This window comes from Felis catus, chromosome B4, assembly GCF_018350175.1.
Source record: "Felis catus isolate Fca126 chromosome B4, F.catus_Fca126_mat1.0, whole genome shotgun sequence".
Classification (NCBI taxonomy): domain Eukaryota; kingdom Metazoa; phylum Chordata; class Mammalia; order Carnivora; family Felidae; genus Felis; species Felis catus.
This window is the reverse complement of record NC_058374.1, coordinates 40,575,503-40,647,591: the sequence shown is the minus strand read 5'-3', so window position 1 is coordinate 40,647,591 and position 72,089 is coordinate 40,575,503. Positions and strand designations below refer to the sequence as shown.

General features: G+C 39.4%; 1 long non-coding RNA gene across 1 annotated transcript; it reads right to left on the bottom strand.

Annotated features, from left to right (window-relative positions):
* Nucleotides 1-24,094: 24,094 nt before the first annotated feature.
* Nucleotides 24,095-40,460, bottom strand: LOC123386819. Its single transcript, XR_006601264.1, has 3 exons — nt 40,204-40,460; nt 29,958-30,038; nt 24,095-24,457 (listed from the first exon to the last, which is right to left on the bottom strand). It is a non-coding gene; the product is annotated as an uncharacterized LOC123386819 (long non-coding RNA).
* Between the last annotated feature and the right edge of the window lie 31,629 nt (nt 40,461-72,089).

The following is a 72,089-nucleotide window of genomic DNA, read 5'->3' as shown; positions in this document are numbered from 1 at the left end:
AATTTGATTAGACATCTCTCCAAAGAAGATACAGAAATGTCCAATAGCAAATGAGAAGATGCTCAACATTATTAGCCAATTGGGAAATATAAATTAAAGCCACAGAAAGATAACCACTTCATATCCACTAGGATGGCTATAATAAAAAAGATAGAAAACTGCAAACGTTGGCGAAGATGTGGAGAAATTGGAACCCTCCCACATTGCTGAAAGTATTGCAAATGCTGCATGCCATTTGGCATTCATAATAGCCCAAAATAGAAGCAACAAAAATGTCCATAAATGGATGAAAAGATAAACAAAATGTAGTATATCTGTACAATGGAATATTATTTGGTCATAAAATGGAATGAAGTACTAACATATGATACAACATAGATGAATCTTGAAAACATTAAGTGAAGGAAGTCTGTCATAGAAGACCATAACTTGTATAATTCCATTTATATGAAATGTCCAGATTAGGCAAATCAGAGACAGAAAGTGGATTGTTGATTGCCTAGGGCTGAGTACAATGGGGGAAAGGGAAGTGACCACTAATGAGTAAGAGGTTTCTTTTTGAGATGATAAAAATGTTCCAGAGTTAGATAGTGGTGATGGCTGCACAACTCTGGGAATATTCTAAAAACCATTGAATGGTACACTTTAAGATAAATTTTATAGTATGTGAATTGTATCTCAATAAAGCTGTTATTTTTAAAAAGTCATCACAGGCAGAAAGAAACCACAAGAGAAGGAAAGCAGGCAATTTAAAGGAACCAGACAGTGAATTTATCATAAAACAAAAACTTTATTTTTTTTTACCATTATTTCATACATTCCCAACAAAATTTATGTATTTTCTTAATGCTGTGGTTTGAAAATACGTGGTTTTCTCAAACTGAGGTTATTGCTAAAAGAAACTTCTGCTGCCATTTGGACAGGGGAAGCATAGCCAGCCCTGTTTTAAGGCTTTTGTTGAGTCTTCCTCTTTTCACTTCCACCTACCTGTCTGCAAACCTGACAGGAAACTTACACTGAGTCCCTCTTGCACAATCTGGTGGAATGAGCTGGTGACATAAGTGCAGGTTGGATAGTCTCCAGCTTTAGTTTGGGGGAGAGGTTGGTTTTCTTTGATTATCTCCTCCAGAAATAGGATGATGTTGAGGGAAGGGGGGGCGGGCTATGGAATAGGAATCTAGATCTCTGACTCCTCAATGGAAGTCATACTGATTCTATTCTGCTGAGTGCTTTAGGGATTAAGAGACTATTCTGGAATCCAATGAGGAGTAGCATTTGTCATGTCAGTAGCAGCTAGGAAATGTGGTGTACAGAGAACTCCATTTGGCATCAAAAAGCTATTCTTCAGGTCATTATTTGACCATCTGCATGACTTCAGACCAGTCACTGAATTTCTCCGGCTATAAAAATGGGAATAATAATAATAATAATAAATGGGAATAATAAGTTTTATAATCATAGGAGCTGTTAGAAATCATTTAGCATGGTGTATTTCAAATCTTAGCCACCCCTGAGCCCCCACCCCTGATTGTAGCTCCATTTTCACCCACTCTCCTTCTTGACGTTTTTGAAAATGATTGGCCAGTATCTAATAAGTTGGCTAGTCCTAAAAAGTCTACAATATATTTACCTGGAGTTTGCTATCTTGCAAGTCTTAACTGAGACCTTTATGTCTTCCCACTGTACCTTGTACATAACAGAAGTTTGAAGACCAAAACCTAATACTACCTGCAACTCTGTTTCTCTGGGCTAGATCCCCCTACTTCATCTAAAGCTCTTCATGTAGCTTGGTTTCAAGTTGTCTACTCTTCTGGTTATTCTCTGAAAACATTCCAGACTGCCAACTCCTGCAGGTATTAAAACAGTCCTTAAAAGTCAGAAGAATAGAGTGGGCTTCGTTTCCCTTGTGGACAATACATTCATATTGTATTAATATAAAAAGTTTTTAAAAATTTTTCAAATGTTCATTTATTTTTGAGAAGGGGGGGGTAGGGAGCAAGCAGGCCAGAGGCAGAAAGAGAGGGAGACAGAATTCCCAAGCAGGTTCCACTTTGTCAGTGCAGAGCCTGATGTGGGGCTTGAACTCACAAACCATTGAGATCATGACCTGAGCCGAAATCAAGAGTCAGACGTTTAACCAACTGAGCCACACAGGCAGCCCCAAATTTATTACTATTAATATAAATTTGCATCTGTTTTGTGGCAGCCACATTCACAAGTAACTAAATATGACACTGTAACCCATAAACCCATAAGCTCTTTTTCATATTCCATCTTTTAGCAGAAGTTGCTTCAATCCTTTTACACATACTCTCTATTTTTTGGATTAAAGTGTCAGAAATTCTATTTTCCCCATTAGGTCCCATGATTTCAGCCCATTTCCTGCTCTGCAGATGCATATTTGGTTGAAGTGTTTTGATGGTATGCTGATGACAATTAGTGGGACAAGGAAGAAGAGTGATACCAACTCTACCTTTAAGGTTCTCTGTTGAGAAATAAGTGTCTACAGATTAACCTTGCAGCCCTGGAAAAAATGCACACAGAAAGACACTACTCATCCATGCCCAGCCTTCTGCCCCCTCCAGAACAAATCTTTCCTGGTCATGTCTTCCTCAGGTCCTGAGTTAGGAGTCATACAATGATCATTTGAGCCCAGCTAGAAGGCTTCAGTGAGGGAAGTGAAAGAGGAGTAGGTGAAAGAGGAAAAAGGAGGTGAAGAAAGAAAAAGGGTTGGAAGACAAAGAGAGAAATATGGTGGATGATTTTTGGAAAGTCTACTTAGCTCTGGCCACATTCTTGTTGTTGAGCTTTATGGATCATCCCCTTATTCTTATAATTAGTTCTATTTTGTTTGTTTGTTTATTTCATTTTTTTTTTGCCTAGGCTACAATAATTTGTTTTCTTTTTCTTGAAACAGTCCTGAAAATCCCAAATAATCTAAGAACAGAGCCATAATTAGGTTAATGATCTTAATAAATGTGGACAATGGAGCCAATATGGGTTTAATCAATTGTTTGAAATTCTATAATGGTCAATAAAAAAACGCTGAAGTTTTAGGCTGTCTCAGGGCCATAAAGAATGGGCAAGGGAATCCAAAGTTTTTAAGCAGAGAAATGAGAAGGCTAGTACAATTTATAAGGACATAAAAAGCTTTATAAAATATATACTGGACAGTTACTTTAATGAAAACAGAGGAATTCTGGAAGGACACAAAAGCTACTCCACAGGCCATCAAATATCTGATTAGTCTATAACTGTGCAGATTCTGCCTCTGTGGAACTTCAAATGAGACGAGGTAACCAGTGACCCTGGATGGTGAGACATTCAACCAACAGTGCTGAACATCTGTTATGCATCTAGCAATGTGGAGGACACACAAAAAGTCAAGAAATGCCATATACAACCCTGCCCATAAGAAGTTTAAAGTATCATTAGCAAACAATACAAGGTAACATATAATTAATTTTCTTAAGGTGTGGTACAGATCCATACATTCTAAGAAACTAGTAGGTGAACAATTCAGCATGTTCTGGAATTGTTGGGAAAGACTTTAAGAACAAAGTTGGACTTGAGCTGAAGTAGGGACGTATGGAAAAGAGTTCAGCAACTCACATGATAGGAAGAGAAGAGAAAGAAGAAGAAAGGGAAGGTGGGAATTAGGGAAGTGGGATTAGGACAGGCTACAGTGTAGGACAAACAACAATGGAATTAGCACTGTTGGCATGAAGAAACGAGCTTGGCTGAAGACTGGCTTTGCCAACCCCACATCTTTGGTGCTGCTCTGGCTCTGCTCTTCCACAAAACTCCTCCTAACATTATGCCTTTCTGAGCTCCTAACACACTGTCGTCACTCTTGAATGTCCCTTGTGTTGTTTTAGTTGCTGGTATATCCAATGTCTACATCACTTCATTTGAAAAATTTTTTATCTTCCCAATAGTATGCTAAGCCCCTTGAGGATAAAGACTGTGTCCACTGTTTTGGCATTGACCCAGAACACAATGTAGTAAGTTGAATTTCAAGTTCTTACAATAAATAAGCATTTATTAAATGGACCAGGTGGAATCTGGATATTATTTCTGGCTCTAGACTTCTGGGAGGCATTGACTCTATAATTTTTAACTCTTCATCCCAAGGCTTTGTCAAGTGGTGAAGTCAGGTTGCAGGCACATGAAAGAAGAGGTGGAGATGGGCTCTCTGGACTCTGTTTCTCTTGTTAGGGTTGCAATCATCTCAGCTTTGTGTTTTCTATGTTAGCTAATCACCATCTTGACATCCAAACGTTGAGTGGAAATTAGGTGCACTGAATAAGAAGTCAGGAAACAAGTAAAAATTTACTTCAAAATAGAAAGGAATGGTGCCTATTCCTCCCACTGTTTGTTGAGACACTTTCACTATCATGCCCAATCTGGAATGGAAAGGGCAGCTGATGTACAGAATATTAGCCCCTCAAACACTTCAGACCCCAATGGAGCCCCTTAGAAGTGTTTAGATTGCCCTATCACACCTATCTTGATGGTATTTTTTCATCAGTCACAAATAAAATTTTTAGGTGAGAAGGCAGCTACATATTTCAAATGCGTTTGTCTCTAGATATGAAAACATCTGGAACATTATAGTAAAGTCTAGGAAAATTATCTGCTGGTATTCATTTCTCTTTTGAATTTGTGACCTATTTGACTCTACTGTATATCTGGTTGCAGATTACTATGGCCATGTAGACCCTGTGCCTGGGAGCACTGGTGGTGGCCCAGCTGAGCTGAGATAGAGACATAGAACTAGCTCCCATGGCATAGAGTTTAGGGGAAAACCAGGCTTCTTTGGGTTCATATCACATTGGATTGTACCCTCACTGTGCCATTTATTAGTTGTGTGTCCTTGAGCAAGTAATTTAGTCCGAGTCTCAGTTTCTTCATTTTTAAAATGAAAATAGTAATAACGCAAAACTGAAGAGGTGGTTGCAAAGATTAAATGAGAAAATATATACATGAAGCTTTTTGCACCACAGCTGGGCAGAATAAGCACTTGATAAGTGATAGCTCTTGTAATTATTATCATTCAGTGCATTCTGGAGCGTCATTCTCTGCCCAGCCCTTCTCAGGTGATTCTGTCTTGAATGGGGCTTGGGTAGAGCAAAGGGGAGGTGATGGGTCTGAATGTGTGGCTGGCTGTATGTGTTGGTCAAGAGGGATAGGTGTGTCCTGAGAACATTGTAGTATCATGGGTGTGTCTCAGCCCCAAACCAGGTTAGAGAATCTCTGACTTTTATGATGAGTCATAAGTCTGAGCAGCATGTGATGCTCATGTCCCAGGTAAACCCTGATTCCCATTCTGCCCAGTAGGTTCTTCCCACAGAAAAGGATTTACCAGTCATGTATACTTGTAAATGTCCTGCATCTCTCTCTCTTTCTTCTCTCTCTCTCTCTCTCTCTCTCTCTCTCTCTCTCAGTCTTTTCTTGGTCTTTGGACTCAATGGAAGAGTTGGGACCATTTTAGGGACCTTGATTCATCCCCATTAAAATACCCATGCATAGCTTATGCTTTGCACCTATTTGGACCTACTGGTAAATGACTGGATGGAATTCCTTGTTAGGCAGATCATGTCTGGCCTGACATGGGGGATTATGTGTTCACTAGTAGGGTATCATTTGTGGGAGCACCACAAACCTTGCCCTTATCCACCAAAGAGACAGAAGTTCCATCATAAAATAACTTTCTTCAGTGTTAAAGCTTTATAAAACTACAAATATCTCTTGGAAGGAATGATTCCTTAAGTCAAACCCAGTCATTAACTCCTTAATGTGAAATAGTTTATAGGGATTTTACTCATCAAAGAAATTAGGAAAGAAATAAATATGAGGCTACAAGAAATAAAACATTAGCATTGAGTGGAAGACGAAAGGATCCTGTGAGACACATCCAGTGACTTCAGTCCAGAGTGTGCAGCCCTGGGTGGCTAGGCAATAGATAGATGCTGGATGCACGTTGCTTGGAGAAATCTATTGAAAGTGAGGTAGGAGAGCAAGGACAGCACTTTTACCCACTTTACGATTCTGCCTAGATTCTGAGGAATCATTCTTTTTGCCCTGTCTGGAACTGAAAAGTCAAGCTTGGAGACATAAGGCAGGCTCTTATCAAAGAGAGAACACATGTAGCAGGATTAGACCCCGTGGACATGAATAACTCAACCAGGCTGGCACTGATGTCTTCCCAATCTGCTCTGAAGGGAATGATTCCACAGGCTGAGACATAACCTCACCACCAAAGCCAAAGTATGTCATGGAGCTTTTAATAACCCTGCCTGTCCCTGCCTCCCCCACAAAGGGGAACAGCTGGCCTCACCCTCCCTTCTTTTCATTGTCACTTTCTCTCTGTGATTCCAGGGCATTGTCTTTGAATGGGTGTCCCCATGTTAAGAGGCATGCTTTCAGAATACAAGCAACAACCATTTTATAATTTCTTTAATGCTATTGTTGCTGGGATTGCCTCTCTACGTGATGGTTACAAAAGGCAGATGGGGAGATTCAGTCTAATTAGGGGCCCACCAAACTTTTCACCTGCCTGTAGTTTCAGTCCCACCCATATTTACCTGGGCCACCCAGGCCCCACGACACCTCCTGCCCTCAACCCAGGAGGATCTCAACACAGTCTGTGAGAGCTTCAGACCAGAATTATGGATAAGTCTACATTTGGGGACTTCTTATCTCTATTTTAATGCCTCTCTGCCCATTTATGGAGACCCCAGCAGTGTGCTGGAGCCCGTGTTTACCAAGCAGCAAGCATGAGCCAATTAATTTCTAGGAATTTTGTGAGTCAGTTGACATCACATTGGTGTGGTGGGAGTATTTACATTCATGGAAATCAGTAGATGCTTCAAAACAGCACACCACTGTGCTCTCCTTCACTCAAGAAATCTGTTCCTCCATGCAGCCTACCAAGGACTTTTCTTTCCTTTCTCTCCCACCTTACAGTTTGCTAGGTATGTGCCCTTTCTCTTTTGCTCATCACTAACTATAATTGGAAAGGACCTAATACGATACTTCCTGCTATCATCTTAATAGTACTGAGTCCTACCCCTGTGGTGACACCTGCACTTTAACTTTGGGCAAAACTCTCAAACGAATTACCTGTGGTTCTCTTTATAACATTCCAGGGTCAGGGTGAAGACCTTCCTAGAACCACTGCTTGTGTGAAAATTATCCCTGTGTGCTAGATGACAGGGCAGTATCACAGTGTCTCCCTGCCTGGAATGATGCAAATGTGGTCTGGCCTGGAGCTGGCAGCCGGGGTGATCCTGTCACTGCCTTTCCCACCTAAACATTCAACCTTCTGTCATAAGTGGATCCCTCAATACGCAAAGCATAATGACTGTTCTAGAATCTTAGCCTGATCCTTCAAGATTTATTATTTCTTTCCAGCTGAACTAAGGTCCCCTAGAAACAGAACCACACTTTAGAAGTGGATGTATTGCTACCGTCATTGTTTTAGTCCCTGAAATCCTCCATCATCAGGGACCAGGACACTTCAGTTATATGTGTACATCCAGCTGGAGAGGAGAAACCACTATCCTCTAAGAAAAGACACATACTTTAAGAGAACAAATCAACTGACTCTCAACTTATTGAACTATGTTAAGCTTCCTTACCTTTTTCTTTCCAGTTCTTTCAAACTCTGCAAGGTCCCTGTTGACCTCACTGCAAATTCTTCTTGAATGGTCATGGAGCCTCGGCTCTGGCAAAGATCTGTTTAGCATAGGAGGTGAAGGAAGAATAGCCTAACGCTTCTACATGCCATTAACATTTTTAAATATTTATATTTGAGAGAGAGAGAGAGAGAGAGAGAGAGAAAGAGAGAGTGGGGAAGGAGCAGAGAGAAACAAGAGACAGAATCTGAAGCAGGCTCCAGGCTCTTAGCTGTCAGCACAGAGCCTGATGCAGGGCTTTAACTCACGAGCCATGAGATCGTGACCTGAGCTGAAGTCTGACGCTCAACCAGGTGAACTACCCAGGTGCCCCTACATGCCATTTTAAAAAAGGGACACGAGCCCTGCCACACTCAGTCATGCTACCCTCCCCCTTGCATAGGATTCTGCACTGGGGCAAGGCTTCATGTGATGGATTATGGAGGATAATTGTCAAAGCCTTGATTTTTATTTCTTTATCTCAGAATCAGGTTGGCTTTAAAAACTATACTATATCATACTTTACTATGACTTCTTGTTCTCTGTCATAATAGTTATAACAGGTATCATTAATGATTTGTGGTCTGACTTGTTTAAACTATGTGTCCTTCCCTAAACTGTAAATTCTAGGAGGGCATTAGTGATCTTGTCTCTTATCAGTATATCCCCAGCACCTAACAAAATATGGTGGTGCATCAGCAGATACTTGTTAAATGATCTTAATATCTTTCTCAACCAGAACTTCTTCCCCTATTTTACATTTGGATTTGTTCTTCCTCCTATGATACAGTAACTTGAACTTAATAGTTTTGAACTACTATTTAATGAGGAAGCAGAATGGTCTAAAAGCACAAGTTCTCTAAAGGTTTCTTTCTTTTGACATTTATAGTAATTCTTGTGGGAAATCCAGTTTGCTAATTCCAACTCCAGAATAGACATTCTTGCCAACCTCTTAACACTTTTTGTGACCCAGTTAGCTATCTCAGCTGCCTCAAAATTATTAATGAAGTCAAGGTCAGAATGAAACTGAATGGGGAAATACAACTATGTCTTGAACATCATCCATTTCCTTGTTATATGAGGCTTTCATGAGAAACTGTGCATGGCTCCACACATACCCATCTGCCTTACTGGCAACACAACTAGTAGGTCTTACCCTTGATGGGTCAACAAAAGCAAAGAGTCCCCACTTCACTCCCAAGTAGGAGAATTGTTCTTGTGCTCTATCTCCCAGGGCTGCTTCAAGGAGCTAAGATAATGGTTGCAGAAGTTCTTTAACAGGAAAAGGCACTAAGATGAACTGTCCTTTATGTAGAAAGAAGATGATATTGATCTACTTTCAATAGGGCATGTGCTGGAAGGTGTTTTCTCAGTAGTCAGGCTTGGTTTCTACTGACTCATGCTGTCTTTCTGACTAGGATTTCCTGAAAATCATGGATCTATAAGGCCAGGACTGAGTTACAGACACTATCAACTGGTCTTAGTATCACATCTTTGGCATTTTCTTAAATTCTGCTGACATCTTTTAAGGTGCAGTTTCAGATCCCTGACTGTTCCTCTTTCCAATCCCCGCCCCCCACATCATTGAGCACATTTGAATCTGGGTATAGCCCCTGAAGTTGTCTCTTGCTAAGTAGGTCTTAAGTCATACCTATAGATAACTACTCCTGAAGCATGACTTACTGGGTGTTTTGTGGCATAAAGGTTTTCAAAGTGTGGTTCCTCAACCAGCAGCATCAGCGTCACCTAAGAACTTGTAAAAAATACAAATCATCAGGCCCCACCAAAGACCAGTGAATCAGAAACGTGATAGGATCTAAAAATCTGTATTTGAACAAACTCTCTAGCTGATTCATGTTCAAGTTTGAAAGCCACTGGCTCAGACCATATTTAGTCTCAGAATTTTTCGAATTAGACCTTGGAATGGAATTGTAAAGCAGAAAGTTCTTTTAAATATCATTTAAATATTGTTCACCCTCCTATTTTTCAGGTGATTAAATTGAGGCCATACGATTTGCCTAAAGATACAGTACATTCCTAGCAGAGCCTGAGTCTCATGGATTCATATTCAGAGCTCTAAGAATATATAGATCATAGTGTTCGCATGAGCTTGGCCTTGGAAATGTGTTCATCTCTCGTGTCAGAGCAAAAATGAGCCTCTCTTGGGCTTTGACCTTTCTCAGCTGAGATACAAATCCCTCCCTCCTCCTTCTAATCTTTTCTCCTAATCTCTAACCACACCCCAAAACAGAACTGTCTTGGAGAAAAAGAAATCTCCAAAGGCTTGGTGCAGAAGTATGGTCTCTCTTCCGGAGCTCCAACAGGTGACTCCCAAATGTAATTGTTACCCAGATTCCCTGCATGCCTGAGAACATATGGGCAGTCTGTAGAGGACTCCCTCTTGGAATTTTGGGAAAACCTATTCACAGAGGTGGGGGAGGGGCTGCAAAATGTCTCTGAACAGGTCAGCTGCAAATGCATAAGGCCTGGCAACCTTTGCTGCCCTTAAAAAGGAAAGAACTTTCTGTGTTTTGGGACAATCCATTATCACTTGGGAAAAAACAAAACAAAACCTTAAACCTCCTCCCAGCCTCTGCTGCCTACGTCCTTCCAACTCAGGACTATTGCCAGCTTTAAATTTCATCTATCATTTGAGACCATATGTGGAAATTCTGATCACTGACATTTTTATTTTTATCTCTCAGACTGAAAAGGCTTGTCTCCCTTCCAAACCATCTTATTAAAAAGGCTAGAGTTGACTCCAAGTGCTTCAGGCAGAATGGTGACAAGTGAGAGGGAGGGAGAGAGAGGGAGAGTTTGGTGTTTGGGAAGGACGGAGTTGGTGCAAGCCCTAGCTTGTTCTGGACTCTCCTGGAAGGTGTCCACATCATTCACAAAGACTCCACTCTCTCCTTCCAATACCTTCAAAAGCCTTTGACTTAACACAATCTGTCCATTCCCTCTTCCCTAAACACAGTTATGTGTGTTACTCTCTAACAACAGAGATTTAAACAGTAAGTTGCTAGAAGAATATAGGTTCCTTCTGCTTCCAAAAGATTCTTTTTTTCCCTCTGGCTTTGGCATTGTGTTTTTGGTATTAGGTGCCCTAGCTATTTGCCTTAAGGCAATTTGTGAGTTAATATTTGCAAAGAGATGATCACTAAAAGCCCATATGGGTTCACTGAGAATTGGCCATGTGGAGCTAACCCGATTTCCTCTTTTTAAAATGGTTACAAAACAGTAAATCAGAGGAATAGCATAGTTATACAGAGTTATCTTTATTTCAGAAAAGCATCTAACAGTCTTTTATAATAACCATATTGGAAAAACAAAAAACAAAACAAAGAAATAAAGATTGTATTTGAGTACTGCATATGGACTTGGTTGTAATCAATCAACTTGGACAAAGGTCATTTGTGCTGTGACCTGTGCCCTTCCCCACCATGCCTTCCTTGTCTCTTCTTCAGTGATTTCTACAAAAGTGTAGAAGAGCCGTTTGTCAAATTTGTGTTAAGTATATTAGACAGAAAGAAGAACACTTAGATAACAAGATAATGACTCAGACCTTCTCAAAAGATAGAAATGGTTAACTAAAAGTTAAAAGAATTTTTAACACACATCCCAGCAGTTACATAAGCAGAAAATGAAGGAAAACTGGCTTAATAGTCATCAATTAAAATAAAACAAAACAAAACTTAGTGTTCCCATTGACCATATGCTCAGGAATGCAGCTCCCAAGAAAGCCAAACACGTTGGGGCTCTATTAATAGAAGTATAGAGAACAGATCAAAGGAGACAATGGCCCCACTGCACCCTGCACTGGTCAGACCACAGCTGGACTATTGCCTTGTCCTCTTCTGCGGCAACATTCTTAGAGGCACATTGACAAATAAGAGTATGCAGTGGGCAGGAACTGGAGTGGTAAGCAGCCTGGAATCCAATTCATCTATGCTTCAAGAAACAGGAAGATTCAAAATGTTCAAAAAATCATAAGAAAGCACATTTTAGCACAACAAAAATAAAGTTGTCTAATAATGATGTATTTTTCTCACAAATTAACGAATTGCCTTTCAAAGAAAATACTCAAAGGGAAGCTGTAAGAAATATTAAATTTTCTATTGAGAGGATTTCTATATTGCATGGAAGGCTATATTAAAGAGTTATTACTAAAACTGCTTCTAGCCCAAAGACTCTGTATCAATCCCCCCGACTGGGAATCAGAAATCCGGATTTCAACTATGATTTTGTTAAAAACCAGCTAGACAAGTGACTTATCTCTGGATTTCATTATTTTTTTCCATCTGGAATGTGGGAGGGATGAGTTACATGATAGGTAAGGTCACTCTTAGGAGTGAAATATCTCTTAGGAGAAATATCCGATTTATTGTATTTTTTTACTTATAAAAATAACTGAATTAGAGAAATTGCCACTAATTAGTTAGATTTAGATTCCTTGGAATCTTACCTTGCAAAGTATAAAGTCCAAGATCTGCTTGAAAAGTTAATTTTCCTATTCTGGTCTCAGTCCCTGACAGAGAATATCCAAAAAAGCAACCCACTAATTTCTGCAAATGGACACTTCTAAACAATGGTTGCTACAGTGTTCTTTTTCAAAAATGAAATTCTTATATGTCTATAGGAAATATTCAATGCTTTATAGTTTGTTGCAACACTTAAAAGCTGTGAAAATGTTGACATCAAGCCTCATAACCTCCATAAGCACTATAGAAATACTTTTAGTCCTAGCTGGAGGAGAAGTAACTAAATATAGCCACACTGAAGAGTGATTTAACTGTATCTATTAAAATTTTAAACGGTCTTATCCTTTGACTAGCTATTCCATTTCTTAGTATCTGCCCTATGGAAATGTATACACATATATGAAAAGGTCTGGACAAGGATGGCCACTGTAGATCTACTTGCAATAACAAAAGCTTGAATGTATCTATATGCTCATCAGCCTGGAAAAGGCCAACAAAGCCATTGTATGTATATCGTGGGAACACTATGCAGCAAGCTAATGAGAGGGTACTGGTGTGTAAATCACTACACTTCATGCTAGTGAGTGAAAAAAAAAGTTGCAAAGAATATATTCAACCCAACCATAGGTGCATGTTGTTTGACCTGTATAAAATGGGCCCTGTATTTTGCCTTTCATTTTCTGAATTGGTGGATAACATTTTAAATTGAGAAATTTTACATTAAAATATAGATTTATTCTTTTTAAAAAAAATTTTTTTTTCAACGTTTATTTATTTTTGGGACAGAGAGAGACAGAGCATGAACGGGGGAGGGGCAGAAAGAGAAGGAGACACAGAATCGGAAACAGGCTCCAGGCTCCGAGCCATCAGCCCAGAGCCCCACGCGGGGCTCGAACTCAAGGACCGCGAGATCTTGACCTGGCCGAAGTCGGACGCTTAACCGACTGTGCCACCCAGGCGCCCCAAAATATAGATTTATTCTTAAAAAATTGACTTTTAAATCAAAACTGATAGTTTATTGTGTATATAACATATATAGAAATAAAACGTATGACAGTAGCAGAAAAGGATGAGAAGAGATTGGAAATATACTGTTAGAATACTCTTAGACTGTGTGTTAAGTGGTATAATATTAATTAAAGGTAGGCTCTAATAATTTAAAAAGGATTATTGTGAACTCTGAAGCAACCCTTTAAATATTAAAACAGAAGGGCAGTTAATATGCCAATAATGTAGATAAAATGAAATAATAAAATATTTAATAAACCCCTAAGAAGCACCCCCCCAAAAAAAAAGGAAAAAAGGGACCAAAGACTAGATGGCACAAATAGAAAAGAAATAGCAAGATAATCAATCTAAACCCAAACATTAATACATTAAATATAAAAAGTATAAATACTCTAAATAAAAAAGCAGAGATTGCCTGATTGAAAAAGCAAATATATTCTTTAAGCAACCTTGTTTAAATATAGAGACACAGTTAAGTTAAAATAAAAGGATAGAAAATGTGTGCAATAAAACACCAGCCATGAGAAAGCTATAGGGGCAATACAATATCAAAAAGTAGTCAAGTGTGCCTGGTGGCTCAGTTGGTAAGGCATCCAACTTTGGCTCACATCATGTCTGATTTCAGCTCAGGTCATGGTCTCATGGCTCATGGGTTTGAGCCCCACATCAGGCTCTGTGCTGACAGTTCAGAGCCTGGAGCCTGCTTCCAATTTTGTCTCTGTCTCCTTCTGCCCTTCTCCTGTTTATGCTCTGTCTCTGTCTCTCTCAAAAATAAATATTAAAAAAATAAACAAAATAAGTACACTTAATTAAAAAGATCACAACCCAGGGCAAAGATGGACATTTAATAATGATAAATGAATCTGTTCCTTGAAAAGTCATAACAATCCCGAATGTGTATACATCTAATGACTGTTAAAATGCAAGAAAGATAAACTGATAGAACTGAAAGGAGAGATAGAAAAATCCACAATTATAACTATATATTTCAACAAGTTTTTCTCAGTAATAGACAGAACAAGTAGATAAAAAAATACTGAAGACATAGCAGTATCAACCAGCTTGACCTAATTAACAGTTATAGAACATTCTGCCTACCAACTGCAGGATACGCATTTAGTGCACATCAAACATTCATCAGGATAAATCATATTCTGAGCAATAAGACAAGTTTCAATACATTTAAAAGCATTGAAATCATACAAAACACAATTTTAATCACAATGGAATTAAATTTTAAACAATCTTTTAAGAATTTCTATAAGGGAAGGGAGGGAAGAAAAAAAATTTTTAAAAATGAGAAGAGAGGGAAACTGACCATAAGAAATTCTTTGCATTTTTTTTCATGTTTATTTATTTTTGACAGAGACAGAGCGTGAGCAGGGGAGGGGCAGAGAGAGAGGGAGACAGAATCTGAAACAGGCTCCAGACTCTGAGCTGTCATTACAGATCCCAACGAGGGGCTCAAACCCATGAAAGGTGAGATCATGACCTAAGCCGAGGTCAGATGCTTAACCGACTTAGCCACCCAGACGCTTTGACCACAAGAAATTCTTAATGCTAGATCAAGAACAAACTGAGGATTGCTGGAGGGAGGTGGGTGAGAGATGGGCTAGATGGGTGATGGGTATTAAGAAGGGTACTTGTGATGAGCATTGGGTGTTGTATGTAAGTGACATATAACTGAATTCTACTCCTGAAATCAATATTGCCCTGTATGCTAAATAAAGTTTAAAATAGATAGGTAGATAGAAAAAATAATTTTCAGAAGGATAATTATAAATGTATTGGGGGGATGATGGGAGAACTAGAAATATATTTTCCTAAAGTCATAAAAAATGTGGAATTGAGCTTCTTGAATTTAAGGTGGCACAAAGCATAATTGATTCTTTTACTCTTTTTCAATTCCTTCAAGGTCATAGACTCTTTCAAGACTTTTGTCACCAACCCAGTATTTAGAGATCCCTTTTCACAGAAGCAGAGTAAGTGGCAGTTGCTTCCATGATATGCTAGAAAACATATCATGAATAACCCTGCCATTTGCCCCTAAATATCACCCTCACTGCCTGTCATAGTGACCACCATTAAAGCTGAGTTGGGTATTGGGGCTCCTGGGTGGCTCAGTCGGTTGAGCATCGGACTTCGGCTCAGGTCATGATCTCATGATTAGTGGGTTCAAGCCCCACGTTGGGCTCTGTGCTGACAGCTTAGAGCCTGGAGCCTGCTTCGGATTCTGTGTGTGTCTTTCTCTCTCTGCACTTTCCATGCTCATTCTCTGTCTCTGTCTCTCAAATAAATGCCAAAAAAAAAAAAAAAAAAAAAAGCTGAGTTGGGTGTTTGTTCAATTATACCATACCTGGGCCCCAAAAGATGTATCAGTCACAATTTAAAGTGTATCACTTTATCATGGGTAAACAAATCAAGCCATTAAGGTACCAATGCATTTTTATGGAAGGAAATGAAAAAGAGTGTCCAGACTATGGTCCTACATCGAACAAGCCCAGAAATGATGCTTCTACATAAGCCCTGGAAAAGCTCATGGTGGCAAGCCTTATCAGTGGAAAAAAAAAAAAAAAAAAAGAAAAGAAAAGGAGGGAATGGACAGAAATCAGGATACAGTGCAGGAAAAACCTGTAGATCCAGGACCAATTTGTGATTTTCTTAGGACCACCTGTGTAATAGAAAAACAAGGCCACTAGAGCCAGAAATCTGGTTCATATATCCACTAACGTATTGTCATAGATCTGATCAGAATGAGGACTTCCTCATTCACTTTTCTCTCCCTCTCTGGGGGATGTGAATGAATGAAACATATCCTGGCAGGCACCCCATGGGAGACAGGGGCTTTACCATGGAATGTTCCATGACGTGGACTCAATGGCACCAGAGGGAATATTTTCTAAGGGGTACTGGCTAGAAGATTCATTTTTTGGATGGTATTCCTTTGTTTCCCAGTATATAACTAGGTGTTCTTTTCCTACCCCTGTCCCTACTCGTAAGATTATCTTTTGAGTTTGTTATGGCCATGTGAACTTCTTACTTTCTGCATCATGGGAAACCTATGGAACCTTACAAGTGAGACTACTGGTTACCTCCTGGTGCAGTTTGAGGAGACAACCCTTCAATCAATGCTACTTGCTTCCCCCCAAACTCCCTTATTACAGTTATAGCCCCATTTTCTTGTGACTAAGGCCTATCAATTGTATTTTTATGAAGGGCAAAATTTGAGCCTTATCTATATTGGAATCCCTTTAAAGAAAAGAATGATAATTCACTCAGGACTCTTCACTCAAGTGGGTTCCATAAATATTTGTTGAATTGTGTTGCATTTGCCCCGTTAATATGCATAACCTCTTGGAGGAGTGCAACATTAAATCTTGCCAATCAAATGTGTTACAGTAAGTATAAGAATTCTCTCCTGGGGTGCCTAGGTGGCTCACTTGGTTAAGTGACTGACTCTTGGTTTCGGCTCAGGTCATGATCTCATAGTTCACGGGTTTTGATGAAGTCAGATAGACACTAAAACAATAAAAAGGTATTTCATTAAGAGTATGAAGGATGCAAAAATAAACTTCGAGTCCCTGACAATATGACCAAGGATTGACCATCTACTCTTGGTAACTCACCCTGTCCACAGAAGTGATCTCTCAGCAGCTCTGTTTCTGCTCTCTGACCCCAATCCCACAGACATCACTAGTTGGACCAGGAGTAAATATCTCATTAAAACTGAATCAGAGCTATTACCTCTCTCAAGAATTGGCTTGAGAAACAGGGATTGAGAGTTGGGGATGAGTCAACCTCTTCAACAGCACTGCACTGAGCAGTGCATCCACACACTTTAGCTGTCTAATGTTCTTGCACAGTTAAGTTGTTCAACTTCTCCTTGGCTTCCCATAATGCTCATTTTTGCTTAAGCTTACTTGATTTCTGTTACTTTTTTACAATAGAAATGTAACTAATACAGAAATGCATTTTGCCTTCCATTTTTGTGATGGGAAGCCTGGGCTGGTGATTAGGAGGCAGTATGACCTGAAGAAAAGTACTAGGCTTTGAAGAAAGACAAAAGCTAGGTTGAATCCCAGATGAGGATTCTGTGAATGATGTGACCTTAAAGATCTCAACTAAGTTCTCTAAGCCTCGGTTTCTTTATCTGAAAGTGGAATTGGTGATCCATATGTCATAGAATTGTAACAGGGCCTAAAAGATCTAATATGTGCAAGGGGCCTGGCCTATAATAGCTGCTTTTCCCACCTGTGTTGCTTCATTTTCTTCAGTTATTCATCAGTCAATATTTCCACAAGCATTTAGACACTCTAGAGGCTCTAAGAAAGGTTCTCTTCAATGTTTTCAATAATCTCATTTTCATTCTTTTTTATAAGTATAATAAAGACAATGAGATGCTGAGTGATGAGCATAAAATGGGGGGAAAGTGCTGACTCAGCCCATAGACACAGTTGTGTGATCTTACACAAGTCATTTCTCCTTTCTAGCCCTGTTTCTACATTTGTACAATGATGAGGTTAGCCTACCATAGTGTTCTTAAAATGTGAATAAGGTATTGTACCCTGTGGGGCACTACTGGCATAGTGGGATTATTCTTCATTCAGTGGAAATGACCGACTTTCATACTACATGATGTTTAGCATCCCTGGTCCTCACTTTCTAAATATGAGTAGCACCTCCAGACATTGTGACCAAAATATCCCCCAGATTTGCAGAACTCCACAGGCAGTATTGCCCAGGTTGAGTATCACTCTGTTGGGCTAAATAAAATAGTTTCAGAAATCAAACAAATTTAGGGAATGTTGAGTTAAATGAAGTTGTATATGTTTTTTTAGAGTAGGATTTCTCAAAACCTTTGTTATATGAATTTGCAAATGAATGGACCCATTTCTCCCTTAACCCAACTTTTATTTGGGATTGAGTTTGGGACACTGATAAAGAGTAGATATATGTCTCAGGGAAATTGTATTTTGGATACTCATGGTGAACACATGTTTATGCTGTTTTTGTAACCATAACTTCATGCCAGTACAGAGAGGCACATTGCCTAAGAAAGAGAATAAAATAATGATATATGTATATTTTTTGTTATTTGCAAAGGCAACAAAAGAAAACTCTGGCTGTTGTATACTTTTTCATTCTGCTGGGAAGCATAGTGATGGTAAGAAAGTTCAGGAGGTAAAGACAAACAGAATGGATACTACCACTAGAGTATGAAATGGAAGAAATGGAGTATGTCTGGTCTCTACACCTGGTCTAAATTTTATAGGTCAAGCTCACTGAGGAAGCCACAACAGAACACTCAAAGTCCCTTCACTGTATCTCCACTAATTTAACATTCCATTAACAGTGTAGATTGACTTTTACATTTTCAGTACTCACCTCCCCATCCAAACATGGGCCCCATTCCAAAGATATATAGTTCAGTCAAGAAGTTTACAGTTTTATTTGCAAAGTCTGTCTTGAGGGTCTGGAATTGATTTTCTTGATTTCCACCAATGTGTTGATTTTTTTTTAGTTCCCCACTTCTTCTGTGACTGGGTTGACTGGTTTAATTAACAAAAGTGACTAAAGTTGGGGTCAATAGGGAAGATATTCCCAACAAAATGTTCTGACCACCTTTAAGGAAATCTTAAGGAGCCACTGACAGTTCACAAAGTCAGCCCTGTGGCCTGTGGAGTGACCAGGTTAGAACTGAGGCCATGAGTCTATTAGCTCAGTTTCTTTTCCTGCTTCTAAAAATATTTTTAGTTTATTATTTTACTTATTTTTACTAATTAATTAATTAATTCACCCTCTCACTTATTAGACAAATACTTATTTTGAACCTACTGTGAGTGACACTGCTCTTGGTACTGGGAAAACAACAGTAAACAGGAGAGTCAAAGTCCTCTCACTCATTAAGCTTGTATTTGAGTAGAGAAGACTGACAATAGACAATGAATCAAATAAATAAAAAATGTCAGAAAGAGACAAATGCTATGAAAAAGTAGAGTAAATGGTTACTGGGTGATGATATGGGGCTAGAAATTTACTATATTATACAAAATGGCCAAAAATAGTCTCTCCAAGAGGCATTAATGATGGGATAAGCCATATGAAAACTTTAGGAAAGGCAGGGGAACAATGAATGTGAAGGCCATAAGCAGGACTGAAGTTAGTGTGTTCAAAAGAAGCATAGAGGCAGTGTGGCTAATGCAAGGTGAGTCAGATGAGAAGTAGTAGAAAAGGAAATCAGAGAAACATGCATGGCTCAAGTTGTGTAGAGTCCTGGAGATTATGGTAAAGAGTTTGATTTTGGAGAGTTTGGAGCAAAGCAATGACACTATTTTGTATTTAAAAAAACCATTTTAGCATTTAGAGAACAGAAAGTAGGAGATAGGAATGGAATGGAAGAAGAAATAACTCATACTGGGGCATGATTAGGAGCAGGAAGATCCATTTAAAAACTACTGCAATATTTTAGGCAAAGATGATAGTAGCTTAGACTAGGGTGATAGCAGGAGAAGTGGTAAGAAAAGTGGATAGTGTCGCAAATATTTTCATTTATTCCCCTTTACTTATCAACCTTTCTATAGTTACATTAGGACCAGATGACTAGTTCTGACCAGTGAACAGAACCTAGATGTGTCACATCCAGATATGACAGTTAAGAACTAGTGTGTGTCTTCTATCTCTGTCCTCCCTGACCACAACAATCTGGGCATGATGTGTGCCAAAGGATGGATGAAGGTCTCCCAACTCATATTGAACCAACTTTTCTCATGTTAAACTCTGAGGTTTAAAGTATTTATTCTGTCAAGAAGGAAATTGAAACACTAATTCAAAAAGATATAGGCAGCCCTATGTTTATAGCAGCACAATTTACAATAGACAAGATATGGAAGCAACCCAGTGTCCATCGATTGATGAATGGATAAAAGAGGATGTGGTGTCTACATATATACAATGGAATATTACTCAGCCATAAAAAGAATGAGATCTTGCTATTTGCAAAACCATGGATGGATCTAGAAGATATAATGCTGAGTGAAATCCGTCAGTCAGAAAAAGACAAATACCATATCATTTCACTCATAAGTGAAATTTAAGAAACAAAACAAATCAACAACTAAAAAAGAGATAGAGAGAGAGAAAACCCCCCAAGATTCTTTTTAGTATATGTGCTGCCGAAGCGAGCACTCAAGATTCTTAAATATAGATAACTGGTGGTTGCCAGAGGGGAGGTGTGTGCAGAGATGAGTGAAATAAATGAAAGGCATTAAAGGTATATTTATTGTGATAAGCCCTGAGCAATATATAGAATAGTTGAATCATTATATTGTACACCTGAAGCTAATATAACACTGTATGTTAATTAAATATATTTATAGTAAATAAATAATTTATTCTGGAATCTAACACTGTTTACTCTGAAAGTATGATATATATACTTTAAGGTGAATCCAATAGGATATGTTTAGGATATAAAGAGAAGACTCAAAGATAATGTAACACTTTTTTGCTGTTATTTTAGGGAGAATTATAGTGCCACTTATACAGTTGACAAACACTAAGGAGAAGTAGCAGGTTTGAGGATAAAAATCAAGAGTTTTGAGTTTGAACATATTAAGTTTTCATTGCCCATTAAAAATCCAAGTGAATTGGACACACAGTCTTGAGTTCAGGGAAGAATCATGGCTGGTGATACAGATTTGATAGTCATCATTCTTCAGATTGAGATTCAAGGCTATAGACTGGATAAGATCACCCAGATAATTAATGCGGGTAGAGAAGTGTGTTCTTTAACGTAATGAGGAAATAGCACTCAACTCAGTGTGGTCTCTGGTTTATTGGAGGGGCAAAAGAAAAATACAGGAAGCCAAATAGATAATAATTACCCTCACTCTTTTTTCTCTTGTCCCCACATGAACTCTAATTTTGACCTTGTTCCTAGAGGGAGCATGTATTGTGGTGATGGTGGTGTTCAAGGAATGAAAGTGGTATATAAAGAGAAACAGGATGGTGGGAGTGCTTTGCCCAGGACCAATCAAACTTGGATATTCCTCAGTTTAAAAGATCTGTTCACCCTCAACCTAAAGCATTTCAGTTTGTATTCTTCAAATCCTATACTCTCTTTACTGCAGCCAACATTATTCCCATAATGGGCCTCCAATACATTCAGGATATGGTAGGCTGATTTGAATTGGGATAAGAAGACCTTCAAAACTGAAGATGATCCAAGTTTGGCTGTCCTGTACATTTACTAGGTGGGCCTCATTTGCTTTATGTTAAAAAAGGAATGGAGAAAGATGCCAGCAAAAAATAGCAGAGTAAGAACCTCCAAGAATTCATTACTCCATAAAAAAGCAACAATTAGTAAAAATTATCAGAACCAACATTTTTAGAACTCTGGAAATTAACCTATGGTTTATAGTAAACCTATACATGTTTATTCAAGAAACACAGCCAAAATCTCAGTAAGAACAGCAAGATTTGTGGCTTTCAACTTGCTCTAGTTCCATTCTCTGCTCTCCAGCTCAAAAAATAATAGCCCACTGGTCAAGTGGAGCCTAGCATCCATTAGTGGGAGAACAGGGCTGGAGATTTTTCAAAAACTCATTCTTAAAAAAATTGTAATTCTTTTACCTGTCTGGTGATTCCTTAGTAGATCCCACTTAAAGGTTGACTCAAGCTTATTTAGTGTGAAAAGCCTTTTCCTTGGGAAGGGAGAAGGAACATTGGTTGAAACAATTATAGGCAAATGTTTTAACTTTGTGGCTGTGTAAGCTGATGGATAATGGTTGGTGCAAAGACTAATCCATAGCTTAAAAAGAAAAGTTGGGAAATGAGATGTCAATAGGGCTTTGAAAAGCTCCAATATATTCTTCAATATCTAGAAGGTCATGTGGATGCACAGGTCTTCATACACGTACAGAAAAGCTGTGAAGTGGCCTTAAGCTTTCACCTCTGGTTGATTTGAACCCTGGGCAAGCAGAAAATGAAGGTTGTAAACTATGAAGACTATAAAGAGTGAAGGCTGTAAGGCAGAGCTGTAAACTCTCTGTCTGGGTATTGAAATTGTCCCAAGACACACATACAGAATTGGCAAAGACTGGAATATTTATTGGTAGATTTATCAGGTAGAATTGGGTTTTACTGCAAATGACAGAAAATCAAAACAAAACAAACAACAGAAAAAAACTACAATGACTTAAATAAAATAGCTTTATTTCTCTACTAGGTAAAGAAAGGCAGAGTTAAACAATTCAGGCATGGTATTACAACTCAGGTTCAGGCTACTTCTAGCTTTCCATGTAGCATATCTAGGGTATCTCATGTTCTCTGAGTTCGAGATAACTGCTAAATTTCAGCTATCCCATTTGGATTCCAGGGGCATAATGGAATAAGGGTTAAAAAAGGAACAAGGGGCACACAAGCAATCATTTAAGGAGGTTTTCAGAAGTGACACAGACTGGCCATTAAATCTTTTACTCACTGCAAGGGACACTAAGAAATGTAGATTTTATTTGGGGAGGCCTTGTGCTCGGCTTAAAACTGGGGACAATGGAGGAAAGGATTGTGAATATTTAGATAGGTAACTGGCAGTTTCTGCCATCGTGTGATTAGAGATCTGGGGTTGGGAGAAGTGAAGAGATGTTGAGGTCTGCATCAAAGTTGGCATAGGGCAAAAAGAGAGATTTCACACAAGGATGGACATGAAAGTGGATAAAATGGAATGATAAGTCATGGGAATAAAAGGTACTGCATAGGGAATATAGTTGATGGTATTGTAAGGTGTTGCATGGTGAGAGTTGATAGCTACACTTGTGATGAGTGTAGTATAACATATAGAGATGTTGAGTCACTATGTTGTACACCTGAAACTAATATAACCTTGTGTGTCAAGTATACTCAAAAAAATGGAAAATACCTAAAAAACTAGGTAAAATATTAATAATGTTCCATAATCCAAAATGGAAATAAATCCCATACTAAAACCAAAATCAAGAACTTGCTAATGATATCCTTTTATATTCCATAGTCAGTGTTTGTTGAGTAAGAGAGTTGAGATATTCAGCAAAATATTGTTGACTAGATGACTTTTCCTGTCCTTTAGAACCCAGAAGCCCATCAAGGGGGTAAGCACAGCCTTCCCTAGGTGCTATGGAACTGTCCAAGGGATGTTATGAACCATTTGAATCTGAGCACATGTTTTCATTGTATATATATCATTTTCAGGAAGGTTTGATGGACAAGTTTCCACTATTTCTCTTTGAGGAGAAGGAGAAGTATTAAGTGAGAATGAAGCATATTAGTTTCAAAATGGCAGTTTTGATGGTTTCAAACAAGTAGAATCTATTCTATACTACTCAGATACTTAATGCTGGTAACAGATGGAATCAGTTGTAAAGGGAAATACTATTTTTACTTACTATAAGGTTGGTGTATACCCTATAAAGTATTTCTCTATATTTCACAGAATACTAGTTTACATGATGTATAAAGGTTTCAGAGGCCAAGTAAAAATTTAAAAATTTAGTATAGTCACTCTTAGAAGTTAACAGTTAATCTTAGACATTAAATTAAAGACATGTTCAAGGCTCAGAAAGTCCTGTAGCAAAGGAACTTAACTTAGTGAAAACTAGTACTCCCAATCATCTTGCCACTCTAAACATTTTTCAGCATGTCACGAAATTCCTCAGAAATTTATCTGCAGTAAAAGAAAGTCTTTACTTAATGTCCCATATTTCATGGACTGATACTTTTATTCAAAATTACAACAAAAATGAACTACTAGAAAAATGAAAATAAAAGCAGTCACACAAAATATGAGCCAAATACTTTATTGCTGGAGTCAACAGTCATAAAATCACCCTGTCAAAGTGCTAAAAAGATTTCCAATTGTTCACTACCGAAAAGTTCTGCAGTTATTTTGCTACAGACAGGCAACAGATAGTTGGTGGACTTGGTCCAGTCCACTGACCAGGTGGAACTAATGTACCACTGCCATACAACATTCCCTTTCTCCTGTATTTTCCTAAGGTTGACTATCCCATTCCTTACCTTGTAATGCATGTTTGCTGTTTCTCATGACCAAAAGGCCAATGTTTGTGTCAAAATATGACCTATGAGCTTGGGCTTAACTCAAAGAAACAAAATAAGAGAAACTGAAGCTTGGTTTTTGGAATTTGGCCTTGGCTTTTAATGAAAAGAATCTTCTTTGCTTGGAAGTTGTACTTAGGCACCCTTATTGATCTTTTATCCTTTTATATAACTGAGGATATATCCAGAGATAACTGGGACCTTAAGTGAAAAGAGAAAATAGGCAACTTCAGTCTGGAATTAGAGTCCTTGGCATTCTTGTTGACTAGTCCAGCTTCTAAGTCTTGACCCCTACCTGTCTGACATTTTCCCAGTAATTGCCACTGATACCACTTGCTGTTTAGCCCATCTACCTCTTTGCAGTTGGCCTAATGTTTATCTGACTTAGAACACCTGCTGTGGTCAGGCTCCTGGACTTTCAGGATACCAAGTTCCCTAATATTAGAAGGGCACTTCAATTCTCCTTACCTCTTTGGAATATAAAAGTGCCAGGAATAGATTAAAGGTCCCTGGGAAAATGGGGTGTAGAGGGTTGATCCTGATAAGGGAAGGATTGGGGACGAAAAGACACTTAAATATCAAGGTTGAGACAGAGACAAAGAAAATTTGTCAGCAGAGGAGTTATTCAGGAGTGAAATTTCTCCAGCTATCAGGGGATGGTGAATTGGAGATATAAGGGATAGAGACCAGAAAAAGCCAGGTTTATCTTCTGTATTATGAACAACTAACTTGGATTTACCTCTGATGAAGAACTCCTTTGGGATGAGCCAAATAATAGATGCCTTGGGATCTAATTATTACTAAAAATGAGGCATATTAAGGTGGCTCTGTTAGTAACATGAAGTGGACAGAGATATGTTTCCTGTGGATTGACTACCAGAATCTCGTGCCTCAGTCTGTACTGTTTAGGGCTGACCAATTCTTTCCCCCCACCAACATAACAGCAAAAATAACACAAGACAGAAAAAACAAACAAGCTAATGAACAAAACTCTCCACAAAACTATCTCCAAGCATCACACCAAAATAAAATGATGGAAAATTCAGATAGAGGGTGTCATATGTTGGGAGGGAATATTTATTCCCTCCTCTTGAATTTCCTTCCATTTGGAGAGCTATCCATTAGCAGAACACTCCTAGCCTCCCTCTAATCCCTCATTCATTTCTCCCAAGACAGGAGAAGCAACTTTTCTAGTTGGTGAGTTTGGGATGAGCAATTGAACCTACATGACTCATTTCTTCCTTCTTTGGGATGTGCTTGCAGACAGTTTATTTCCTGAAAAATTCTGAAATGCATCAAAGTCTCTACCATTATGGAGTAGATCTGTGGTTGTCCACTGCCACTTGTGCCAGTGGGGAGGTGACTGCCTAACTGGGGATTCGGTATTAGGAAGCCCACTATCCCCATACTTCTAAGCCATGTTTCTCAACAACCATATCATTCACAGAGGAAAGATCTTATTCTCTTAATGTCTATTCTTCTACTTCAATTTGTTCAGAATTCAGGCTTGAAAAAGAGGAGTGTTATATATTGACCCACTCAGGCCCCTGAATAAGTTATTGTTATTTAAATAGTCTCTTATGGAGGCAGGCTCTCTGACGGGATCACAAAACCTACCTGGTAGAGTTCTTACAAAGATTAATCAGTCATTGTTTAAGAAGGCACTTGTGAATTGTGCTGTAATATACTAATGTAAAAGATTAATAGTAATGATGATATTGGCAATAATGATGACAAAAATAGGTTGAAATATGAACTTCTCTATCTTGGTCCTAGCCACAAATTCCTTGCTTCCTCTTAATCTCCATTCATCCACACCAGCCCAACATGCATCAACTAGATAGTGAATGACCTTAAACTGAAGTATAAAACTTGAGTACCTCTGTAGAGCTCAAATGCTCTTCACTTTTCAATTCTAGGAAATGCAGAAGGTAGTTACTAAGAAAACATTTTGGTAGCATTTACCAACAATACTTGTGGCTTTAAAGATGGTGAAATTGTTTTTAACAAATTGGATTTTTAGGCAAATAATGAATGGGAAGCTGCTGGAATGTTTATTTGAGTTCCTAACAATCCCCAAACATTGTTGCTCTGACAGTCAGAATCAAAACAAATGCTTCCATTTCTTAAACATTTCCTGGTATGATTAACATTTCCCTTTATTTAGAAGAAGAAACAGTTTGAGTCGTGAAGATGCACTTCAATTAAATAGTGCATGAAAGGACAAACATTTATTTAAGAATCTTAAAAGCAATGGGATAGACATTTAATGGCTTAATTTCTCAACCTTTAAAATGGTGGGGAGAAAGATGTAGAAATAATGTTTGCTTTCTCATGAGGTTGTTTTGAAAATTAATAAATTAGTGCTTATTAAGTGCTTGGCTAAAGGATGAGGTGAAAAATATCACACACCATTTCCATTATTCTTTTCCAATGTTCATTTGCCACCAATAAAAGCCTGAGCCCCAGGCACAGTCTTTTGTACTCTTGTCTTTGCAAAAAATCGCCTACAAGTTCTATTTATTCTAGTGATAAATCATAATTAATAATTCATCCATTATGCTATCAGAGACACAAGGCCAAGGATGCACCGCCCTAAGCATTGGCAGGCTGAACACTCTCTCTTGCTCTGCTGCCTGTTATTTGTTTGCAGAGAAGTGTCTATGGCAAAGACCCATGAAGCCTGAAGGGAAAGGCACCCTCTTGGTTGATTGAGATCCATGACTTTGGAAGACACATTTGGCATCTTGTAGGAAGAGGCCATGGCTAGTGGAATCAGAAGACTGAAGAAGGCAAAGAGGAAAAAATGGCTAAGGGTTGGGTCACACCTTAACCATGCCTAGAAGCTTAAGGGAGCATTTTTTCTAACTCATCTTCTCTGGTTTATGATGGACTTGTTTGCCATACCCGAGATATCAATGAGTACCTATTGGACTCTGCCCATTACATGTGCCCCTTAGTCTGCAGAAATGCATTTAATAGATTTCAATTTCAGGCATTGATCAATGGTCAGAACTTCACTTTAAGAAACTGCATCCTTCCTTTCAAGAATTAACAATATATGGGAAATCCTAGGGAATCATCGTATCTTTCCAATAACACCATGACCCTACATGTTTTGTCTGTACTCTGGCCATAAGTAAATGCCTGCTATTAGGTCAGGATTAACAACTGGATGTGCTAAGACAATCTAAAAAGGGAAGCAGTCATGAGCTAAAGAAACTGTCCATTAATCCAGGAACTGAATAAGCAACACACAGGAACAATTTACTTAATCTGCCTACTGATAGCTGTCAGACTTTGGTCAGTGGCCAAACCTCTCTAGACAGACCACAGGGCAAGCTTCTATCCCAAGGTTTTTTGTTCTTTTTTTTTTTTTTTTTGATGGTACATGCCATGAATTGGTAAGCACTACAATGTATTCCTTGATGACACATTTAAAGGCAGAATAATAGGTTGGATGTTTCATGGGGCTGATTTTATTTTTTTAATTTTGTAATTTTTAAAATTTTTTACGTTTATTTATTTTGAGAGAGAAAGAGAGGGAGAGAAAGAGGGAGAGAGCACAAACAGGGGAAGGGAAGAGAGAGAGGGAGAGAGAGAGAATCTCAAGCAGGCTCCACACTGTCAGTGCAGAGCCTGATGTGGGACTTGATCCCACAAACTGTGAGATCATGACCTGAGCTGAAACCAAGAGCCAGACATTTAACTGACTGGACCACCCAGGTGTGTTCATGAGACTGATTTTAGAAAGGTGCATCTCAGATCACAAAGTATTTTAAGTTGTATAGGATCTGGGAGACCATTCGATGTTACTTTTTTTTCTAAATGGATGGGAAAACAAAAGGCTCAGAGAGTGGCTCCATCCTGAATTGTATGTTTGTAGGTTCCAGAATCAAAACTCTCCAAATAGCGTCCCTCCCTCATTACCCAGATCATACTTATTAATTAGGTGCTCCTAATTTGTTCTCCTCCCATATTAGGAAACTACACTTTTTGTCTTTCTGGGTCTAACTTCCACTGTGCAAAGAACAGATTAACTATCACCTTGTAGATTTCCCCTCAAACCTTATCCCAACACCTCTTTTATAACACTTTTCACTCTGCAGATTTGTTGTTTATGTGTCTGCCTACCTTTGTTAGGCTTTGAGCCCAGGTCCCCAAACACAGTAGGAACTTGTATTAATTTTATTCACATGAAATGATATCAGCAACAATATATGGAAAGAAGTCAGAAAATCCAAGTGGTGGGAAATGTACACAGTGTGAAAGGCTTGCCCTAAAGGGAAAATCAGAAGTATCCTGAAAAATCTGGTCAAACTGCTAACTCTCAAGGAATGGGTATAAAAGGCAACATTTTGGTAGCTACATTATTAATAAATGATAAGAGATTGTAGTTCTGCACTGTATTTCCACTTTTAGTAATTTTACATTGTGATTTATTTTGAGCTCAACCCATTTTATGTCATTTTAGGTCAATTTGAAAAAATTCTTAAAGCAAAATCAACAATATTTGGAGCAAAACATAATCCTATTCCTTAATCACTGTGACACATGCTAAAACAATATATAGAACTCAGAGTCTAGCACCTCTCTGTATACAACTGTCAGCCATGAGGAATGTGGGTAAAGGCTGAAGTGCATGCCAAGGTTCCCATGGATGTGTGTGGATGCTCTGTAGTTGGGAGGTGTGGTCTAGCATGGTGGCTAAGAGCAGAGGCCCAGGACAAGACCAGAGAATGTGCCTTACTTTTGCCAGATCTGGATCCATGACCTTGGAAATGTTGCTGAGCACCTTAAAAGCCCAATTTGACATCTCATGGGTTTGTCCTGGAGAAAATTAAAATCCTAGTCTACATTTGGCATACATACAGTAAACATTCAATAAATGGGTGTTGTGGTAGTAATGACAGTTGTTTTGAATTGTGAAAGAAAGACCAAGTTTCGTGTACTTTCTCCTTGGTCTTCATGTATCCTGTCCCATCATTCTCTTGTTCATCTGCCCATCCCAACTAGGCAAAAATCACTCATAGAACCAGAATTGGTGGGCTGTAGTGGTTATGAGTTCCTGTTCTGCAGCAAACCACCAGAGTTTAAGTCTTGGCCTCTCCTTTTATTCACTGTGAGAATCTGCAGAAGCAGACCACAAAAGGCAGAAATCTAAAGATCTAGAAATTGAGGCAAAGTAACTTTTGGACAAGTTCTACTTTAAAGACTTTCCAGGGCATGACCCCAAAAAGCAGTTCTACAAGCATACATAAGATATACAATTTATTAACCTATTTTGTCAATAAATATATATTGAGTGCTTGCTATGTGCCGGGCACTGCTCTAGGCACTAGAGACTTGGCAGTGAGTCAATTAGACAGAACTCCGTGTTGCCATGGAATTTATATTTATATTATGTTACTTTCTATGTAAGATACATGCACATGTAGGGAAAATTCCTAAGAGTAGGTCCTGGTTAAGAGCTCAATGACAGAGAAAAAAAGGCAGTGGTCATGTGCAGTTTATCTCCCCACCTTCACCCTATCCAGTATATTCTGTCCTTTTTCATCCCACACAGGACTAAATATTGAAATGGAATATTATTATAGAGGTAATCTTGGATTTTCTCCAATTTATATCTAAAACAAACAATGTGCTTACAGATTTTGCTACTTTATCATTAGTAACAAAATTTTATCTTCACAACTCATACCTCATCCCTGATCTTCTCCCACCAGAGATGAGCTTGGACGTGAGGTCCTTTGGTATAGCTTCTCTCCACCCTTGACAGATTCTGAAAAATTACAAAACTTGTCAAGATAGGCCAGGTTGGCAAAAGTATGGGACAGATAAGGGCCTTGCAGTGTTGTGGAGGCTTGAGGAGTCTTCTCTCCTTGACCTGGTAAGCAATCAAGAACTCATTCCCAACAGCTTGCCCCAATGGCGGTGCCTGTGCTGGGCAGTCCAAGGCTAGTGCATCTGCTCTGGTGCTGACCAAGCACTTTCCTGCCCAAGTTTGAGGCCACCTCCTCAGCATGTTGATGTCACTATTGTCCTAGTGTGACCCCTGGCTCCCCGGAATATCAAAATGATAGTGTGAAGCTGTTCTTTTGTAGAGCTTGTGGGGATTTCTGTTGATTCCCAGTTGCTATGAAAATGCCTTCCACAAATAAATATTTGCATATGGTTGAGGAACAACCCCCCTTCAAGAATGTATGTATTTTATTTAATATTGAAAGTACTTAAGCACACAACTTGAAAGTTCAGTGCACAACTTAACTGGCAATAGCCAGCTTTTTCCAGAAGGAACGTTGCTTCTCTTTGACTATGCACTTCCATTCCTAACGTCTCCTTCTCCTTCTCTTTTCCTTCCTGCTTATTTTCTCTTGGTTCTTTTTCTCTTTACAGTTTTACTCCCTTTTGTCCTCTCAGATCTTTTCTACATTCTCTCATTTGTGTCTCCTCTTCTCCCTGTTTCTTCTATTTTGCTTTTTCTCCTTATAAAGCAGAGTGTATTCTGGACAACTAAATCTGTATGTGACTGGTTTTGATCAGCTCTGGTCATCGAGACCATGAGTGACAGAAGTCTCTGTCCCTTGGCTGCCTGTCACAGTATAGGCCTCTGGCCAAGACCCACTTCCGGTGCTTGCTTGGAGAGATGCTGAGTGGTCCTCCTGGCAAGTGCACAGATGGTGGGTGATGGAGTCCGGATGCCGAGACTTAGGGCAGGTCAAAACAATGATTGCTCAAGTGTAAACTGTGCTAATTGCTGGGGACACAGGGAGAGCCAGGTCCCAGTGGAGTACATGCCAGAGTGGAGTACCATAAGCAAGGGGTGGCTTAAATTGTTCACAGATTGATATTAAGTCTCCTGGCCTGAGCTTCTAGGCTGCTTTGGCTTTAATTCTCACCTTATTGATGTAGAGACTGAACTCTGTAATTTCACTCCACAACATAAAAGTTGATTTGATCATTTGTAAATCTTGCCCTAATGGTGGAGATATTTTTCTTGAAAGACATCTCATTTAAAACATTATACATAGACACACAGTGACATACACACACACACACACACACACACACACACACACACACGCTTCATTCCAGAAACAGCACCATTACTCCTCTATAAATAACCAGCTTTACAGTAACTAGTTTTACAGTAATCATGTCCTTGCATTACTTTATGGTTTTATCACTTAAGTGCCTCTCTAAATACTATAGTTAAATCTTGCACATTTTTAAAAACTTTGTCTCTCTACACTCCCTTTAATCTACAGTTTCTTTCTTCCTCCTTTTCTCTCTTTTCTTTACAATTTGTATTGATGAAACTGGGCAGCTGACCTACAGTCTAGATTTTGCTCAGTGTATACTCCTGATATAGCTCATCATGCTGCTTCATCTTCTGAATTTCCTACAAATTGGCAGCTAGAATCTGAGGCTTGATCAGACTCAGATGCAATCTCTTTTGGCAAAACTATGGGTGATGGTGTGTTCTTTCATCACAGTCTTGTGCCTGGTTTTCACTCCTTTTTGGGGTGTGAGTAGCCATTGTTGCTCAATACCTAAACTCATGAATTCACTGGTGGTTGGTGGCATCTTAATCTATAATTTCATTTTTCATCAAATAGTTTGACTATTTGTATAAGGAAACACTTTTTCTCTTCCAATATTTTGTTACTCAGTGGTACAGTTCATATGGCACAGGCAGGATAAGTGCTTGAATCTTACACTTCATTTACCCAGTTTTCAAGAAGATGGCTTGGCTCTTTGTCAGCCTCTGGAGGTAACAAATTTCAAATATCATGATAAATCTGTGGATTTAAGGGGCACCTTGGTGGCTCAGTCAGTAAAGCATCCAACTCAATATTGGCTCAGGTCATGCTCTTCCTCGTGAGATCAAGCCCCACATTAGGCTCTGCATTGACAGCACGGAGTCTGCTTAGGATTCTCTCTCTCTGCCCCTCCCTTGCTCTCTCTTTCTATCTCTCTCTTTCTCAATAAATAAGTAAACATTAAAAAAATAAATCTTGGATTTATTTATTTCTTTAAAAATTTTTTAACTTTTATTTTTGAGTGAGAGAGAGACAGAGCATGAGTGGGGGAGGGGCAGAGAGAGAGGGAGACACAGAATCTGAAACAGGTTCCAGGCTCCAAGCTGTCAGCACAGATCCCAACACAGCCTTCGAATTCACGAACTTGAGATCATGACCTGATCTGAAGTTGGATGTTTAACCGACTGAGCCACCCAGGTGCCCCTAAATTTGTGGATTTAGAAAGATTTTGATGGGTTTTAATTCATTGCAATTCCTTTCCTTATTAAAGCTCAAATTGTCCCCTCTTTGGCTACTGAGAGCATTTTTACACAGGTTCCTGAGTCCTTTTGACTCTGGTATGGCCAGATCTTCCAGGCTGACTTTGCATATTTCTCTGTGAAGCCCTATTTTTTGTTTATTTAAATTGGGAAAGACTATTTTAATACCACAATGTGGTCACTAGAGATGCTGATTGCTACTGAATTGTATGTATGTAATATATATACAATATGAATCTCTCTATATTTATATAAGATAAATATATCAATATAGATAATCTTCTATGCACACACATATAGTTCATACTGATATTTCCATTTCAAATCCACTACTACATGGTATTTCCTTGATCTCTTCTAAATTGCTTGTATGTCTCCTTCCACCCATACTTTAATCCTGGCTATCAGTGACACCAGTAATGATAGAATTAAAATGTCCCATAATATATTTGCTCTATCCTACATTATACAAACAACAGTTTCAGAATAACAATATTAATACCACTTGACCAGTTATTATTACTTAAAACAGTCAAAAAGTCTTTGGCTATGTTATTTCCATTCTTCATTTTATTTTTGTAATGATTATATTACATCTACCTCATCAGAGCTCATATCCACTCCAAACATAGCATACTCTCTCCTGCCTAACCCTTATTTAATCTCAGTTCTACGAGGATATGTATATTTGAGTGCATGTACATGTAATGATCACTACTAGCCCTTGTATCTATTTCTCTTTAGTCTCTCTCTCTCTCTCTCTCTCTCTCTCTCTGTATATATATATATATATATATATATATATATATATATATATAATATTTATTGTCAAGTTGGCTGACATGTAGTGTATACAGTGTGCTCTTGGTTCTGGGGGTAGATTCCCAGTGATTCATCACTAACAACACCTAGTGCTCATCCCAACAAGTGCCCTCCTCAATGCCAATCACTCATTTTCCCCTCTCCCCTGCCATCCCCCCCCCCATCAACCCTCAGTTTTTCTGTATTTAAGTGTCTCTTATGGTTTGCCTCCCTCCCTCTCTGTTTGAAACTATTTTTTTCCCCTTCCCTTCCTCCATGGTCCTCTGTTAAGTTTCTCAAGTTCCACATATGAGTGAAAACATATGATGTCTGTCTTTCTCTGACTGTCTTATTTCACTTAGCATAATATCCTCCAGTTCCATCAACGTTGATGCAAATGGCAGGATTTCATTCTTTCTCATTGCCAAGTAGTATTCCATTGTATATATAAACCACACCTTCTTTATCCAAAGGAGTGCTGATTCATAGAGACACATGTACCCCAATGTTTATAGCAGCACTCTTTCTAGTTTTTTTGGTTGTCTGAAGCTCATTGTTTAGTAAATTCCTTGGAAGGTGCTCATGGAAACAAAGTTCTCTGATTCTGCATGCTGATGCTAGAAAACAATTGTCTGGCCTTTTCTTCCACTAAGTATCTTAAATAAGTCATTCCCTTTTCTTGTTGTATAAAGGTCTGATGATAAAATGTTTTATTCCCTCTAGGTAATGTACTCTTTTTTACCTAGATGCTAATGTAATTTTTTTAATTTCTAAAAAAAATTGGTGGTGTTATTAGAATACATGTTTATGGCAACGATGCTGCACTGATATTATCAGGTATATTGTGTATCCATTCTTTCAGTATCTGTTTTCAAATAATTTTTTATTTCAGGAAAATTTTTCTATTTTTAGTATTTGTTCTTTTCCTTTGCTTTTTATTTTAAATTATTAATTTTTATTATTTTTAAAGAGAGTGAGAGTATGCAAGAGGAGGAAAGGAGCAGAGGGAGAGAGAAAGAGAATCCATGCTGAGCATAGAGACCCAAGAGGGGCCGAATCCCACAACCCTGAGTCATGACCTGAACCGAAATCAAGAGTTGGATGCTCAACCATCTGAGTCACTCAGGCGCTCCACTGTTTGTTTGTTTGTTTGTTTTTGTTTTTATTCAGAAACATCTATCATTCTATCTATCTATCTATCTATCTATCATTGGTGTGATGGATCTTGGTCTATTTTTCATATCTGTCACCTTTCTTTCAAACACTTTTAACCTCTTCATTTCTTTCTGATTTAATTTTTCTTCCTCTTTAATTTATATTTCTTTGAAATCATTATCTGTTGTGCTCATTTGCTCTTGCTTTCCTTCTCGTTTAGTCTTTACTTCTAAACAGAGTTTTTCATGTATTTCCAATTTTTTCTGTCACTTTGATTTCTGACCTTTTCAACTTTTGACTTATGTTGTGTCCTCATATCTTGTATTATATTAGTTTCTCTGAGCTCATTTTGAAATATTATGTTACAGTTTTGTTTTTTTAACACCACCTTTCTGACATGCTTTCATGCCTGCAGGGATGTTTTACTGACACTTACTCTCTTTTTTCTTTTCCTTTTTCTGTTTACTTATTTTTTGAGGTGGTGGAGGGGCAGAGACAGAGTAGGACAGAGAATCCGAAGCAGGCTCTGCACGGACAGCAGCGAGCCCTAATGCAGGGCTTGAACTCATGAACCCTGAGATCATGACCTGAGTCAAAGTTGGAAGCTTAAACTGACTGAGTCACCCAGGGGGCCCTCTCTTTTTTCTTATAGTAGCTTTGAATTGCAATTGATTTCACTGTAGGTTCATATGTTGAGTTGATATGCTGAGATTTCCTATTTCCCCCTCCTTTTTCCTCTTTTATGTGTACCTTTTCTTTCCTTATATTCTCTATTTGCTTAATTTTGATTTCATCTCTCAGTGCCTCAGCACAGGGCCCTGTTCTGGAAAAAAATCCTGTGGTTAGACTTATAGGAGCCTTTTAGGCCTCACAGCAGGCCCTTTGTACTCACCTGCTGGCTGGGGTGGGTAAGTAGCTTCCAGGTTCAGCTGCAGCTCTCATATTTTTTCACTGCTCTTTCCAGTAATGGCAGTTTGGCTATTTGGGATTCTCCTGTTTTCAGGTCAGCAACAGTCACCCAGTTTAGTTGCTTTTTGTCCCCTCCTTCCTCCCTCCCTCCTTTCCTTCCTCCCTCCCTTCCTCCCTCCCTTCCTCCCTTCCTTCCTTCCTTCCTTCCTTCCTTCCTTCCTCCCTTTTTTTTTGCACAGATACTGATAACTTGCAGATCTGTGGCAGTTGGCATTTTGCCTCCATCCACTTGTATTTTGCCAACGGGTTTTGCTGTAAATGCTGCCCATGGGTTTTTATTTTGCCATCTACTTACTTTGTCTCTTCTTAATATATGGGTTTGGGAAGATCCAAAATATATGCTTCTGTTGCCACCTGCATCCTTCAATACCTCATGTCACTGTGAACAAAGTCAGTGTGTGCACTGCATGTGGGCTGCTTCTTTGAAGATTTAATTTACATAAAATGACATTCATGGGCCTTAAGAGTTCAGTCTGATGAGTTCTGAGGATTGTACACACTCCTATAATCGCCAGCCAAAGTTTCCTCCCATCCCTTTGTAGCTGATCCTGCTGCCTGATCCTGAGCTGATCCTGATCCCAGCTCCTACCAGAGGCAGCCACTCCCTGATTTTCATGACCATAGATGAGTTTTTACCTGTTCTTAGACTTCACATAAATGGAGCACAAGTTTCCTTCTATTCCTATGTCATCATTGAGGACTTATTTAAAGTCAAATATCAGTGTTGAATTTTACAAGATGTGTTTCCTGCATGTATGAAGTTGTTATATGATTTTTCTCCTCTATTCTGTTAATGTACTGAATTATATTGATTTATTTTAAAAATGTTAACTGTGATTGTTAGTATTTTGTTAAGGGATTTTAACTTATGTTTATAGAAATGTATTTTTTAGGTTTTGGCTTTAAGATGATTTTGGCCTCATAAAACTGAATTGGTAAGGGATATTTTTTGGTCCGTTTTCTGCAAAACTTTGTATAAGATTAGTATTATGTATTCTGTAAAGGTTTCGTTAATTCCACCATTTTGGCATGGAGTTTATTTTGTGGAAAGATTTTAAATTATGGGTACACCTTTAAAAATAGATATAAGGCTTTTTAGAGTTTTAAATTTCCTCTGAAGTTAGTTTTGATAAGTTGTTCTTTGACAAGATTTTATTCATTTCATTTCAGTTGTCTCATTTATTGCCATAAATTACTAATAAACATGAACCATTGTCCTTTAAATGTTTTTAGGATATTCAATGTTGATAATATTTCATTTATGATATTGGTAATTTGGTTTTATATTTTCCTTAAAAGTTTAGTATAATTTAGCAATGAAGATAGGGGCATAGAACATCCTTTGTGGGAGAGTTTAACCATGATTCAATTTTCTTAATAGATATAAGGCTATTTTGTGTGTGTGTTTCTTCTTGAGTTAGCTTTGATAGTTTCTGTCTTTCAAGAATTTTCTCAATTCATCTAAATTGTTAAAATCATCATCGTGATGCTTTTAATAATATTCCCTTATTAATGCCTGTATAATCTGTTGTGATATTTCCTCTTTCATGCCTGATATTGGTCATTTGTGTTTTCTCTCTTTCTTATATTTTTACTGATTTCTCTGGTTAGAGATTGCTCAATTTTATTGATATTTTCAAATAATTAGGTTTGGTTTCATTTATTTCTCTGATGTTTTATTTGCTTTCTATTTTATTGATTTTGTTCTTTATTACCTTTTTTCCCATCCTTGTTTATGGTTTAATATTATCTTCTTTTCCATTCTTTGTAAGTGGAAGTTTATATCATTGATTTGAAACTCTTTTTAAAAATAAGAAATTGGTGCAGTTAGGCAATTAGCATTTCTCTAAACATTGCTTTATTTGCATCTTACATGTTTTGACATGTTGTGTTTTTGTTTTCAGTTAGCTCAAATTTTTTTGGCCAAGGTGCTATTTAGAAGTATATTGTTTAATTTAGAAAAGTATGGAGATTTTCCACATTTTTATATTATTATTGCTCTCTGGTTTAATTCTGTTGCGGTCAGGGGCACCTGGGTGGCTCAGTCAGTTGAACATCTGACTTTGGCTCAGGTCATGATCTTATTGTTCATGGGTTCAAGCCCCATACTGGGCTCTGTGCTGACAGCTCAGAGCCTGGAGTCTGCTTCGATTCTGTGTCTCCCCCTCTCTCTGCCCCTCTCCCACTCATGCTCTCTCTCTCTCAAAAAACTTTTAATTCTATTGTCGTCAGAGAATATGCTTTGTATTATTTCAATTGACTTAAATTTGTTATGACGTCATTGGTCTATCTTGGTGACTGTTGTGCACTTGAAAAGAATATATAACATGCTGTTGGTGAGTCATACATACTATAAATATTAATTACTTCAAGATGGTTGGTATTGTTATTCAAGTCTTCTATATCCTTACTGATTTTCTGTCTATTCTTTCCCTCAATACTGAGGGAAGAGTGTTAAAATCTTCAGCTGTAATTGTAGATTATAGTATTGTCTATTTCTCCTTTCAGCTCTATCAGTTGTAACTTCATGTGTTTGGAAGGTCTTGTATATACATATTTGGAATTGTTCTGTCTTCTTGATTAATTAACTCTTTATCATTAGAAAATATCTTTCTTTATCCCTGAAATATTATTTGGTCTGAATTCTACTTTATCTGATATTGATACAGCCACTCCAACTCTCCTTTGATTGGTGTTTTTTGCATGATATATCTTTTCTCTTATCTTTCCTTTTAATCTATCTACGTCTTCATATTTAAATTGGTTTCTTATAGACAGCATTTAGTTGTGTATTGTTTTTAATCCATTAACAGACAATCTCTGTCTTTTAATTGGAACAGTTAGTCTATGTACATTTAATGCGTAAGTCTACAGTTTGGTATTTGTTTTGTGTTTGTCCTATTTGAATTTTGTTGTCTTTCCTCTTCTCCTAATTTCTTTTATGGGAATTCATTATTTTCAATACCTTATTTTATTTCATTGATTAACCTCTGGCCACATTTCTTTGTATCATTTTTACTAGCTGCTGTATACATTATAATATGTATACATGTATAACATGTATAACACGTATAATTTTTTACAGTATACCTTCAAGTAATATTATATTACTTTAAAACCTATATTACACTACTTTACAACCAATTATAACCATGCAATTCCATTTATCTCTTTTCAGCCTCTTGTTATTTTGTTATGACATTTACTTGACTTCTATATGCTATAAACCCCAAACCCATTTTTATTTACTTGGTTTAATAAATATATACTACAGTTATCTATCATCTATCTTTCTATGTATCTTTTTATCTATCTCATCATTATATTTATATTTCTTTCTATCTTTTTATCTATCTCATAATTATATTTATATTTGACCTTTATATTGTGCTCTAGTCCTTCATGCTGGTTTGGTGTGGTTTGAGTTTCTACTATCAGCTCTCATAAGTCTGGATCACTTTTTTAAGCATTTCTTGAACTTCAGGTATTCTATTAATGAATTATGCCAGTTTTCATCTATGTAAAATTGTTTCCTTTTTGCTACTATGTTTGAAGTATATTTTCATTGGATATATGGTTCTAGTTTTTTTCCCCCCACTTTAAAGATGGAATCCATTGTATTTGGGCCTTAATTATGTCCTATGATTATGAGAAGTTAGGTGTCCTTTCTTTTCATTGTTCTTTGGTGTGGAATGAGTTTTCACACTTTGATTGCTCTTAAATTTCTTCTTTACCTTTGGTTTTTACCAATTATTTTTTCTATGATGTGCTTAGGGGTGTGTGTGTGTGTGTGTGTGTGTGTGTGTATGAGTGTGTATGTGTGTGTACAAATGCTGTGCTTATCCTACTTGGGGTTTGCTGAGCTTCTTGGATCTGTGGGTTAATACCCTTCCTAAATTTTAGAAAATTTTCACCTATTATTTCTTCAAACATTTCTTCTACCCATTTTGTCTCTCCTCTTCTTTTGGTAGTATCACACAGATTTAAGATGCTCTCCCTCAACCCCCTTTTTTTCTTCCTCATTATTCTTTGTGTTTCAGTTTGGATAATTTCTATTGAATAAACTTTATGTTGAGTGATCTTTTTGTCTTTACTCTTGATTTTCTCTTAAGTGAACCAAATAAGTTCTTCATTTCTGACGTACTTTTTATTTCTAGAATTTTCATAATTATTTTAAAATCCCTGTCTTATGGTTGCATTATCTGAATCATTACTTATTTTGCTTCTATTGACTATTTCTTGATTTTTACATGTCTTGTCATTCTGTATGACAAGTATTTTGTGTAAAAGAATAAAATAGATTTCAGTAAATATGTCAAAAAAAGAGTAGGCCCCTTTTTCTGTCAGGCCGCTATTGTGGGATGAGAAGAGACATTAATCAATCTGTCCTATATTTGAAATGGATCTGGGCTTTACTGCAGCTAGATTCTGCAGTTAGATTCACCTAACCACTCTTTCAAATATTTTGGGCTGGAATCAGAACTCCTGTAGCAGGTATTAGTATTTGAGAACTTGCGTGATTCTGGACTTCTCTTTGTATTTATAGTTCAGCTGCCAGCTTTCAAGTTGGTGAGAAGTTCTTTGTTTTCCACTCTCAGTATTAGTGCACTATACCTCAGAAGATATGTTTTCACTCTGCTGATGTGTCCCTACATTTTGGAAAACTACCTCAGTGCATTTGGTGAAGGTCTGAGGATTTCTTTCAGCTATCTTGTCTTACCTCCAAACTTTGGCAACTGTTGCTTCGTGCTTGATGATGGTCCTTAGTTCTCATGCTCCATCCTCAGGCTTTGGAAATTCCTGTGGTGTGCTTGGTGAAGGTCAGGAATCTTGGAAGGATCTACTTCAGCTCTACTGCCTTAACCATAGTCTTCAGAGAATTACCGCAAGGCATTTGAGGAAGGCCTATAGGAAAGAGTTGTGTGGTAGGTACAGACTCATTTTGTGTTGGGGATCTTTCACATTCTAATCTCTCAATCTAGCCCACGTATGGCTGTTGAAAGTTCGTTAGAAGTTCGACTGTTTTCTTTTTATTCCATCAATGGTACATTTCTCCTCTTTCTATTGCTCTGGGTAAAATGAGCCATGGGTCTCGTCTTTTCTAGGAAGTGTTCATAACTTTCTATAATTTAGTTTATTTAGATTTTTTAAAGTTTTGTTGTTGTTGTTATTGTTGTTGTTTGCATCTAAACTGTGTTACAGATTTGTTCAGAAGAAACTATGTTTCTTAGCTTATCAAACTTATTCTCATTGTAAGGGTAAGATCTCTTTTCATTTTCTATGTCTTAATGGAAACAGAAATTCCACTTATGGTCTTCTTAACCATTCCCACTTTCTCTAAAGATCAGACTGGAAAATGGTTCTCTTGGTATTTCTGCACATTATTTATTCATAGTGAGACTTCAATTATAGGTAAAAACAAAATCTAAATTCACTGTGTTCAGTCCCTTGCAAATGGAATCACCTAGCCTTGTGGTTTTAAATGACATCTATATGCTGTTGTGCATACCAGTGCCTACCAGCTGATATCAGTTTTGCTTAAAATATTACAGAGAACAGAATTATTATCACTTTTTTTGTTTAAAGAAAAATTTGAAGAATAAGTTACTGGTAGACACAGCCCAAATTCTCAATAATATGTTAATAAGTCTATAAGCTAGTCTAGTAGGTAGCTGACAAGTCACAAAAGGTAGCAGTCCACATCTCTAAACATAGGTGAAATACAGCAGAGAGACCCATGTGGGTGATACTCAGACATCCAAGTCAACCACTGCTAGCAATGGAATTAGAGGGAGACTGACAACAAATAAGACCCTAACCCTTGATTTGTAATAAATGTATCTGCTTCCTGGGAAGGAATTGCCAAATGCAAGACATGACTCAAATGTACATGGCAGCTAAGGTATAAGACCGATGAACAAGATAGCAAGCTGTGCCCAGGTGAAAAGACTAATAGTGATGGATGGAGTTTGAGTCTTGGGTACGCCACTTATGTGTTGTGGTGGCTTCAGCAATTTATTTAACCTTTTCATTCTGTTTCCTCCACGATAAAATAAGAATAATGATAGCTACTTCACTGGGTTTTGGGGATATTCATGAGAAGAATAAATGTGAAAGCTTCTGGTTCATAATGGACACCCCTTCCTCATTTACCTCTCTTCACCCAAAATTATGGCACTTGGATTTTGGATCAAGCTAATTGTGGGTTTCTGCTGTTGATATTACCATCATCATTGTCACTGTTGTTGTCATTGTGGTTGTTATTATAGATGTTAGAGCACTAGAATGGAAAAAAAGCAATTAACTGATGATTACAGAGTCTCTGATGATGTTGACAAACAGCTTTCCCCACAATTTAATTTGTGGACTAAGGAAACAAAACCAGATCAAATAAGTGGTTTGGTGGTAATTTACAACAAATCAATTTTTGGATAATTCCTAACAAGTTAAACTGATGTTTGCAAGCCTGTGGTTGTAGATGCACGTTTCCCAGTTCACACACACATGCCTGAGATGTGTAGCATTTCTCAGACCCCCAGCAAGTGTTGATGGACAGAATCTCTTTCTGAGGAGGTAGTGGCTCAAGCAGCATTCTCTCAGAACCACGTTCAAAGTTACATTATGTGCCTGCATGATGTCAAACAAGTTAGTGTTCACATCAGTCTGTATTTGCATAGCTTGTTATGGTTGATGAATTAGACCAAAAACATGGAAGGAGACCAAAGCAAAGTCATTCTGTATAAAGTCATTCTTCAACCTCACTCATTTGTCAGACCCTAGTTTTTGAAGATACACAGAGCTCTCTAAAGACATGCTTCAAGCAACATTTGTACAGAGAAAAAAGCTGACATGCTGACTGGTTCACCAACTTTAAGCCAATCATTGAATCAGTTCCTACTTCACCGGTGGGTTTCTATCTCAAAGGAATCACCTCCTAATTTTAATCCCAAGAAACAAGTAAGGAAGAAAAAAGAAACACTTATCTAATTTTTATTATGTGTGCCTCTTTGCAAGGCACTTTTAAAAGGGGGAATATACTTCTATGTAGTAACGTACTGTTTAAAATATAACAAAATTATGACGGTACATATCAAACTCACCTGCTTGGTGTGGTTAAGGCAATTGTTCTGACTTCAGCCATGACTTATTTTTTGAGTGCTTAGATCCTTGATACCTTTCATCTATTTCTCCATCACACGTTAGTCCCTAATAGGGCTGTTCAGTGTGGTTGTTTCCTTGTATAAAACTACTTTCCCAAATACAACAAGCACTCAGCCCCTCTATTGTTCTACATATGCTAATGTTAGATTTTTGAATACACAGTCTTCAACAGCTATATGTCTATATCTGGCTATTTTTGTTCCTAATTGATAATACACAGAACAATACAACATTTTGAAAACCCCCTTCACCTAGAGAAAATGTCTACCTATGCTATCTGGGAATGCTTTCTTTTTCCCTTGACCTGGTAGGAAAGAGTTGCATAAATTTCCTTTAATGATAAGTGTGAACAATTCTTGAAATTCTCTATACTTGAAGACATTTATTTCCAGGGTGCCTGGGTGGCTCAGTTGGTTAAGCATCTGACTCTTGATTTAGGATCAGGTCATGATTGCACATTTCCTGCATTCAAGCTATGCATCAGTCTCTGTGCTGACAGCATGGAACCTGCTTGGGATTCTCTCTTTCCCTATCTTTCTGCCCTTTCCCCACTCATGCTTTCTCTCTCTCTCTTTCTCTCTCTCAAAATAAAGAAATAAACTCATAAAAAGGTATTTATTTCCTATAATTTGACTGATTTCTATTCTACATTATTCTGTGTCACCTTCCAATCCAACCCTAACCCTCTAGTAGTATGTTAAGACTGCATCCACTGCTGCCTCAGTATGGTTTTTTTTACTTATTTACTTCTCATTATTACATGGATGTCTTTGTACAAATGTTATCTCATTGCACTTCTACAAGATAACTTTTAGAGATGTGTATAATAGATAAGAAAACTGATGCTCAGAAAGATTGAGTAGTTTGTCCAAATTCACAGAGCTAGGAAATGGTAGAACTGGACTGCAAATTCAAGGCAATCTTAATCTAAAGTTATGTTCTTTCTATTGGCTCTGGAAACCTCAGTTGTGATCCATAAGCTTGGTGACTCCCACAGTCAGGTCATGCACAGGTCTGTAAGGTTGTTTCTGAGCAACATATCAGGGCTACATCCCATTACATGCTCAGAGCATTTTCACTGGGTTTCTCTGCTCCCCCCCCCCCATACTTGTGCATCTTTGTCCTGCTGAGTGCTGATTTCTGACTGTAACATGTATTTCAGAAGCAGCTAAGCATAAGTAACCACATACAAACTCAGATTATTCAATGTCTCATTCTTACACTATATTCCACTAGAATGTCAGCACTAGAAGAGAACCTAAAGACTAGGTTGAGCCAAGCCCCTTGTCTAATAGACTAAAAAATTAAAACAGAAGAGAACCCAACCACAGTACCACCCAGAGAGCAGACAGCCTCTGCCTGTATAAGAATGGGACTAGAAATGTGAACATGCATTATCAAAGCTTTAGCAACCTGACACTGATCAGCAAAAGACAATCTTGTGTGGAAGAAAGTTTGTGGCTGCTAATGGTAATCTATGATGATGTCTCACTAAGGATTTATTTAGACACTAGTCTTGGACACAGATGCTTTGTGTTTGGAATTCATAATAGAGAAGATGCTTTGTACTGTATAATGTTATTGTATAGGGCTTTAATTATTATTATAGGCTAATGATTAAGATATATTTTATCAATTGATTGAGTTGAACACAAAACAATGACACAAAGCCATGTCCTATTAGGTACTTAGCAGCCAAGACTTACAGACCACTACAGATCAACTGCTAAAAGTCATAGATATCTTCAACTTCCTGTCAGGTATGTCATGCTCTCACTCTTAAGTAGATAAAGTCTAATAATATCTAAGTTTTATTTGTCTCTTACAAATTACAATAGGTTTTTATAAAAATCAATTCCTTTACTTAGTGTCACAATCCTGCAAGTTAGGTAGAATATGAATTCTTCTTTTTCACACGTGAAACATGGAAACTCAAGGAGCTTAAGAGACCAGGGTTACATAGCTATATATTAGCAGAATTGAGACTTCAATGCAGGTCTTTTGTATCTAGGTCTGCAATCTTTTTATACTCTCAAAAGGTCAGGGAATCTTTCTAATGTGAGCTTGAGCACAGATACCTAACCCTTTACATTTAAGCCTAATATGCATTAACTTTCAGTCAGGATCTTGTTGGCTCAGGGGCTGAGAACTCTGGCAGAATTCTCCCAGGTGTCAATGGCTTCCAACCTTATTCATTCAGTGAATGAATTCATTCAGTGCCTCACTATTAAGTATCTGTCTGTACCAAGTACTGGGGACATTTTAGTGACTCCATAGCCTCACAGAGATTACAGTATAGTAAGGAGGGCAGACAAATAAACAATAACCAAGTGGGTAAAATCTTTCACAGAAGAAATACAACATTACATATGTTGTATCTCATATATATGAGAAAGAGAAGCTTAGAAAGAATCCCAAAAGATAAGAAGTCCAAGCTGAGACTTGACTGATAGATAAGGAAAGGAAAGTACTAGGTTAAAGTATCAGTTTGTATATGAGAATCCAGAACTGACAGCACACAGTGTATCCAAAAGGGAGAAAGAAATATAATATGATGCCTGGACCATAAAGTTATGGACAAGGAAGTTAAAAAGTGAAGCTGAAAAGTTAAATAGGGACCAGGACATAGATTACCTTGTAGGCTACAATCAGGGTTTAGGACTTTGTTCTCAAAATAATGGGAGGCTCTCTATAGGTCTGAAATCACTGTGACATAAAACTACATTTCTTTTTTTACAAACTACTATTTTTACTCTGATCACAACAGACAGGAGAATTTAGAGCCAGGGGAAGGGGACACAGAGAGATCACTTTGGAGGATGTAGTCTTCATTCATTTGAGAGATAAGTGTCTGTTCAAGTAGAAAGCTCCCTGAATTATTTAGTTCTATGTTGTTCTGTTTTCATTTATCTCTTCATTACACAGCACAGTAAGCAGCACAGCCATTAGACCTGGGCAAGAAGGGTTTTTGTGTTTGGATCTTGTGCTTTAGAGGGTTCCAAGTATCATAAACGCAAGAAAAATAAAGAACACTTGAGTACCTCTGTCACTTGGTTGGACTGCTGGCTCAACATGAGAGATTACACCAACATTTTCTATTGGAATTAATTCTGTGTAGGCATCAGGAAAACACTTTTACCCACCTGTGGTTGAAAAGCAAGCATATCTGATTAGGGTGAAATATGTGGGTTGTGTTCATGTTAGAGATCACCATTACTTTAGAGGTGGGAAGGATTTGACCAGAGAAGCTCTTGGATAAAAGAAAAGACAAATTGATTAATCTATCTTCTCAGTATTAATGTAATATATTTTTTTCTTGAGAGAGAGAAAGAGAATACAGGAGGGCAGAGAGAGAGGGAGAGAGAGAATCCTAAGCAGGCTCCATGATGTCAGTGCAGAGCCTGATTCAGGGCTTGATCTTACTACCTTGGGATTATGAACTGAGCCAAAATCCAGAGTTGGACACTCAACCACCTGAGTCACCCAGGCCTCCCTCAATGTAACAAACTTTTGTATGACAGGTGTTATTTCCCAGTAATGTCAAGAACCCATATTCTTGCTTATCTTTATATTTAATTCTTTGTTCTGAGGTACTCAAATAAGCATGGTTTGCAACTGAAGATATTTTGTAATAATAAGTCCCTCATATTACCTTTTAATTTGTGTATATGTAAACTTAGATATAACATACTTGAGTTCTGACATTGATTCTTGACATTACTATATATATCTACATAGTGAAGATAAAACTACCAACATAAGCCAAAAATGACAAAATTTAAATAGAATTTAGGTACAAGGCTGACTGGTGTGGTTTCTGCTCTCCAGAGAACACCCAGACTAGTCTGGAAGACAGATGGATTTGCAGATAGTACAAGAGAGTATGTGAAAGTAAGAGCTAAGGGGAAGAATGAATGTGGACAGAGTGAAAAGTCTGAGTTGGTGACTTGGTGACAGTGTGAATGAGAAGCTTTAAAGATCCCATGCCATCAATTTGTTAATTGGTAGTTTAGAGTCCTTCTAAACCATATCCAAATTGCATACACAATGGCTGATCACGCACAAATCAATCACTACACTGTATGTTCAGGAGGGGAGAGGGGTTTAGGGAGAGAAGAGGAGAGAAAAGGTGGTTTACTGAATCAGAAACTGTTACTGGTTTTCTGAATGGGTAGAGTTAATGCAGGACAGTTTCCTAGGGAAGATGACCATTTACTGAAATTCTGAGGGGAGGGATGAAGCTATTTGGTTGGCAGTGCATAAAGAGTACACTGTTAATTTTGTGGCTTCCAGGAATCTGACCCAGAGCCAGCATTAAGTCTAACATGCTTTTGTAGGTTTTCCTGCTCTCAAGAGAAGCTAAAGACTGGGTATAAGAAGAGCAGCCTAAGCTAAGGTGAAAAAGAATGGCATGTTCTTCCTTCCATGCCTGCTTCCAAACTGTCTGAGTTTAGCTATATTTATGGGGTGTGGAAGACAAGTAGAAGGAGACAACCTAGCCCAGGAAGGCAGGTTGGATTATAAGTCATTATGTACAGCAGTAAGCAGTATTTGTATAAACCAGTCTGACCCATTCCTGCCAAGAGGGATCTTAAGTAATACAAATAGAAAGCATTTTTTAAGGAATGCTCCAGAGGGAGACTGAAAGGCAGGACTTGGCTGACTGGGGATAGAAAATCCCCAATAACTGTTTGGACATGAATGTAACATAGTCTAAGATGGGCTATGTGGGAGGAGGCATGCTGGGGGAGAAGGGTAGTAAGAAACGAGAAGGGGAGGTGGCTAGAAGCAAAGGTGTTCCTTTTACTTTTTTTTTTTTTTTTACTTTTTTTTAATGTTTATTCATTTTTGAAAGACAGAGAGAGAGAGCACAATCAAGGGTGGGGCAGAGAGAGAGAGAGAGGGACACAGAATCTGAGGCAGGCTCCAGGCTCTGAGCTGTCAGCACAGAGCCTGATGTGGGGCATGAACCCACAAACCATGAGATCATGACCTCAGCTGAAGTCAGATGCTTAACTGAGACACCCAGGAGCCCTTCCTTTTACTTTTTCAATCAGAACCAAGGTACTTATGGATCAGAGACTCCAAATCTCAGTTTCTTTTCAAAAAAAAAAAAAAAGAGCCTCCTTAGACAATATCTTAGTCTAAGTTCTCCATGAAACAGGCTCCGAGATACAGATTTGTGTGCAGATCAATGGGAAAATTTCCTGCCAATTACAGATGCTCGTTTTATTAATCTGCTTGGGCTGCCATAACAAAATACCACAGTGGCTTAACAGAAATTTATTTTTTCATGGTTATGGAGGCTGAAAGTACAAGATCAAAGTGACAGCAGGGTTTGTTTCTGTTGCGACATCTTTCCTTAACTTGCAGATGGCTATGTCCTTGCAGGGCCTTTCCTCTGTGTGTGCTCAGTCCTGGTATTTCTTCCTCTTCTTATAAGGACACCCATCCCACTGCATTAGGGCCCCACCCAATGACCTAATTTAACTTTAATTCCCTCCTGAAAGGCACTATCTCCAAAAAAGGTCACATGAGGTTAGGACTTCAACCTATGAATTTGGGGAGACACAATTCAGTCCATAATACTTTTCAAAACTAGTTTTTGGAACAAAATACGCATGGAAATGAGAGGTTTACGTTTTTGCTTTGTTTTGTTTTGTTTAAATTTTTTTTTTATTTGGGTACAGTTGACACAATGTTACATTAGTTTCAGGTGTACAATATAGTGATTCAACAAGTTTATACATTATGCTATGCTCACCACAAGTGTAGCTACCATCTGTCACCATGTAACACTATTACAATATCATTGACTATATTCCTTATGCTGTGCCTTTTATTCCCATGACTTATTCATTCCATAACTGGAAGCCTGTATCTCCTTCTCCCCTTCACCCATTTTGAGAGGCTTAGTTTTAAAACCACCTAAAGCCAATTCACCATTACTCATTTGAGAAATAAGATGCTGAGAGGATTCAACTTAATAAATAATCAAAGCAATCAAGAAGCCATTTGTGCTCAGCCTTAGGAAATATTTTATTATTCCCCCATTTTGTATCAGGTTGAATTTGCAGATTAAGTCTCTAGTCTGGTTTCCAAAGGTTGTTTCCAACTCTTTGCTATAAAATTTTGTGTGCATATGTCTCTTTGTGTCTGTTTGAGCAAAGTTGTCAGGAATAAAATTGCTGGTCATTGGGTACATGGACACTTGACAAAATCTTGTGCATTTTGTACTAAAATGTCTGCAGTGAGAGGCACCTGGGTGGCTCAGTTGGTTAAGCGTCTGACTTCAGCTTAGGTCATGATCTCACAATTTGTGAGTTCATGAGTTCAAGCCCCACGTCGGGTTCTGTGCTGACAGCTCAGAGCCTAGATCCTGCTTTGGATTCTGTGTCTCCCTCTCTCTGCCCCTTCCCCACTCTCACTCTGTCTTTCTCTGTCTCTCAAAAATAAATAAACATTAAAAAATTAAAAAAAAATTCTGCAGTGACTTACACCCTAACCTGCAAAGTATGTGAGCTTCCTTTTTCCAGTACTTGAACTATACCATTACTTGATATATTTTCCTATTTTTGTCAGTTCATTAGGTATAAAGTGGTGTCTAACACTATTAGGTTGAACACCTATTTGCAAATATATCGTCTTATCAGCTTTCACCTTCTATAAATTGTCTATATGTTTCTCAGGTTTCTTGACTGTTTCTTGCAGATTTACATAAGTTTCTTATATATTCTGGATTATAATCAGTCATGTGTTTTGCAACATATTTTCCCTGTCTGGCAACTGTGTAGAGAGTGTTTCTCAGAACAAAATATTTCATTTTTATGTGGTCAAATCCAGTTTTCCCCCTTATGCTAGATGCTTTTGCATCTTGCTTAGCAAACCTTTGTTCAACAGAAGAGCACAGAGACAGTTTTTAAATTTTCTTCTAATAGTTTTATAATCTTGCCTTTCACATTTCAATCTTTAATTCAGCAGGAAGTGATTTTTGTGAGTGCTTTGAATTTGAGTATTAATTTTACTTTTCTCTGTGCTTTTCGGTTTCTCCATCACAGCTACCAAATAATTGGTCTGTTCACTATTGATGTGTGAGGTCTCTTCCGTGGTAAACCCAGTTCCCTTACGTGCATGCGTTCCGTTTCGGAACCCTCTGTTCTGTTTCACTGGTGTGGCCCTCTGTCCTTATGCCAGTATCGTGCTACTTTTAGTTAATTTGTCTTGGTAACAAGTTTTAATATCTAGTAGGCAAAGAGTCTCCCCTTTTTGGTCTTTTTAAAAATTTTTCTTAATGTTTATTCATTTTTTGAGAGAGAGGGAGACAGAGCATGAGCAGGGGAGGAGCAGAGAGAAAGAGGGAGACACAGAATCTGAAGCAGGCTCCAGGCTCTGAGCTGTCAGCACAGAGCCCCACACGTGGCTTGAACTCACGAACCATGAGATAATGACCTGAGCTGAAGTTGGACACTTAACCGACTGAGCCACCCAGGCACCCCAGTTCCTTTTTTTAAAATAAGCCCTTTATTATTAGACCTTTATTATTCCATATAAATGTTAGTATCATTTTATCTTATTCTGGTAGGATTTACACTGAAATTAGGTAAATTTTATATATTACTTGAGGGAAAATTGGAATTTTTATGTGTTTTCTCATTCATGGCCATGAGATTGTTCTCAATTTATTGAGTATTTTTTTTAATGTCCTACCAGTTATTTTATCATTTCTTTCTGTTAGATCTTGCACATTTTTGTTAATTTCTAGTTACTTTAGAGTTTTCAATTCCTATTTTAAATGGTATTTTCATTTGTAGATTCTTTGTGTGTGTATCATCTTGTTATGAATGTGACTTAACTTTCGAAGACATTTTCTGGTTGGTTGTTTTTATAGTAGCTTGCTGATTTTCTTGGGTTATGTAAATGAATGTTTATCTATTATGATTTTTCTCTTTCTTTCCAATTCTTATGCCTCATTTCTTTTTCTTGTCACTTATCTGTTGGCCAGGACTGTTTGAATTCTGTTGAATGAAGGGTGCATAGTTGCAAATACCTTTATCATCCTCCTAAAGTTAAAGGGAATGCTTCCAAAACTTTCTAACAAGTGAAAAGAATAGGTCCAAATCACTTAAAAGAGATTTTAGAAGTTTAGCGATTATATTATAAGCAACGAGATTAAATTGCAGGTAGATACTGAGGGTTTTTGAAAGCCATGAGCTTGCTGTATTGTTGATAGAAAGGGATGTTATCCAGGAGTAAAGAGGTGCTACATACATACTAGAATTCAATAATCTCTCCTTGATTTTATCAGAAGGATCAAAAGAGAGTTTGATTTTATCAACAAGTTGCTTAATATGAAAATTGATGTTAACTCAGTGCTATGTCCTAATGCTATTGAAAACCTGTGTCCCACATTTTGATATTTCTAGAAAATGAGTATTTTTAAGAGTATTTTGAGCCAATAAATGACATAATGAAAGTGATAAAGGTTGACTTGGTTCCTTCCTCTCTTTGATCCCAGATGCTGGAGGTCACTAAGACTTGCCATCTCTGTCCCCATGGCCCCACTGTCCCTATATCACACTTCCTCACTTTCCTGCCTCCATGTTTTTCCTCTTTAATATATTCTCTATCCTGAGAGCAATCTGACATACCTTGGCACTTTGGGGACATCATGAGCCCCTCAGAATTAGTCCTGCTGCTGAGAAAACAGAGTTAAATTACCCCCACCCACCCCACCACATTTCATCAACACCTCCTCCTCTCCATGTCTAAGGTTCCTGGAGTTATCTCTTCTCCTGGACTCCATGTCAGGACTCTGCTGAAAGTTCCCTGGCTTCTTTAGAGGCAACCATTGACTGACTGCATTTGCTTCACACTGTTCTTCTAGACCCAACCCACGGTCCACTTCTGGTCTCCTTTTCACTGATGGCTAAGTTGCCATAGTTTCCTTTGTTGAGAATTCACCTGACACCCCACTGCATATAAGAGAAAGACTGTTCTTCTCAATACAACATGCAAGACCACATCTACCTCTCCAGCATATCCCCAGCCACAGCCGGCATCTCACCGACACCGGCTCAGCTGCCATTCCTCCCACTAGCCATGTACTTCCATGCTTCTTTGTCTCTAGACTTGCAGTTTCCTCTCTCTTGAATACAACTCTTCCCCTCTCTTTATATTTTAGCCCCCACTGATTATAAAGAAGCAGTTTCAATGTCAGCTCTTCTGAAGCTTTCCCACTTTACCTCTGGAGTCAGTAACTCCTTCCTTTATGCTCTAACAGCAGGTATTTACATTTGTATTACTGTCTTGCATTACCTTTTGGCTATTATTGACTTTCAGGTATGTTCAACTAGTACATGGATACCTTAATTTTTCTTTCTTCAGAAGTCAGTTTAGTGACAGGGACTTGATATGTGCTGAAGAATTTGTACCACATGAACAATGAAAATATTTGGGGACATTGATTTGGTGGTCACATGCAAAACAACTCATGATGAAAAACTGAATAGAGAGGACCTGGAGACAAATCGTATGTCCTATCTTGATTTAGGTAGGGCTGGGACTGTGGTGAAGGTAGAAAGAGTACATGTGGGATAGAAGGACCAAAGAAGATGATGGTGGCTAGGAGCAGTGAGAGAAGAGAAGCATTTAAAATGCTGTGGAATTTTGAGTGTAGGTGCCTAGGGGACTGACAGTCTATTAACAGAAACAGGGAAATAAGGAGGAGGAGGTGACCTTGAAGGAAAGCCATATTGGGTTTGAAGGCATCAGGACATACAATTGCAAAGTCCCACAGGCCTTCTAAAATGAGGGTCCAGTGCTGAGGATGTAGATTTAACACAGGCTGGGGAGATACAATAGTTGGAGTTGTGGTAAGAGACTGAAGATATTACTATAAGAGAGAGTACAAAGAAAGGAGAAAACAGATGCTGTGGGGAAATGATCTGCTGGGTGGACAAAAGGAAGAAAATAAGGACACAGAGACTGAGGAAAAAAGGGCCAGAAATTAGGTGTGAACCAGCAGCGTGTCTTGCTACAGAAGCCCAAAAAGAAAAATTCCTAAGAGTAAAAGGTCAACAATATCAAATTCTGTGTAGAAGATGGGACTGAAGAAACTCCTGAATTTGGCCTTGGGGAGGGCCTTGGTGACCTTCAAGAGAGCCATTCTTGAGCAGAGGAGGGGGTGGGGACACTGCCGGATGTGAAGAAGAAAGTGGGCAGGGAGGAAACGGAGGTGGCAGGTGTGGCCCATTCTCCCAGGAATTTGGCAGGTGCCAAGAGAAGGGGGTGGGGCTGTGAGGCCCAGAAAGGGCCGTGATGTGTGTTTACTGCTCCACATCCAAACCGTTGCCCAATCAGTTCAAGTCTAGCTCAAAATGGTGTTTCATTGTCCCCTTTCTTTTCTATTCCAGTGGCGATCACCTCTTGTCTGGTTCTAAGACCAACTTGGTGGCTTTTCTGCTTCCATTTCTCATCACTCCATTGCTCTCTCCAAGTCTGCTCAGAGAAGTTTTCTGATCCTATTTCTTCCACCATCAAAGATGAAATCAAGCCCAGTGCCTCCCCTAACTGCACAGGATTATCCGTGCCTGGGCCTAACCTCCGTTCAGAATTCTCTCCCTTGCTCCTGCCATTCCCCAACCTTCGCCTCCACCACCATGGGCTGCCCACAGCCTGCGGGTGTCCATCGCTTTGCACTTCTTTCTTTCCTACCCACCCTTCACCAGAGTAACCTCCAGCTACCTGCCCCAATGCTAGTCCAATCACCCTCAAAGTCACTCACTCTCTTCTGGTTGACTGTTATTCTCAGATGTTTCCTTTTTTCTCTTCTTGCACTGGAAACTGATCTTCCAGAATTGGCTTTTGTCACAAGATATAATTCTTTATTTCTCTTTCAAGATGGGCATTTCTTTTTTGTGTTTGGGCTTGCTGTAGGAAAAGCTGAGGGGCCTGCATCTTTTAGCCAGAGGGTAAGTCTGTATCTGTCTCACATGCAAGCTAGAGCTACTCCCAAATCCAAAGCCATTTGTGAATGTCCTCTCTACCATGCAGACCTCCTGATTCCTTAAATTCTTGTTGCCTTAAAGTACCTTAACATTTTGTTTATACCAGGTAAACAAGACTTATTTTACATATATATGTGTGTATATATATATATATATATATATATATATATATATATAGAGTGTATATCTACACACACACACACACACACACACACACACACACACAGTTTTCCTATTACCTTTTGAGGGAGAGCTTGTGTTTTGCCTCTTCTGTATCCTCTACTATAAGCCTACTGCAGGCTGTATACTAAGGACTTAATAAACTTGAATTGATTTGTAAGGTAAATAATCTTCCAACTCCTGAATCTGCCAAAAGGATGTGGAAATGGGGAGGCACAGGAGGAGATGGAGTTTTCTATCATCCAGACAGAATGGCTCAGCAGTGGGTGGCAGGCCCTCCTTATCCTGTGAAATCAGACAGACGTCCTATTGTCTGCTGTCAGCACTCTGCAGCACTGCTGGGGGCAGAGGACGGCTGTTAGTGCCACCCAGGCTGGCACCTGCTGATATTTAATTCAGCACCATGTCACAGGCTGCCTTGCAGTGTTTGATTCTTTCCCATGTGGCCATCACTTCACTCCAACAAGATTCAACAGTGAGCACTGACTGTGTAGCTACTTGCTGTGTGCCAAGTGCTGTCACATAGTTTTCGTATTTAAAACTCACAAGAACCCTTGTGGTTAGGTATTATTACTATTATTGTAGTTGTTCAGGGGAGAAATGGAGTTTCAAAGGCTTGCTGAAGGTCGTATGACTAATATATGACAAAGTCAGAATCTGGACTAAGATGATGTGAGCTCCTGTCCCTTTTATCACTCTTTGAGGGCCTCCTGCCTCCCACCCCCAGCCGGTCCTTCCTCCTGTTGGGCCCAGCAGCCTGGTTGGCCCACAGCTCATCACACACCCTTTGTATTAAATGGAAGCGAATGCACCTTCCTTGTTGCTGTGTGCTGAGGATGGAAAACACCAGCTCTTATTCCTGCCCATGCTCAGTGCCAAGCTAAGCCCCTGCAGGTGTGAGAGCAGAGCGGTAAATACTTGCTGCATTGTTCTTGTCAGTGCCAAACAACATCAGCTCTCCTCCCTAGGGAAGCTGATGAATAAATGAGAGATTCCACCCAGACAAAGCAAGCCTTGCCTTGGGCTGTGCCTGGGTGACTCCAGATGAATTGTTAAGGGGCGAATCTATTTTGTGACCTTTAGGATGGAACTGGAGATCCTAACCACCTCCCCGGGCTGCATGACACCCTGGTGCCAGAGCCAGAGGGAAGGAGGTGATGCCAAGCAGCCCTCCCTGTGCAGGGCCTTGGTGAAAGCCTGGCGCTGCTCACCTCCCCTTCCTTCACCTCTGAAACGTCACATAACAGCCTCGCAACAACCTAAAGAGCTGGATATTTTATCAGAAGCATGAGGGCCCCTTGTGCTTGAACAGAACTTTATAGTTTGCAAAGAACTTCTGAGCAACATAATGAGGCAGCACAAGGAGGGCATGTGTTGTGAGCTTCCTTTTCTGGAATAATGAACCAAGACTCAGAGAGAGGAGATGTGACTTACCTAAGAACACACAGCAAGTGAGAGGCAGACAAACACAAATACAGGGCTCTTTATCTTCTTCTTGGCAGGAGTTTTGGAACACATTGGTAAGACGTACCCTTCTTATCACAGCCTGCCTGCATGAGTAACATATGTCTCCTGTCTTCTCAGGTGAACAGTGACTGAAGCTGGATAGGTTAGGGAGAAGCATTCTTCTTAACGTCCATTTACAGACCCTATAGAAGAGATTTCAGAAGAGTTCTTGGCAGGAATTTCGAGGCCTTCAGTGAACTTGCCAAGGGTCTTTTAAAAAAATTTTTTTAAAACGTTTATTTATTTCTAAGACAGAGAGAGACAGAACACGACAGGGGGAGGGGCAGAGAGAGAAGGAGACACAGAATCAGAAGCAGGCTCCAGGCTCTGAGCTGTCAGCACACAGCCAGACATGGGGCTCTAATTCACAAACCGTGAGATCATGACCTGAACCGAAGCTGGTCACTCAACTGACTGAGCCACCCAGGCGCCCCAGAACTTGCCAAGGGTCTTAGTAATGTCTAAATAGCTTGGAGCAAAGGAAAAGTTACCATTCAAGCCATACCTGAAGTTTTGGGGAGCTACTTAGAAAAGTGGGGTCCCTCATAGCTTTATAGAAGTCTGTACCATAGAGAAAAATTTGGAACCCTGTGCAAACTTTGGTGAGATATAAATATCCCTGTTTTTAATTTGTTACTAAAGTAGTATGATTCAATATATTAAATTATAAATTAATATAACAAAATATAACTAATATAATATAATAATAAATTAAAAATAATGGAATTAGTATATTAGTATAATAATGGAATTAGTAAAAATGGAATAATTAAAAATTATTTCTTTTTAAAAATTTATTTAAGGGTGCCTGGGTGGCTCAGTCGGTTGGGTGTCCGACTTCAGCTCAGGTCACGATCTCACAATTTAGGTTTGAGCCCCACATCAGGCTCTGTGCTGACAGCTCAGAGCCTGGAGCCTGCTTTGGATTCTGTGTCTCCCTCTCTCTCTGGCCCTCCCTGGCTTGCTCTCCCTCTCTTTCAAAATTTATTTATTTTTTTAATGTTTATTTATTTTTGAGAGAGACAGAGACAGAGAGACAGAGAGAGAAACAGAATGTGAGCAGGGGAGGGGTAGAGAGAGGGAGACACAGAATCTGAAGCAGGCTTTAGGCTCTGAGCTGTCAGCACAGAGCCTGACGCAGAGCTTGAACTCACGAATTGCAAGATCATGATCTGAGCCCAAGTCAGGTACTTAACCAACTGAACCACCCAGAAGTTCCATATTATTTCTTAAGTGTTTATTTATGAGTGATACAGAGAGAGAGAGAGAGAGAGAGAGAGAGAGAAGAGAGAGAGAGAGAGAGAGAGAGAGAGAATGGGTGGGGGAGGGGCAGAGAGATGGGGACAGAGGATATGAAGTGGGCTCTGTGCAGACAGTAGTGTGCTGGATATGGGGCTTGAACTCAAGAACCATGAGATCATGACCTGAACTGAAGTCGGACACTCAACCTACTGAGCCACCCAGACACCCCTCAAAATTATTTTTGAAACGCTCATTTTGCAACTGGAAGTGCTTTGTGTGTGCTAAGGTAGGCAGGCTGCTGGCTTCTACCCTTTGGGCCATTCCAATTTAAGTGTTTTAAGGAAAGTCCTGATCCTAAGGAAATAGTGCTTTCCCTACCTTCCCTAGAACAAGTGCTACACTGTCTCATACAGGGAGCCCCTTGACAAGGGAAGGGTTTTGAGCTCCACAGCTAAGGCAGGACCTGGCCTGTCTTGGCACCTGTGTGAGCTCACATGTTCAAGATCTGTATAAGCCACAGAGCCTCCAGCATGTTCTCCTGTGTCTCAGGCTTCCCAAACTCAGAGGTTGGCTGAGAAGGCAGAGCCAGCTGTGTGCCATGATGGAGCAGGGCCTATGTGTTCAGTGTTAGGGAAGGCCTGGCTAAGGACACACCTAGGCACTGCTTTCTCTTCACTTCTTCGTTCTGTAGGGCAGAAAAAGGGCCTTTTCCTATTCATTCATTCAACTTACATTCATTCACTCTACTTATTTATTGAGTGCCTCCAAAGTTCCAGGAATTGTTCTAGATGTTGGGACTACAACAGCGAATCAGACAAAAACTTCTCCCTCTGTGAGGCTTACATTCCTTTGGGCAAGTCTTTCATGGAGTATTTGATGTCTAAATAAGTGTCATATAAGTAAGACAAATAATTAAATGTATACTACATGATAGTAAGAGCTGAATGGTGTGGGAGATATGGAGCAGGCTAAGCATGGTCAAGGGTTTCAGAGATGAGGATTCCGATTTTAGGAAGCTTTCAGGGTAGGCCTTGCCAACAAGGTGATATACAAAGAAAAACTTAAAGTGGGGGAGTGACCTGTGTAGGAATTGGAGGCAAGAACATTGCAAGTGGAGGGGAAAACTGGAGCCAAGTCCTCCTGTGGGAAGTGTCCTGACATGTTTGAGGAATGTCAGAAGGTTGGTGGGACAGAGTAGAGTGGTCCTGGTCCAAAGAGGTCAAGGGTCTTGAGGGGCGCACACTCTCTTGGGCTGTGTGGACCACTGTGAGGACTTTGACTTTCCTTCCAGAGAAATGAAGAGTCATTGGAGGTGTTCTCTGGACCTGATTTCTGTTTTAAACAGTATCGCTTTGGAAGCTGCACTGGGAATGGACTGTTGAAGGGCAATGGTAGTATCAGAGAGACTAGCCAGAAATGTTTTCAGTCCTTCTAGAGGTGATGGTAGCTTTGATCAGGGTGGTGGCAGTGGAGAGGTGAGGCATGTCACAATCTGGATCTGTTTTGAAGGTTGAGCCAATGGAATTTCCTGTCCTATTAGATGTGGAGTGTGTGACAGAGAGGGGTTAAGGTGATTCCAAGGTTTTTATCCTGAGCAACTGGAAGGATGCAATTGCCCTCCCAAGTTAGGAAGAATGTGAGTGGCCTGTTAGGGGAGACAGAGCAGAAGTTCCATCTTGTGCTTGATTTCTGAGTGGCAACATGGTGTAGTGAGAAGATTCTGGCTCGGCTGCTTCCTAGCTAGGTGACCCTGGGCAAGTCATGTTCGGTCTCTGAGTCTCCATCTCTTCCCTGGCAAAGGGAAGATATTAGTAAGTGCTGCCTACTTCCAAGGAGCATGCAAGGACTCAGAATCACATGGGGAGGAGCACAGTGCCTGGCACATAACGGGACTCAGTAGATTAGTGGTTGTGGTTTTTATTCATACAGGATGATAGCAGGGATGAAGAGTGGCAATCAACATTTTCCAGGCTCCCAGAGGCAGAGTCTGTGTGTGACTTGGTAAACGCCTCCTTTGAAGTCTTAAAGGTCAGCGCTTTGCCAGCTGCCTGCTGGAGACAAAAGGCAGCCTGATTTTCCCCATTGTTGCTTTTTGTTTCTTACTTGTCTACCTCAAACAAAAGCCTGAGGCCAACTCCCCAGACTGAGGGGACAGTCCTGTTGGAGACTCCCTTGCTGCTGGCAGACTTTAACCCTCTGCACAAAGGGCCACAAAGTGGCCCCTGCCACTCTTCCACAATCTCTCCTCCAAGACCTGCCTCGTGGAAAGAATGCTGCTTTGTGGCCAGACCTGTGTTCCAGTCCTATCACTAATGGGCTGGGCTGCCCTGGCAAAGTTGCTTTACCTTCTTGGCTTGTTTGCTTCTCTGTAGAACAGGAATAATACAGCACATTTTCCAGGGTTGTTGTAGATGCCACTCATGCTCTGGGGCCCCTGGGTTTGAATTCTGACTTTGTCATTTCCCATCTGTGTGGCCTTGCAGAAATTACTTAAAACCTCTGTGCCTCCGTTTCTATGTTTTAAAATGGAGACTAGGGGTGCCTGGGTAGCTCAGTCAGTTAAGTGTCCAACTCTTGACTTCAGTTCAGGTCATGACGCTACGGTTCATGAATTTGAGCCCCCCTCTTTGGCTGTGTTGACAGTGTGGAGGCTGCTTGGGATTCTCTCTCTCCCTTTCTCTCTGCTCCTCCTGTGTGTGCATTCTCTCTCTTATAAATAAATAAACTTAAAAAATTAAAATGTAGACTATAATAATACATACTCCATAGGGTTATTATGAGAATCAAGTAAAATAAATAAAAATGTTTAAATCAGAATATGACACCCAGGTTCTCAAAAAATGTTAGCTGTTAAAAGGAATACAGAAAAGGTCTTCTAAACCCTATAGCACTTTAAATATATGACATAAAGTTATTATGTTTGCCTTGAATTTATGAACTTTCCAAGCCTAGCCCTTGATTCTTATGTTAGAGTTACATATTTTCTTTTTTTTTTAATGTTTTTTAATGTTTATTTTCAAGAGACAGAGAGAGACAGAGCACGAGTGAGGGAGGGACAGAGAGAAAGAGAGAGAGAGAGAGAGAGAGAGAGAGAGAGAGAGAGAGAGACAGAATCTGAAGCAGGCTTCAGGCTCTGAGCTGTCAGCACAGAGCCCGATGTGGAGCCCAAACCCATGAGCCATGAGATCATGACCTGAACCAAAGTCAGAGGCTTAACCAACTGAGCCACCCAGGTGCCCCAGAGTCACATATTTTCCTATGCAGAAGCACCTAGATATACCCAAAACAGTAAGCATTTTTTTCAGAGGGGGGAATGGAACCTTGCTTGACATATATTAAATAAGCTCAGTATTCAGAAAAAATATTACAGTTAATTCTTCAACAGAATGAAAAGCACCTCCAGATGATCTTATTTTGTACATTGAGCTGTTTTGGTGTTTTCAACTTCTTAATGCAAAGTCCAACCATCTCTGGCCTGTCTCCTGTGATTGCTAGGAAGCTAGGTACCATCTCCCATGATGTCTGGGTATATGTGCAAGCTGGTGGTTTATGAGTGGCATATGTTCAGACTGAGCATAGAAACACATGCGGGCATGTGTCATGGTGAATTTTTTAAAAAGACAAAAGGAATATCTGAGAGATTCTGAAATTTACAGTACCAAGAACACACTAAAGCAATAGCAGTCAACATGTATGGTAAACACCACTCACTGGTTGCCAACTCTGTCTCTTAAGGCCAAATTAATCCATGCTCCAGACAGATGTACATGGCATGCTTCACGTGCAAGGCTACTGAGCCAGCTGCCCCTCTGCTTTTTTAATTGTTCTTCAACTACTGAGTGCCTCGTTCATACCAGACACTGTGGTTAGCCTCGCCGACCAGTGAGCTCATCCTAACTGGGTCTGTTTCTGCAGGCAAATGTCTTTTCATTCATGCAGAACTGGACTCTTCTCCATCTCTTGCCACTTACCAGCTGTGTGATACAAAGCCAACTGCTTATATTGTCTCAAGCTCTAAATCTCGATTTCCCCATATGCAAACTTAAGAATCGTACTACCTATTCCTCAAGGTGGTTAGGGAGATTATTCATGAATTTTGTAAATAGGTTAACTGGATGATATTATTGTCCTGACCTTGTATATGCCCTTCTGTCTTTTTGCATTTAGTTTTCTGGTTTGTGACAGACGGTCAATAGCTTCCTGTCATCTAGAACATAAAGAAGATTAATAAGCACCAAGAGGCCAAGCCTAGGATTTGTTCCTTTCATCAAACTCCCTATTAAGCTCTATGGCTGTGCATCACAGGCCACCAAGCACATCTAAAAAGGATGGCAAACAGTTCTCCACCACCCAAATTCTCAGTCACACTTAAGGCTCCTATTGTGATTTGTCACTGGATTCTAATTCAATCCATACCAATAATTCAGTAGCTTTTGGAAAATCATTTCTCTTCCTCTGAGTTGAAATCTCCTTCTCATAAAACAAAGGGTTATATTAAAAAGACTCAAGGATCTCCGCACTGACATATCCCATTGTTGTATTTCTATCACCTGATCAACAAACATAATTTTTGGCCAATTTACTTGATGTATTAAGCTGAGCTTATTATTTAAAATAATAAAACCCATTGATGTTCCCTGGTCTCCTAGGTCTGCACACTGTAAACATTTCTGACAGCCTCTTAAAAGAAGAGCAACTAGAAGTTAAGTTCTTCCATCAGTGACGGAAAAACTCTGCTGGCCTGGTTCACCTCCATGCCTTGTGGATCACCACTCCCTTCCTTCAAAAATAGAGAACCAAGCAGTATTTAACTTAGTGATCAGGGAGTAAGAAAGATGAGAGAGTTAGTAAATAAGGGACTAACCATTTGAAGGAGGAGCTATGTCAAAATATGCATTGTGTCTTGGATGGGCTCTAAGAAGTTCCGTCATCTTCCGTGAGGCAAAAGAGACCCACACAGAGGAGGACAGAATGTAAGAAGACAGGGAGATTTTTGTTCTCATTCAGGTCTACACCTTAATTTTACTGAAGCACACAGAGGACAACCGGCTTGCCTAAGGTAACTCCGATACTAATGACAGAGTGTGTTTCCAGGAACCCAGTCCTGTTTCTTTCTACTTCATCTCTCCCTTCTGCTACAGAAAGTGGCCTTCATCCCCTTTTAGGGGAGAAACAGAGATCTGAAAAACATTCAGTATAGTTGTCTGGTAATATAGTGGATTTCATTGCCATTAGCAAATCCATTGCTTTCACTGGCTTCTTTCCATCATGAAATGGGGGCCAATTGGCATGTGTCTATACTCATTTACTTGTGAAAACCTTGTCAGGGTCACCTTAATAGTCTGGCTCAGATATCTGATTAGACTTTCCAAAAATGAGTTCTCTCTTTGTATTGGCTGGGAAAGCTGTAACTTAATGTGCCTACATGCTCATATACACACATACACACACGTGCATGTACACACACACATTTAAGATGTGTTAGAGTGCATATGGTGCCTATGGAAGAGGCTGTGAATTTGTGGATTTTGTTACATGACAATACCTAGAAGAGTAGCTCACCTTCCCAAAGGCAGGTAGGTTGCCACTGGAGATTTTTTTCTAGCTCTGAGAATTATAGTTTGTGATTCTGTGTTGACTGAGGAATGATTAAAGGCTTCCAGTTCTCTAAAAGTACACGTTTGCTTCCTGAAAGAGAAGAGCCCAGGCCTATGTCATGTTACTCTTGACAGTTATCCTGTGGGTGGAAATGAGACATGCCATGTGGGTGCTCTAGGAAGCTTGTGGATGGTGGGAGCATTTGGGTTTAGGGACCTCACAGAGCCCATAGACCTGTCCCTGCATACCAGCATGACACTGGGGAAGAGCAGTGGACTGGAAGGAGGGCGGGGTCTACCATGATTCCTGCTGGGACCATGCCTGTACATACACTTACTGCCATTGTGAGGGACATTGTTAAGTTCCAGGGCACCAAGATAAATAAGTCATGGCCTCCATATCTTCTATCATTGCATAGTTCATATGCTGACAGGGATGACACACATATTTTTTAAAGTATGATTAAATATGAACAATGTTTTACTGGAATATAGTTATATAAAAATACCATGGGAAGAAAAGAGGGAGAAAATCATTCTTCCTTAGAGGAATTTTTCTCCAATGCTGGTATAAGTTTCACTTGATTGAGATAAAATAAGTATTTTTTTTTTTTCAACGTTTATTTATTTTTGGGACAGAGAGAGACAGAGCATGAACGGGGGAGGGGCAGAGAGAGAGGGAGACATAGAATCGGAAACAGGCTCCAGGCTCCGAGCCATCAGCCCAGAGCCTGACGCGGGGCCGAACTCCCGGAACGAGAGATCGTGACCTGGCTGAAGTCGGACGCTTAACCGACTGCGCCACCCAGGCGCCCCAAAATAAGTATTTTTTAAATGCTTTCACTATTTCACTATTACATATATTATGCAATATATTTCATTATTGCTTATCATTGTGTTAAGAGTTGGGAAGAAGCAGTAGAAATAACCTTTTTGAAGAAAAACAAAGGTGACACAGGGAGCAGAACCCAAGTCTCCTGATTGCCTCTCATTTATTCATTCAACATTCCCTAAGCAACCCTCCACCCATTCCTCCGTATCTAGTCATTGGCTGGACTTAGGAGATAAAGGTGAGAGATCTTTGCCCACTTCTTTTCAGAGAACCCGCCTTTCAGGTCAGCTTCAAGATGGCCACAGGGGTCAGTCTGCAGCCAGCACCACAAGATGGTGTTCAGAGAACCCACCTAAGTAGAGAACATGAGCTCACCTCTGGGATGAGCCTGTGTGGTACCCTGTCTAGTTAGCTTTGAAAGCACATCTGTCCACAGATCTGGTTCTGGCATTGAGGCCCAGACATGATGAGTCCTATTGTCATTTCCATGAACTGACCTTGTCTACTTCTCACACTGCCTTTACTTCATGGACTAAGGTTGGGCAACTAAGGTTGTGACACACATCTCACATCTCAGACCCGACTCTTTGTGATGCCTCACTGTGCTTTGTGAAAAGGGCTATTGGACACCCAGAAATCTCTACAATAACAGGATTCTCCTAGGGCTAGGATGGGGAAGACATTTCTCTTCCTGTGTCATCTCTGGCCAATTAAGTGTGGCTGCCTATGGTCCTGGTGAGAAGCCTGAGGGGGTAGTGGCAGGAAGACTTGCTATACTCTACTTGAGGTCTCAAGGAACATAAGTAATTTCCTGGAATCACTAGCTGACTGTGAGTCATTTAAAGTCAAACTATATAAGCAGAATGGGCTGCTAGGAAAAGTAATATATAGAGTCTACAATAAAAAAAATAAAAAAAATAATAATACTTTTACATTATGCAACTCAAGAGGGCTCAGATTGGGTCTCTCTCAACCTAGTGCACAAAGCAAAGTGATCCCCCGGTTTCCAAGGAAAAAACAGTGGGCCTTTCATTACTCACTTTACAGCTTATCTCCTGAAAATCTTACTTTCTAGCGTGCTGGGGAGGGGCAATGGTTTATTTGTTTACTCTTCTAAGCTGCAGCCTTTGGCCCACAGAGGGAAGCAAAAGAAGGCTAAGACCTCCCTTTTCTACCAAAACACATAATTGGAATACCACAAGCTTCTCTAAGATGTGGTTTTGAAGTATGAACCTGCCAGAATGAGTTAATGATGGAGGGGGTGGGCAAGTTCTGATTTTGGTCTGGTGGGGCTGGTCTAGGAGCTCATCAGGGGGCTGTGACTGAAGAGCTACACTATTTTCCTCTATCCTTAGGTCAGGTGTTCAGTTCTGCTCCTGCCAGATGGTCCAGTGCTTGAATACGACCTTTACAATAGTAAAATAGCCTCATATATTTGAATAGTATTTTATGGCTTATAAAGAGCCTTCATATGTTATCTCATTTGAGCCGTGGAAATCCCAGAGACAAAACATTATTATTCTCATTTTACGAATGAAGAAACTAAATCCAGAGAAATGTAATTGATTTTCCAACGGTTATATGCTCACTCAGTGACTAACCACGGCTTAGCCCTAAGTCATCTGGCTCTGAAAAGCCCCTTTCACTCTACCACGGGTACATTTCTGAGCCAAATAGAAATAATTTTGGGATTGTTAGATCTTTGGGATTGTGTGTACCAATCTTCCTTTTCAATAGTACAGATAAACGGGAGCTGATAGAAAATGCCTTCTTATTGTTTTGAAAGAGTTGAGAAGGAAAAGTGAATGAAAATTGGAATGTCTGGACTGGTTGCCAAGAGTGCTATTTTGTGCTATGGAAAGTTTATATAGTGGCAGTGAATCATGTCTCTTGAATGGCTATGCTAATATCTTGTGTAGAAATAAGGGGAAAGATACCACAGGGTTTCAGGTTCTCATCTAATCTAGTCTGTCTTTAGAATTCTATGGCATCACCTCTCACCCCTGTCCAGTCACCTCCTGATGCCACCTGCCATCAGGGAACCTGGCTGACTGACCTTTTGAGGCCACCCCCCAAGGACACAGAATGTTCATGTCAATATCTCACAAAGGTCCCTGAGAAAAGAGCCATCCATGCAGCAATGTAGGCATGTTTTCCATAAGAGTCTGGCAAACCTCTTAGCTGCTGTGGTACTCCTCGTCGGATGTAGATGGTTCGATTTTTTTTTAAAGCATCCCACATTTTGGCATCCAAAAAACTGTTTTATATGAAGTCAGTATTATAGATATCATCTTCATAATTTAGCACAAATTAATGCTATGTGTTTCAGACTTACAAAGGCATAATACATAATTCTTTGATTTTACTAAAGAAATGTATTTAAATTTAAATTTGGAGCAAGCAATGTATTATTGTATATTAAGATAATGGATTAAAAAATAATAGTGATACAAAAATCATGAAAATTCAGGAAACAAATAACCAATGATGAACAAAACATTTCTTACAAATAGTAGTATGTGGGAACAATGATACCTTTTACCACTTGAAAATGTCAAAAATAAGAGTGTGCTCAGGGCGCCTGGGTGGCTCGGCCAATTAAGCATCTGGCTGTTGATTTTGGCTCAGGTCATGATTTCATGTTTTGTGGGATCGAGCCCTAGGTCAGGCTCTGTGCTGACAGCAAGGGGCCTGCTTGGAATCCTCTCTTTGCCTTCTGCACCTCCCCTGCTCCCATGCATGCACAGTCTCTTTCTCAAAATAAATAAATGAACAATAAAAAAATATAAGAGCATGTTCAAGGAGTTCAATTATTAATCAACAGCAAATGAGTTATAACAAAGTAGGTTTATCAATTTTAGCACTATTGACATTCGGGGCCAGATTTTTTTGTTGTTGTGGGGGCTTATTGGAGGATGTTGAGTGGCATCCCTGGCCTCTACTCACTAACATCCAGTAGCACCATCCCACCCCAACCTCTATTTGTGGCAACAAAAAATGTCTCCAGACAATAACAAAATTCTTCTGGGAGAAAAACTTTCCAATGATGAGAAACACTAGGCTAGAGAAACACAAAATCACAAAGAAGACTTTAGGACTTACAAGCCTTGACTCTAACTTAATTAAATGTACAAACTTTGTGGGGAAAAAAAGAGAGGGAGATAACCTTGAGAAGTGCCCATACCAATGCTTGCCAGAGTGCCTCACAGTCCCTTCAAGCACTGTGAAGTTATAATCCCTCTGGAAGGCATGACCGTAACTGGGCCCTCTTGGGTATTCTATTTCCCAGACTCCCCTTGTTCCAGATCCATTTCGTTGAACAACCTTCAGATAATCAGTTGCTGCCCCTAATAGCTTTCCCACAGAGAGAGGCTTCACAAGCCAGAAGATATAAATGACATCTTATCTACCTGATAGCCATATTTTTCTCTTATGTAAGTGAACTGACTTTGCAGTTTATCTGTCAGTTTCTGTGAGCTAGGTTAGCGTTAAGTCATTATGTGTGATGTATATTGGGCTCTCAATGAAACTGAATTTTCAGCCTGAAAAATTTAATGAATTTCATAAGATTATGCATACTTGTGAAACCTTTTGGGAGCCCACCTGTCATCTTCTTTGGTTATCTAATTGCTGTATAACAAATCAATCCAAAACTTAGTGGCTTAAAAAAGCAGCTACTTTATTGCTCACAATCTTATAAATCAAATATTATGGCAAGGCTCAATGTGAACATATGATGTCACTAGAGTCACTCCTGTGTCTGCATTTATTCCTGGGACTTTGCTGTTGCCAGGTAGCTGGGGCATCTCAGTTCTCCTCCACTTGGCCTATTTCTCTAACAGGGGAGTCTGGTCTTTCTTCCATACCAGAGCTAGGCTCTAAGAGTGCAAAAGCAGAAGCTCCTAGATCTCTTAAGGTCTAGGTCTGGAAGTGATGCAGTGTCATTTCTGTCTTATATTTGCCAAAACAAGTCAAAAGTCCAGTCTGCATTCAATGAAAGGGGGGATGTACTCCAAAACTTTAAAGGTAGCAAAGTTACATTTCAGAACTGTACATGGAAGCAGAGAGATTACTGTGGCCATCTTTGGAAATAATGTAACTTACTGTCATAGAACAAACTCCAACAAGATTCATTAGAAACCTATGAAGTTTTTTGGATTAGAATATTTAAGAAAGTATCATTAGCTTGGATTTTAGGACAGAGGTTATTAAAAATAAAGAGGATTCTGGGCCTCCAATTTTCTTTGGGCAGAGAGCAGACTGAGACATCTATTCAGGTATAAACACAATTCATTTCTTATAGGAAATGAAAGATGTTTCAAAGGGCAAAGATGAGAGAGCCAAGAAAAACCCTAGATTGGGGAGCCTGGAAAGCAGACATAGACTCTAATCAAGGAATTGCCCTTGCCATTGAAATCAGGGGAACGGAAAACATATGCCTGGATTTCAAAATTGCTCTGGACCAGTGATTGCTGTGTGCTTCCCAACATTCCTCTTTTTAAATGCAATATCTCTTATTCCTGCATCTTGCGAGTGTGGAGGGCAGATAACTTTTCCTTCTAGTTCACAGGTCTCCAGGACCTTCATCCACATTTGGGCCTGATGGAGATCACAAGGTCCTCTATTTTGAAAACTCTAAGCACATGCCACAGCTTCCATCACCAGGAAGTGAAGTGTATGCCCCCCCCCCCCCCCCGTGGACTGACCTTATATATTGCTTTGAGTAATAGAATGTGGTGGAAATCATGCCGTGTGACTTCTGTACTTAGAATTTATGAGGTCTGGAAGTTTCCATGTTTGTGCTGTTGGGGTCCTGAACCACAGTTGTGAGAAAGTCCAGCCTAACTTATTAGAAAAAGAGGCTGGGTGGAGGAGCACTAAGGTATCTCAACTGGCTTCCAGCATCAAGTGCCCATATATGTGCCTGAAGTCCTCTTGGATCCTCTAATCCCGCCAATACCTAATCCATATCAGGTGGGACAGAGTTAAGCCACCCCTGCTGATCCTTGCCCCAATCATGAATCCACAAAATTATGAAGAAATTAAATGGCTGTTATTTTAAGCCACTATATTTTGGGACAATTTATTACACAAACAAGAAAAAACAGAAACATACCCCATTCTCACAATGTTTCTTGTCTTCTGTTTTGTTCACACATTTCATTTTCTCCCTGCATACTTTTAAAAAACACCCCAAATTTTCATCTTCTTGGCATATTCTAGGGCATTTTGTTGTTCAAATGGTTGCATAAATGCCAGGAAACCACAGTGACACTATGGTAAACTTCTGATCCCACTAATACAACAACCAAAACAGTACACAAGACAACCAAAGACCCATAAGTCGACAGTAGATTCAGACAGGTGTAGGAGGTGGCGCCATGGTCTTTCAGGTTTAGAACCATGCTTTAGTTTACATTAGGAAAATGTTAAATCACATTTACTCTCTCCACCATCCCCTTTCACCCATTCCTCCCAAACCCAGAAAACACCCCAGATTTAACCATCATCATCTATATGAGATGTTTGCTTCTGCTTACACTGTATTGTGGGAATTGTCAGGGTCCCCAGGATCTCATCCCACAGGAAGGAAGGAGACCACCTTCCTTTGAGAAAGGCTTTGAGAAAGGTCACCCCTTATGGCTCTCTTCTTACCGATGAATTTTGGGTTGTTCTTACCCTGTGCAGCTGTTTCTAAGAAATCAGCTGTTAAATATTAGGCCCTGAAGTGAACTGTTTTTCCAGATCACTGAAAACCAAACAGGGCCTGATTTTCCATGGAGGTGTTGATTCCATGGCAAGGGAAGGAAAGAAGAGAGATCTGAAGAAGTTTGGATTTGTTATGGGATTAAGAGCAGCAGACATGTTGAATGACCTGATTATTTTGTCTTTGGACACAGAGGCAAAAGAGGGCTCATGCCTCTCAGACTCAATATCTATATTATTAACAGAATTGTAAATATCCTTACTTGACTTAGACTGAAGTCCAAATAAGGAGATAAGCAGCAACAATTCTCGGAATTTGTCCTAAGTTTATGGCTACAGAATGACTTGTTTTGGAATCTGATGAGAAGTATAGGAACTGGAAACCAGTGGTATGAAAACATCACCAAGACTGAAGATAAATACTCCAGCAGAGCTATCATATCCCAAGAATCTGTAGACTTGGGCTTGAGCCTCAGCTGAACTGTCTGCACTCCTTGATGATCCTTTTATACCCAGGATGTTCTCTCCTTCAAATCATCACTTAACCCCATCCCACACTCTCAGCACCACAGCCTTGATCCTACTTCCTCAAAAAATAAGGCCATCAAAAATAAAGTACTTCAACTTTCAACCTTCTCCACCGTCATGACTTCAACATTTCAGCTCTTCCTCCACAGGTCAGCTTCTTTCCTCTGGGGCAGAAGGGCAGAAGACCAAGTGTCACTGTCCAGCTCCTAGTCATCTGGTCCTTGTGATCCTTGATGCCATCCCCTCATGCTGCCCTAGGACTTCGTTTCAACCACTGCCTCATTTCTTGCCATATCTTCAACCTCCATTCTCTCCAGGCTCTTTACCCTCTGCTGGTAAATATGCCTAAGTCCTCTCCTTATAAATGCCCTCTCTTGACTCTCAATCCTTCTGCAACTACCAACCTGTCTTTTATTCTTCTGAAAACTCTTAAGATTCTAAAATAGATGTCTATAGTCATTGTATCGACCACTTTACAACGCAATCACTTTTCAACTCAGTTCAGTCTCATTCCCATGCTGTTTCATTTTTACTGCCCTGGCCAAGGTCAGCATGCAGCCAAGCACATTATATCACACACACTGGATGCTTTTCAGCCCTTATGTTATCAGACATCCCCTCTGCGTTTAGTATTGTGACCCTGATCTCCTTACTCCCTTGGCATCTGGAGTACTTACTCATCTCTTTTGTTTCACCTTATGCCTCTTCAGTGATCTTGCTTTGACTTCTTCACAGAAGACAATTTGGCCTCCTTCTTAATATGTTGTCCTCAGGTAGAAGGACTTGACCCACTACCATTTTTTTCTATAAATGCCCTTTAAATGGTCTTAGTAACTTGTTTTACATACTCCCTGTATGCTGATGACCACATATCCTTGTATCTAGCTCTAATCTCTTCCCTGAGAGTCACATTTGCCCTCATACTGTCTACCAGCCATGGCCAATTATCCTTTCTCATCCTATTTCTCCTCTTTTTTACAGTCTCACTTTCTCCATCTATAATTCCATCATACATCTCATCATCCATGTGAGGAACTTGAAATCATCCTATATTCCTTTTTCTCTCTCGTACCCCATATCTGACCAGTCACAAAGTCCAGCTGACTTTACCTCTTAAATACTTTTCAAATCTTTTCCTCTCTGTACTACTGCGGCCCTAGTTCAGCTCCTTATCAGCTCTTACTCAGCTTATTGAAATGAGCCCCACTTTGAAATCCTTCCTTCCACATTAGTCCCTTAAAATCCAGTCTCCATATGAGGAAAGAATGTTCCATCTAAATGTAAGCATGGGGGTGCCTGGATGGCTCAGTCGGTTAGGTGTCTGACTTCAGCTCAGGTCATGATCTCATAGTCCGTGAGTTCGAGCCCCATGTCAGGCTTTGTGCTGACAGGTCGGAGCCAGGAGCCTGCTTTGGAGTCTGTGTCTCCCTCTCTCTCTGCCCCTCCCCTGCTCATGCTCGCTCTCTCTCTCTCTCTCTCTCTCTCATCTCAAAAATAAATAAAAACATTAAAAAATTTTTAATGTAAGCATGGTATTCCCCTGGCTAATCCTTCAAAGGTTCCCTATTATCTGCAGAAATATCTCCAGTCTCTTCCCCAAAGTATAAAAGGCCCATCTGATCTTATTTTGTGCCACTCTCTGTTCTTGTGCTGTGTGTTCCCATGATGACCAACTGCTAGTGGTTCCCCCGTACTCACCTTGTTCTTGAACACCTATGCTCTTGCTCATGCACAGAATTTTCTTCTTTCTTTTCACTGCTTAGGTAACTCATTACTTTTTAGAACAAAAGTCAAGCATTGGCTACTCTGAGAAGCCTCCTCTAAATCTGAAAATTGGACTCCACGTCCCTCCTCTGCTCTTGCAGCCTTAGTACCTGCATCTCCCCCTCATCCCTTACCTTGATGAATTCTATCTACATGTCTTGTAGATGTGTTTTCTCCCTACAGTATGGTAGGTTCCATAAGGACAGGAACTAATTCATCATTGCAGCCTTGTAATAACACACAATCTAGACGTGGTAGACACTTAATGAATATTTGAATGAAACAGAATTACCTGGTTGGCCTTAGGAGGCCACTTTTCTTGCCTGGGCCTCATATTCTTCATCTGTAAATGAGTGGGGGATGAATTAAATGTTCTCGGTTGAAGGTTTTTCCCCTCTGTAACACCTCATGCTTTTGTGATCTTCTGAGCAGGGAGGTGTTGACAGGGCAGAGCTGTCCAAATGTCTTATTTTCATTCTACTGACTTTGGAGTAGATTTAAGATGAAGAGGAAAAAGAAGAATAATGGTAGTTCATGCTGCATGTTACTTGGCAAAGGCTCTACCTAAGGCCTTTTAAAAGTAATGACTCATTTGGTATTCACACCTGCTCTATGAGTGGGTATTATTATTATCCCATTTTTAAATGAGTAACCTTCCCAAAGTCATGTGGATAGGAAGAGGCAGCAGCAGAATGCAGTCTCAGAAGGTATGACATTAGAGTCTGCACTGATAACCATGACACTATAATGCATAGATGGACAGCCAGCCAAAAGGTGAGATACAATAGATATGCTAAAGGGAGGAGGGAAAAATTAATGTTGAGTAGCAGAGGAGGGTGGGGGTTTGTAGCTCATTCCCTGATGCCCACACGAAGCTCAACTTGGCTCAGCACATGATAAGGGAGCATCACAGTGGTAGTTAAGCCACCAGTGGCCTTGTAGGCATTGTGCTGGTAAAAAGGAAGAAATTGGACTTTATGAGGAGTCTTTGGATATAATGAATTCTTCCTGCATTTGTCATCATAGTGCTAATTAGGCTACATTTTGTGGGCTTTAATGTGGCTCTGGCCAGAATTTCCTAGAT